This window comes from Oncorhynchus clarkii, chromosome 2 (assembly GCF_045791955.1).
Source record: "Oncorhynchus clarkii lewisi isolate Uvic-CL-2024 chromosome 2, UVic_Ocla_1.0, whole genome shotgun sequence".
Lineage (NCBI taxonomy): Eukaryota > Metazoa > Chordata > Actinopteri > Salmoniformes > Salmonidae > Oncorhynchus > Oncorhynchus clarkii.
Genome location: NC_092148.1, coordinates 44574238 through 44646326, shown reverse-complemented (window position 1 = coordinate 44646326; position 72089 = coordinate 44574238). Strand labels below are relative to the sequence as shown.

The 72089-nt window shown below is 42.3% G+C and overlaps 1 protein-coding gene, 1 non-coding gene and 2 pseudogenes across 2 annotated transcripts; all 4 read right to left on the bottom strand.

Moving 5' to 3' along the window:
- Positions 1-33558: 33558 nt before the first annotated feature.
- On the bottom strand, positions 33559-33677 carry LOC139383424 (5S ribosomal RNA; annotated as a pseudogene).
- A 10824-nt stretch (positions 33678-44501) lies between these two features.
- On the bottom strand, positions 44502-44618 carry LOC139383549 (U5 spliceosomal RNA). Its single transcript, XR_011628743.1, has one exon. It is a non-coding gene; the product is annotated as a U5 spliceosomal RNA (small nuclear RNA).
- A 7576-nt stretch (positions 44619-52194) lies between these two features.
- Positions 52195-52370, bottom strand: LOC139383811 (U2 spliceosomal RNA; annotated as a pseudogene).
- A 4858-nt stretch (positions 52371-57228) lies between these two features.
- On the bottom strand, positions 57229-63554 carry LOC139368353 (large ribosomal subunit protein eL28-like). Its single transcript, XM_071107129.1, has 4 exons — positions 61115-63554; positions 60360-60483; positions 60002-60120; positions 57229-57366 (listed from the first exon to the last, which is right to left on the bottom strand). The coding sequence occupies exons 1-4, from the start codon at positions 61259-61261 to the stop codon at positions 57277-57279; spliced, it is 480 nt and encodes a 159-aa protein (XP_070963230.1). The 5' UTR covers positions 61262-63554; the 3' UTR covers positions 57229-57276.
- Positions 63555-72089: the final 8535 nt, after the last annotated feature.

The window sequence follows — 72089 nt, the reverse complement described above, 5'->3', positions numbered from 1 at the left end:
ATGCGTATAACAGCAATTATTTAGCAGGCGAAACCCCGAGGACAAACCATTCAGATTTTTTGTTGTTGTTGAGGTCACTGGGAATCCAGCTTTCTAAGGGACGTTCTTGCAGTTCCTACCGCTTCCACTGGATGTCACCAGTCTTTAGAAATTGGTTGAGGTTTTTCCTTTGTGGAATGAAGAAGTAGCGCTGTTCAGAACGAGGGTCACTTCAAGTGTACTGTTAGAGGCACGTGACCAGAAAGCTAGCTACAGTTTGTTTTCCTCCTGATCATTGCGTAGATCATCGCGTCTTCAATTTTATTGATTATTTACGTAAAAAAATACCTAAAGTTGTATTACAAAAGTAGTTTGAAATGTTTTGGCAAAATTTACAGGTAACTTTTGAGATATTTTGTAGTCACGTTGCACAAGTTGGAGCCAGTGTTTTTCTGGATCAAACGCGCCAAATAAATGGACATTTTGGATATATATTGACCGAATTAATCGAACAAAAAGGACCATTTGTGATGTTTATGGGACATATTGGAGTGCCAACAAAATAAGCTTGTCAAAGGTAAGGCATGAATTATATTTTTATTTCTACGTTTTGTGTCACGCCTGCAGGGTTGAAATATGCTTTCCTCTCTTTGTTTACGGAAGTGCTATCCTCAGATAATAGCATCGTTTGCTTTCGCCAAAAAGCCTTTTTGAAATCTGACATGTTAGCTGGATTCACAAAAAACTGTAGCTTTCATTTGGTATCTTACATGTGTGATTTCATGAAAGTTTGATTTTTATAGTAATTTATTTTAATTTGGTGCTCTGCATTTTCACTGGCTTTTGGCCAGCTAGCCTCCCACATATCCCAGAGAGGTTAATCCCACCACAGTGTCCAATTTCAAAAAGGCTTTACTACGAAAGCACACCATCTGATTATGTTAGGTCAGTACCTAGTCACAGAAAAAAACTTTTTTCCAGCCAAAGAGAGGAGTCACAAAAAGCAGAAATATAGATAAAATGAATCACTAACCTTTGATGATCTTCATCAGATGACACTCATAGGACTTCATGTTACACAATACATGTATATTTTGTTCAATAAAGTTCATATTTATATCCAAAAATCTCAGTTTACATTGGCGTGTTACGTTCAGTAATGTTTTGCTTCCAAAACATCCGGTGATTTTGCAGAGAGCCACATCAATTTACAGAAATACTCATAAAAACATTGACAAAAGATACAAGAGTTACGCATGGAACTTTAGATAAACTTCTTAATGCAACCGCTGTGTCAGATTTCGAAAAAAGCACACCATGCTATAATCTGAGTACAGTGCTCAGAGACCAAAACAAGCCATACAGATATCCACCATGTTGTGGAGTCAACAGAAGTCAGAAATAGCATTATAAATATTCACTTACCTTTGATGATCTTCCTCAGATTGCACTCCCAGGAATCCCAGTTCCACAATAGATGTTTGTTTTGTTTGATAAAGTCCATAATTTATGTCCAAATACCTCCTTTTTGTTCGAGCCTTTAGTTAACAAATCCAAATTCACGACGCGCAGGCCAGACGAAAAGTCAAAAATTCCATTACAGTTCATAGAAACATGTCAAACGATGTATAGAATCAATCTTACGGGTGTTTTTAACATAAATCTTCAATGTTTCCACCGGAGAATTCCTTTGTCTTTAGAAAAGCAATAGAAAGCAGCTACCTCTCACGGGAGCGCGCCTGAATGAGCTAATGGCACTCTACCAGACCTCTTACTCAATCAGGTCTCATTCTCTCCTCCTTCACAGTATAAGCCTCAAACAAGGTTCTAAAGACTGTTGACATTTAGTGGAAGCCTCAGGGAGGGCAATCGGACCAAATTGACAATTTATCTTGGATAGGCAAAGAGTTGAAAAACTACAAACCTCAGATTTCCCACTTGCTGGTTGGATTTTTTTCTCAGGTTTTTGCCTGCCATATGAGTTCTGTTATACACACAGACATCATTCAAACAGTTTTAGAAACTTCAGAGTGTTCTCTATCCAAATATTTTTTTTTAATTTTACCTTTATTTAGCCAGGCAAGTCAGTTAAGAACAAATTCTTATTTTCAATGACGGCCTGGGAACAGTGGGTTAACTGCCTGTTCAGGGGCAGAACGACAGATTTGTACCTTGTCAGCTCGGGGGTTTGAACTCGCAACCTTCCGGTTACTAGTCCAACGCTCTAACCACTAGGCTACCCTGCCGCCCCTAATAGTATGCATATCTTAGCTTCCGGGCCTGAGTAGCAGGCAGTTTACTGTGGGCACCTTATTCATCCAAGCTACTCAATACTGCCCCCAAGCCACTCAAAGTTTTAAAATGCCACCAACCTCCTGTGATGGGTAGTAACGAAGAGGATGCATCATAATGTTAATTGTCATTGTCAAAGCTAGTTCTTCATAAGGCCTAAAGCTGGGTACCTTTTCTTAAGTAAAAGGAAGGGAACACTGCCGCTCCCTCACTCTCCAACAAAGATGCATGAATTGGGGAAAGAAGTGAAGAAGAAATTCATCGACTCTTGGAGGACAGTGGAAGTTGATAAAATAGCTTCTGTATTGTTAAAAGTAAAGACAAGATGAAGGCCAAGGGCCAAAACTCGTTAAACTATCAACTTCCACTGTCCTCCAAGAGTGGCTGAATTTACTCTTTACCTTCTCACTTTACCAACTGAGAAGATTGAGCTCCAAAAGGTAGGTTTTGTATTCATCTTAACAAGTAGTGGTCCCACATTGGCCCCAAATGTATTGTTATTTCCAGATCTTCTGTCGTAGTTTGAAGGTTGCAAGCAATATCCACAGCCACCCTTTTGACTTCTCTCATCTTGAGATATGCTGGGTGTGCGTTACTTCATCAGGGCCTCAATTAGTGGGATGTGCGGTGGACGATATGAACGGTGTCAGTGTTTCCTGTGAATTAATGTCATTTTTTATTTCTTGGCAAATCGCCAGTTGGCAACCCATCCCTTATGGGATTAATTGACACAAAAACAGATATAATAAATCGCAGTGACAATTCAGTGATAATTCTTCATTCATTTTTTAAAGTAAATCCATATATAATAGTAAATAAGGTTATCCAAGCAATAATAATAACCCTAGAGCAGTAAAAACAATACAAATACATACATACAGACATTTTTATGGAAGGTGTTGAAAATGCTCAATTGTAATTACTTCGCCAACGGCCTATTTATTGCCTTACCTCATTTGCACACACAGTAAATAGATTATTTCTATCGTGTTATTGACTGTACATTTGTTTATTTCATGTGTAACTCTGTGTTGTTGTTTGTGTCGCGCTGCTTTGCTTTTTCTTGGCCAGCTCACAGTTGTAAATGAGAACTTGTCCTCAACTGGCCTACCTGGTTTAATAAAGACTATTTTTTTTTTAAACCAGTCTGGCACAAAGAGAAGATTCAAGTGCGAGACAGGCCTACACACAATCTATATACTGTACATGCAGTGCATACGGAAAGTATTCAGACCCCTTTACTTTTTTTTGTGTTACAGCCTTATTCTAAAATGGAGCTCAGAGCTCTAGAGTTCCTCTGTGGAGAATGGGAAAACCTTCCAGAAGGACAACCATCTATGCAGTGCTCCAACAATCAGGCCTTTATGGTAGAGTGGCCAGATGGAAAACACTCAGTAAAAAGCACGACAGCCAGCTTGGAGTTTGCCAAAAGGCACCTAAAGGACTCTCAGACCATGAGAAACAAGATTTTCTGGTCTGATGAACCCAAGATTGAACTCTTTGCCCTAAATGCCAAACATCACATCTGGAGGAACCCTAGCATGCTCACTATGGTGAAGCATGCTTGTGGCAGCATCATGCTGTTGGGATCTATTTTTAATTTTAAATGTTATTTAACTAGGCAAGTCACGTAATAACTTTCTTTGGGATAGAGGGCAGTATTTTGACATCCGGATGAAAAGCGTGCCCAACGTAAACTGCCTGTTACTCAGGCCCAGAAGCTAGAGTATGCATATACTAACTGTTAAAATAATGTCTGTGAATATAACAGAACTGATATAGCAGGCAAAACCCCAAGGACACACCATCCAAAATAATTGGCTTACCACTATTTTCAATGGCTAGTACTTTAATAATAAGGCCAAGACCTCCCAGATTACAGATCATAGGGCTTCCGCTAGATGTCAACAGTCTTTAGAAAGAGTTTCAGGCTGGTTTTTGGAAAAAAAATCCAGAAATTCTAGGTGGCTCCCATTTTGGCTGCAATGTTTCCAAGCGTGTGGATGAAAGCGTGTTCTTTCCTATTTATCTCTGGTAATGAACATACTATTCTCCATCATAAATTGTATTGTTTATTTGCGTATGAAGGTTTGATTATAAATGCTGTTTGACTTGTTTGGAAAAGTTTATTAGTAACGTTTGGGATTAATTTTGTATGCATTTTGATGGAGGGAAACTGGATGTATTATTGACTGAAGAGCGCCAGCTAAACTGAGTTTTTGTGGATATAAAGGACATTATCGAACAAAAGGACCATTTGTGATGTAACTGGGACCTTTTGGAGTGCCAACAGAAGAAGATCATCAAAGGTAAGGCATTTTTTACATCGCTATTTCTAATTTTGTGTCGCACCTGCCTGGTTGAAATATGTTTTTCATGGGTTTGTTTGCAGGGCGCTGTCCTCAGATAATTTCATGGTTTGCTTTTGCCGTAAAGCCTTTTTGAAATCTGACACGGCGGCTGCATCAACAAGCAGTTAAGCTTTATTTTGATGTGATGTCATGAAAGTTAAATATTTATAGTAATTTAATTAGAATTTGGCGCTCTGCAATTTCACAGGATGTTGTCAAGGTGTCCCGCTAGCGGCACGCATTTTCCAAACAGGTTTTAAGAGCAAATTATTTTTCAGAAGCAGGGACTGGGAGACTCGTCAGGATCGAGGCAAAGATGAACGGAGAGATATCCTTGATGAAAACCGGCTCCAGAGCGCTCAGGACTTCAGACAAGAGTAAAGGTTCACCTTCCAACAGGACAACGACCCTAAGCATACAGCCAAGACAACATAGGAGTGGTTTCGGGACAAGTCTCTGAATGTCCTTGAGTGGCCCAGCCAGAGCCTGGACTTGATAGATGTGCAACGACACTCCCCATCCAGAGCTTGAGAGGGTCTGCAGAGAAAAATAGGAGAAACTCCCCAAATACAGGTGTGCTAAGCTTGTAGCGTTATACTCAAGAAGACTCAATGCTGTAATCGCTGCCAAAGGTGCATTAAACACTTCTTAGGGCTGAAATCCCGTTAACGGGATCGATATGACAACAGCCAGTGAAAGTGCAGGGCGCCAAATTCAAAACAACAAAAATCTCATAATTAAAATTCCTCAAACATACAAGTATCTTATACCATTTTTAAAGGTAACCTTGTTATTAATCCCACCACAGTGTTCGATTTCAAATAGGTTTTACAGCGAAAGCACCACAAATGATTGTGTTAGGTCAGCAACAATTCACAGAAAAACACAGACATTTTTCCAGTCAAAGAGTGGAGTCACAAAAATCAGAAATAGAGATAAAATGAATCACTAACCTTTGATTATCTTCATCAGATGACACTCATAGGACTTTATGTTACACAATACATGTATGTTTTGTTCGATAAAGTTCATATTTATATTAAAAAAATCTCAATTTACATTATGTTCAGTATTTCCAAAAACATCCGGTGATTTTGCAGAGAGCCACATCAATTTACAGAAATACTCATTATAAATGTTGATGAAAATACAAGTGTTATGGATGGAATTAAAGATATACTTCTCCTTAATGCAACCGCTGTCAGATTTCAAAAAAGCTTTACGGAAAAAGCCAACCATGCAATGATCTGAGTACGGCGACAACAAATACATATATCTCCCATGTTGGAGTCAACAGAAGTCAGAAATAACATTATAAATATTCACTTATCTTTGATGATCTTCATCAGAATACACTCCCAGGAATCCCAGTTCCAAAATAAATGTTTGATTTGTTTGATAAAGTTAATCATTTCTGTCCAAATAGCTACTTTTGTTAGCACGTTTGGTAAACAAATCAAAACTCACGAAGCGCGTTCACTAGTTGCAGATGAAATGTCAAAAGTTCCGTTACAGTCCGTAGAAACTTCTCAACAATGTATAGAATCAATCTTTAGGATGTTTTTAAAACAATAAAACTTCATTAATGTTCCAACCAGAGAATTCCATTGTCTTCAGAAAAGCAAATGGAACGGGAGCTACCTCTCATGTGAATGTGTGTGATCAGCGCGTGACTGCTGGCAGACATCTGACTCATTCCCCTCTCATTCAGCCCCCTTCATAGTAGAAGCCTCAAACAAGTTTCTAAAGACGGTTGACATCTAGTGGAAACCTTAGGAAGTGCAAGATGACCAATATCACACTTCAATAGGGCTGAGTTGAAAATCGACCAACCATAGATTTCCCACTTCCTGGATGGATTTTTTCTCAGGATGTTGCCTGCCATATGAGTTCTGTTATACTGCACAACGCTGTCTCTGATGTTGCTTTAGGAGGGGTCGCAACATCAGAGACAGCGTTGTGCAGTGTGCTGCCAAATCCTGCACCTGCGCCGTTTACCTGGCTCCCAGGTCCCCATAATGTTTTCTACCTTTGCAGTCGTCGTACACATTGTTCCAACTTATGTAACACAAAAGTATTATATTACCCACTTTTGGGTAAAGAATACAAAGTATAAAACTTAATCAATTGTAGTACAACACATGTTGTTTATCTGCTCAAATGCCCATGTGGGCTTGTTTACATTGGTCAGACTAAACATGCGCTCAAATTAATAATAGCTGAACACCAAACTGCTAACCGCACCAAAAATATGGACTATGCGATCACTTAGCATTATGTGAATCCTGACTCAGTCTCTACCTTGAAATTCTGGGTAATTGAGAATGTTTCCTCCAGAGGTGGCAATATAGTGAGGAAATTGCTACAGAGAGAGGCACATTGTATCGACTGCTTAAGATTGGGTCTAGCCAAAAGGTCTGAATGAACAGCTCTCTTGCTCATATTTTTTGTAAATATGTTCTGTATTTTGCTATTCAATTGGAATGTATCTGTAGGAATCTTGAATGGTAATCATACTATTGCTTGAATAACCTGTGTAGTTTCTACTACTACTAGAATGATTGATATTATTGACATGTTTGATTGACATGATGAGTGGGACACTCCCCTGAGAGGGTATAGACAGTACCAGTCAAAAGTTTGGACACACCTACTCATTCAAGGTTTTTAATACATTTTGACTATTTTCTACATTGTAGAATGATAGTGAAGACATCGAAATGATGAAATCACACACATGGAATCATGTAGTAACCAAAAAAAGTGTTAAAACCAATGAAAATATATTTTGGATTTGAGATTCTGCAAAGTAGCCATCCTTTGCCTTGATGTAAGCTCTTGGCATTCTCTCAACCAGATTCAGCTGGAATGCTTTTCCAACAGTCTTGAAGGTGTTCCCACATGATGGGATGGCGTATCACTGCACAATGCTGTAGTAGCCATGCTGGTAAAGTGAGCCTTGAATTCTAAAAAAATCACAGACAGTGTCACCAGAGCGAGACGTATGTTTGTTGTTTTTGAACGCTGTCGAACGCCGAAACTGAAACCTGTCGACGGCTGAAACCTGAATTAAAGACCTTGGTTTAAAAGCTGACAGTGTTTTTATATACTTTTATTTTATTTTGAATCCTGCGGCCCTGCTGGGCTAAATTGCTTTGAGCGCTGCTATCTGTCCTGGGATCCTGCTAGATTCCGTATAGGGGGAGAGACGCTAAAGCCTAACTGACTTGGCGGTCTCAAATGGAGGCCGCTATTGAACGTTTCCAACGTTGCAGGAACTGCGTTTACTTTGCTTTGTTCCGGGACATTGTGGACCGCGTTGACTTTCAATGTTGTACCTGCATGCATGCAGAGGACTACAGGAACGGAGTAACTACTCTTAGCATGTAAGTTGCAAACCTACATAAGCTACTGGGGTACCCACGCCCACCTACTTAATTTGTTTCTTCCACCCCAGTAGCTGGACGCCGCTCTGGTCTGGTGGAAGTTTCACCGCCGTGTCGGCTCTCCACAGCCGACTGGCCGGTGCTAGGCAGGGTTCCATCTCCGAAAGGGGTCTCCCACACCCATGGAGAACGGAGCTGATCTTGACCCAACCAAACAGCCATGGAGGTATGTCACTCGCCGTGGAAGTCGAAGAAGGCATCCTCTGGCAATGGGGGTCACCATGGAGATGTTGAGCCCGGAACTGACAGACCAGAAACAGCAAGTCAATAACTTAATGGAGGCGGTGTTGCAGTCTATATTCAGAACCACATTCCTGTAAAGCGCAGAGACTATCTAATGTTAAATACTGTTGAAGTAATATGGCTACAGGTTAATCTGCCTCACCTAAAGCCCATTCTTGTGGGAAGCTGCTATAGACCACCAAGTGCTAACAGTCAGTATCTGGACAATATGTGTGAAATTCTTGATAATATATGTGATATCAACAGAGAAGTATATTTTCTGGGTGATTTAAATATTGGCTGGCTATCATCAAGCTGTCCACTCAGGACAACACTTCAAACTGTAACTAGTGCCTGCAACCTGGATCAGGTTATCAGTCAACCTACCAAGGTAGTTACAAACAGCACAGGAATTAAATCATCAACATGTACTGATCATATTTTTACTAACGCTGCAGATATTTCCATTAAAACAGTATCCAAATCCATAGGATGTAGTGATCACATATCTAGAAAACCAAAGTTCCAAAGCCTGGGCCTAATATAGTGTATAAGAGGTCATACAATAAGTTTTGTAGTGATTCACATGTTGATGATGTAAAGAATATTTGCTGGTCTGTGGTGTGTAATGAGGAGCAACCAGACGCTGCACTTGACACGTTTATGAAACTACTTATTCCAGTTACTATTAAGCACACACCCATTAAATGACTGTAAAAACTGTTAAATCCCCTTGGATTGATGAGGAATTGAAAAATGGTATGGTTGAGAGGGATGAGGTAAAAGGTATGGCAATTAAGTCTGGCAGCCCAACTGATTGGCAAATGTCCTGCAAACTAAGAAATCATGAAACTACACTATGAAACAAATATACATTATATAAAGAATGATAGTGAAAAGCTTTGGGGCACCTAAAATTACATTTTGGGAAAAAAAGCCAACTCGGCTCCTTCATTTATTGAATGAGATGGCTCATTCATCAAAGCCCAATGATGTTGAAACTACTTTAATTACTTTTTCATTGGCAAGATAAGCACACTTAGGGATGACATGCCAGCAACAAACGCTGTCACTATACATCCAAGTATATCGGACCAAATTATGAAAGATAAGTATTATACTTTTGAATTCCGTAAAGTCAGTGTGGAAGAGGAAAAAACTATTGTCGTCTATCAACAATGACAAGCCACCAGGGTCTGACAATCAGGGTCTGACAAGATGTTTTTTACTGAGGATAATAGCAGACAATATTACCACTCCTATTTGCCACATCTTCAATTTAATGGAAGCCTATCAAATATAATTTAGTTAGAGTCAGGAATTCCCCAGGGTAGCTGTTTAGGCCCATTGATTTTATACATTTTTACTAATGATATGCCACTGATTTTGAGTAAAGCCAGAGTTTCTATTTATGCGGACGACTCAACACTATACATGTCAGCTACTACAGCGACTGAAATGACTGCAATACTCAACAAAGAGCTGAAATTAGTTTCAGAGTGGGGGGCAAGGAATAAGTTAGCCCTAAATATTTCTAAAACTAAAAGCATTGTATTTGGAACAAAGCACTCGCTAAATCCTAAACCTTGTAATAAATATTGTGGAAATTGAGATGACTAAACTGCTTGGAGTAACACTAGATTGTAAACTGTCATGGTCAAAACATATTGATGCAGTAGTAGCTAAGACGGGGAGAAGTCTGTCTATAACAAAGCCATGCTCTGCCTTCTTAACAACACTATCAACAAGGCAGGTCCTACAGGGCCCTAGTTTTGTCGCACCTTGAAAAATTCCATTGTGTAGTCAGGTGCAACAAAAAAGGACTTCAAAATTTCAATTGGCTCAGAACAGGGTAGCACGCCTGGCCCTTGGATGTACACAGAGAGCTAATATTAATAATATGCATGTCAATGTCTCCCGGCTGAAAGTGGAGGAGAGACTGACTTCATCACTCCTTTTATTTCTGAGAGGTGTTGAATGCATGTTGAATGCACTGAGCTGTCTGTCTAAACTACTGGCACACAGCTCGGACACCCATGCATACCCCACAAGACATGCCACAAGAGGTCTCTTCACAGTCCCCAAGTCCAGAACATACTATGGGAGGCACACAGTACTACATAGAGCCATGACTACATGGAACTCTATTCCACATCAAGTAACTGACGCAAGCAGTAAAATGTTATTTAAAAAAACATATTAAAAAAACACCTCATGGAACAATGGGGACTGTGAAGCAACACAAACATTGGCACAGAAACATGCATACACATACACACACACACACACGATAACATATGCACTATACATACACATGGATTTAGTACTGTAGATATGTGGTAGTGGTGGAGTAGGGGCTTGAGGACACGCAGTGTGTTGTGAAATCTGTGAATGTATTGTAATGTTTTAAAATTGTATAAATTGCCTTTATTTTGCTGGACCCCAGGAAGGGGGGTCCATAGTACATACAAAATAATACCAAAGCACACCTTCTCCATGCTTCATGGTGGGAACCACACATGCAGAGATCATCCGTTCACCTACTCTGCATCTCACAAAGACACGGCGGTTGGAACCAAAAGTCTCAAATTTGGACTCATAAGACCAAAGGACAGATTTCCACTGGTCTAATGTCCGTTGCTCGGGTTTCTTTGCCCAAGCAAGTATCTTATTCTTATTGTTGTCCTTCACTAGTGGTTTCTTTGCAGTAATTCGACCATAAAGGCCTGATTCACACAGTCTCCTCTGAACAGTTGATTTTGAGATGTGTCTGTTACTGAACTCCGAAGCATTTATTTGGGCTGTAATTTCTGAGGCTGGTAACTCAAATGAACTGATCCTCTACAGCAGATGAAACTCTGGGATTTCCTTTCCTTTGACGGTCCTCGTGAGAGCCAGTTTCATCATAGTGCGTGTTGGTTTTTGCAACTGCACTTGAAGTTCTTCAAATTTTCCAAATTGAATGACATTCATGTCTTAAAGTAATGATGTACTGTCTTTTCTCTTTGCTTATTTGAGCTCTTCTTGCCATAACATGGACTTGGTATTTTACCAAATAGGGCTTTGTTCTGTATATCACCCCTACCTTGTCACAATACAACTGATTGGCTCAAATGCATTAAGAAGGAAAGGAATTCCACAAATGAACCTTTATCAAGGCACACCTGTTAATTGAAATGCATTCCAGGTGACTTCCTCATGATGCTGGTGACGAGATTGATGACAGCTTTGCACACTCTTGGCAAGGAGAAGGATGGCTACTTTGTAGAATTTGTTTGACACTTCTTTGGTTACTACATGATTCCATATGTGTTATTTCATAGTTTTGATGTCTTCACTATTATTCTACAACGTAGAAAATAGTACAAATAAAGAAAAACCTTTGAATAAGTAGGTGTGTCCAAAGTTTTAACTGTTACTGTAGATAACTCACACATTTTTATCCTCCTCAATGCTCTGATGAAGGCAATTCATGCTGAAACATAAGCCTATTGTTTGCTTGTCTTACCTTATCTCTTGCTTTTAGGTAGGTTCTATTTAATACACTACATGACCAAAAGTATGTGGACACCTGCTTGTCTAACATCTCATTCCAAAATTTTAGGCATTAATATGGAGTTGTTCCCTGCTTTGCTGTTGTAACAGCTTCCATTCTTCTGGGAAGGCTTTCCACTAAATGTTGGATTATTGCAGGGACTTGCTTTCATTCAGCCACAAGAGCATTAGTGAGGTAAGGCACTGATGTTGGGCGATTAGGCCCGGCTCACAGTCGGCATTCCAGTTCATCCCAAAGACGTTCAATGGGGTACAGGTCAGGCAAGTTCTTCCACACTGATTGTGACAAACCATTTCTGTATGGACCTCGCTTTGTGCATGGGGGAATTGTCATGTTGAAACAGGAAAGGGTCTTCCTCAAACTTTTGTCACAAAGTTGGAAGCATAGAATCATCTAGAATGTCATTGTATGCTGTAGCATTAAGATTTCCCTTCACTGAAACTTAGGGGCCCAGTCCGAACTATGACAAATAGCCCCAGACCATCATTCCTCCTCCACCAAACTTTACAGTTGGCACTATGCTTTGGGGCAGGTAGCGTTCTCCTGCCATCCGCCAAACCCAGATTCTGACGTTGCTTCCAGAAGCAGTTTGGAACTCGGTAGTGAGTGTTGCAACCGAGGAAAGACCATTTTTAGGCACTGCGCGCTTCAGCACTTGGTCATCTAGCTCACAGAACGGGTATGGCCTACCACTTTCTGGCTGAGCCGTTGTTGCTCCTAGACATTTTTGCTTCACAATAACAGCACTTACAGTTGACCGGGGCAGCTCTAGCAGGCCAGAAATTTCACGAACAGACTTTCACAAACCCATGTCTGATACAGTTTGGAATATTGTGGCATAACTAATATCTTTGAGTGTTTTGTTTTTTCCTGTAACTCCCCCAAAAGCTCTACTTGCTGAGTCGGCCAGGGCAGATGTGCCTTATAGAAAGGCCATATCTTCAACAACATAATGACCCAAATATTTGTAACTGCAAGGAAACTCTTAGTACCTGTTTTTCTAAAATATATTATCTGGTTTTTTTCTGATTTATCATGAGTGCACCAATTGATTGCGCATACCATTTTCTGCGGGTCTTGTTCAGTTTCTGCCATTAAAATAATATAATCAGCCTATAACAGGATACTTAGCATTTCATCATCATATCTTACTCCAATATTTAACTGTTTCATTTATTTTGTCAAATCATTAATAAACATAAACAGAGTAGGTGATAAGGTGTCTCATTGCTTTACACACAAGGGTGTGGAAAACCAATCTGCACAATATTCATTAACACGCACATAGGTAGTTGGTGCTTTGCAGAGAGACCCGATTGATTGCGTGTTACAATTTCCCATCAATCCCTCTTTATAGAACTATAGCCTAAAAGATTCCTGTTTACAAAATGAAAAGCTTTCAGGAAATCAATGAAACATGCAAAAGTAAGTTTATTTTCCTGCAGTCTATTTTTAAAGATTTGGGAATAGGATTCACTATAGACTAATACGATGTGGATGGCAGTACTGTATACTGTACTCAGAAAAATGTGGAGCAAACCAAGTAGAACTTCAGTTAATTTAGGGTATTGTGTTAGTGTTTGTATGTATTTGTGTGTGTTGTGGGGGCTTGGGCTCTGAGCAAATGTCATCAGTCATTCTCGTCAGGGGAAAAAGTCAACTAATTTGCTTCCCCGTCTCTGGTGTTTGATCTCGGCAGCCTGTTCGCCCATCAGCTCCTTTGTAAACTCTTTAGGAACGCATGGCATGCACCCACACATAGACATGCACACGTGTGTGTGTGTGTGTGTGTGTGTGTGTGTGTGTGTGTGTGTGTGTGTGTGTGTGTGTGCGCACATCCACAAGGACAAGCCAACACAGGGGTGCATGCAAACACAGACACCAAAAGCTATGTTGGCATACAAAGGTATACAAAGACAGGCAGTCCCACACACAACTCACAGCTATGTACAGTCCCACACGCACACACACACACACACACACACACACACACACACACACACACACACTAAATCTGTTTCCTGACTGATGATTTTGCACTTCTTTCACATGCTTGTATCATTGTCTCAAGGTATCTTTTTTATACTTCTTCCAGTGGCGGTAAACAGAATGGCTTCCTATGGGCTGCCAGAGGCAGTAAGCAGCCCTTTGGTGGACAACAGCAGAGAACAGGGTGTTTTATATGTGTAACAGCCATCCAAGCAGCAAGCATCGTCTCTCCTGCCACGCTGATAAGAACACAAGCCAAGGACACGACGAGTGACAGACAGACGTCAAAGGCTATGACTGCGAGGAGCACATTTACACAATGATCTCAAGCATCACTCTCTGCGATTCAAAGTCCAGTCCTATTTGCTGCTATTCATTTTGCCGAAGTGGCAGACCTCTTATAAATAAATTGCTCACGCTGGGCCCTGACTTTAGTTGAAAAGTTACATCTGAATCTCCCTCTGCTATCTTCAGCTTGACTAACAGCTCATGTAGTAGGCCTACATGTACAGCTGTCAACCATCACCCTCTGCTGGAGATGGGCTGAATTGCATTTGTTTTAAATGACGAATATATGTTTTTTTTTAAATGAGGTTTTGTCATCCTCCTAGTATCGTTCACTTCAAACATTTATGCCACCATTATATAGTGGTGTGCAGTAATTTGACAGTCCTGGTAGAGTGGTTCCAGTAAAACAACCTGTCCCTCAATGTAAAAAATAAATAAATACGCTGATCGTGGACTACAGGAGACAGCAGAGAGAGCGTGCCCCCATCCACATTGACCTGGCCGCAGTTGAGAGGGTCAAAAGTTCCTGGGCGTGCACATCACTCGGCACTGGAAACGGTCCCTCCATGCCTACAGTGAGGGAAAGAAGATGAAACAGCGCCCCTGCAACTTCAGTAGGCTGAAGAAATACTGCTTGGCCCTTAATGCGAGTGTAGCGAACTGCTTGTGCTTCTCGTTCCGACCATGCAGTAATATCTAACAAGTAATCTAACAATTTCACAGCAACTACCTTATACACAAACGTGTAAAGGAATGACTAAGAATATGTACATATAAGTATATAGATGAGCGATGGCCGAACGGCATAGGCAAGATGCAGTAGATGACAGTACAGTATATACATATGAGATGAGTAATGTAGGGTATGTAAACATTTAATAAAGTGGCATTGTTTAAAGTGACTAGTGATACATTTATTACATCCAATTTTTAATTATTAAAGTGGCTAGAGATTTGAGTCAGTATGTTGGCAGCAGCCACTCAATGTTAGTGATGTCTTGTTTTCAGTCTGATTCCTTGAGATAGAAGCTGTTTTTCAGTCTCTCAGTCCCAGGTTTGATGCACCTGTACTGACATTGCCTCCTGGATGATAGTTGTGGGCGGAGCAGATGCCATACCAGGCGGTGATATAGCCCGACAGGATGCTCTCGATTGTGCATCTGTAAAAGTTTGAGTGTTTTTGGTGACAAGCCAAATGTATTCAGCCTCCTGAGGTTGAAGAGGTGCTGTTGCACCTTCTTCACCACACTGTCTGCGTGGGTGGACCATTTCAGTTTGTCTGTGATGTGTACGCCAAGGAACTTAAAGCTAACCCACCTTCTCCACTACTGTCCCGTCGATGTGGATAGGTGGGTGCTTCCTCTGCTGTTTCCTGAAGTCCACGATCATCTCCTTTGTTTTCCTGACACCACACTCCGAGGGCCCTCACCTCCTTCCTGTAGGCCATCTCGTCGTTGTTGGTAATCAAGCCTACCACTGTAGTGTCGTCTGCAAACTTGATGATTGAGTTGGAGGCATGCATGGCCATGCAGTCATGGGGGAACAGGGAGTACAGGAGAGGGCTGAGAACGCACCCTTGTGGGGCCCCAGTGTTGAGGATTAGCGGAGTGGAGATGTTGTTTCCTACCACCTGGGGGCAGCCCGTCAGAAAGTCCAGGACCCAGTTGCACAGGGCGGGGTTGAGACCCAGGGTCGAGCTTAATGACGAGTTTGGAGGGTACTATGGTGTTAAATGCTGAGCTGTAATCGATGAACAGCATTCTTACATAGGTATTCCTCTTGTCCCTATGGGTTAGGGCAGTGTGCAGTTTGAAGCTGGGACAGAGAGACCGATAAACAGCTTCTATCTCCAGGCCATCAGAATGTTAAACAGTCACTACTAGCCAGCCCCCATCCAGTACCCTGCCCTGAAACTTAGTACCTAGCCGGCTACCACACAACACTCTATCCTGCACCTTAGGGACGTCTGCCCTAACACTGGTTAGTTTTATCATGTTTACGTGCTGTTTTACCCACTTCATATGTACAGTGTCTTCAGAAAGTATCTCCACATTTTGGATTTAAAATGTATTAAAATGCGATTTTTCTGTCACTTGCCTACACACAATGTCAAAGTGGAATTATGTTTTTAAACATTTGTAAAGATTAATAAAAAATAAAAATCTGAAATGTCCTGAGTCGATAAGTATTCAACCCCATAGTTATGGCAAGCCTAAATACATTCAGGAGTAAAAATGTGCTTAATAAGTCATATAATAAGTTGCATGGACTCACTCTGCGTGCAATAACAGTTGTTAACATGATTGTTGAATTTTTATTTATTTATTTTTTATTTCACCTTTATTTAACCAGGTAGGCAAGTTGAGAACAAGTTCTCATTTACAATTGCGACCTGGCCAAGATAAAGCAAAGCAGTTCGACACATACAACGACACAGAGTTACACATGGAGTAAAACAAACATACAGTCAATAATACAGTATAAACAAGTCTATATACGATGTGAGCAAATGAGGTGAGATAAGGGAGGTAAAGGCAAAAAGGCCATGGTGGCAAAGTAGATACAATATAGCAAGTAAAACACTGGAATGGTAGATTTGCAATGGGAGAATGTGCAAAGTAGAAATAAAAATAATGGGGGTGCAAAGGAGCAAAATAAATAAATAAATTAAATACAGTAGGGAAAGAGGTAGTTGTTTGGGCTAAATTATAGGTGGGCTATGTACAGGTGCAGTAATTTGTGAGCTGCTCTGACAGTTGGTGCTTAAAGCTAGTGAGGGAGATAAGTGTTTCCAGTTTCAGAGATTTTTGTAGTTCGTTCCAGTCATTGGCAGCAGAGAACTGGAAGGAGAGGCGGCCAAAGAAAGAATTGGTTTTGGGGGTGACTAGAGAGATATACCTGCTGGAGCGTGTGCTACAGGTGGGAGATGCAATGGTGACCAGCGAGCTGAGATAAGGGGGGACTTTACCTAGCAGGGTCTTGTAGATGACATGGAGCCAGTGGGTGGGAATGACTACCTCATCTCTGTATCTCACACATACAATTATCTGTAAGATCCCTCAGTTGAACAGTGAATTTCAAACACAGATTCAACCAAGAAGACTAGGGAGGTTTTCCAATGCTTTGCAAAGAAGGGCACCTATTGGTAGATGGGTTAAAAAAAAGCAGACATTGAATATCCCTTTGAGCATGGGGAAGTTATTAATTACACTTTGGATGTGTAATGAACACGAGGGAGACGGAGAGCTGAGTGCAGCAGGTAGGAGGAGGCAGGTAGCTGGGTCCAGGGGCAGGCAGAATGTCATACACGGTAGGTCCAAAAATGGCAACAGTACAGGAAGAGAATAGGCTAAAGGTGTTGTGAGTGAGGCACGCAAAAACTATCATACACGGAAGGAGAGAAGGACGGGAAAAAACAGAGCTCAGAAAAAGTGTGTTTCAAAATAAATAATACCTCACAGTGATGGGGTGCAAGGAACTGAACTAAATAGTGTGGAATGATGACACGCAGGTGTGTGAACAGGTGATTAGAATTCCGGTGATTGGGATCTGGAGAGTGAGCTGGAAAGTGGGCTGCGTTCCAGGGAACTAAGTGTTTGGGAATGTGAGCTGGAACCCCCCCGAGCAGGGGGCCTCCCCCGGGGGCATGGAGATGGGCAGTCAGAATGGTTATGGTGGAAAGCCGAGATCTTGCCTGGGTCGAGGATGTCCTGAGCGGGAACCCAGAACCGTTCTTCAGGTCCGTACCCCGCCCTATCCACCAAGTAGTGGATGCGACCACCCAGGCGCTTTGAGTCACGGAGGGCTTGGATTGAATAAACCAGTGCACCGCCAATGTCAAACGAAGAGGTGCGCTGAGGTGCCCCACTGGAGGATGGAGAGGACTGTACCTCACAGGCATGAGGAAGGACACATGGAAGGATGAGGAGAGTCGGTAATTGCGGGGCTACTGGAGACGGTAGGTGACAGGATTGATGTGGTGTGTTATTTTGAAGGGAACAATGAACCGGAGACTGACCTTTTTGCAGGGGTCACGGAGCCGGATGTCCCGGGTAGAGGGCTACACACGTTGCCCAGGGTGGAAGAGAGGAGTAGGTCGGCGACGCCAGTCAGCGATCCATTTCTGGGAGAGGGATGCTTGATGGAGGTTGCAATGTGCAGTCTCCCAAACCTGATCGCTCCGTCGAAACCACTCATCGACGGCAGGCACAGTTCTGGGCTCAGTCTCCCATGGGAACACGGGGGGATGCACCAGGGAATGCTGTGCATATTCGGCCCAGGCTAGATAGTGACTCCACTCCTGTGGTTGGTGGGTGCAGTGTACTATTTCCTGATTCAGACGTTCCGTCTGCCCATTGGTTTGGGGATGGTATCCGGAGGATAGGCTGATGGAGACCCCCAGTCGGTCACAGAATGCTCGCCACTCCCTGGAGACGAACTGAGGTCCCCTCACAGATCTGTGAGGAAATCTATGGCGATGTAAGACCATGGTCTGTGTGTTGTAGGTAAAGGCTTGAGCTTACCGGTAGGTAGTTGACGAGGGCTCTTTGCCCATGCACAGATAGGACAGGAGAGAAAGTAATCTCGGACATCTGCTGTTAGGGATGACCACCAGAACTTGTGTATCAGTAGCTCCGTGGTCCGGGTGATTCCAGGATGGCCAGAACTCAGCGAGGTATGGCACCATGGCATTAGTTGGGGTCTGACGGACGCCGGAACATTTTTTTTTTATTACCTTTATTTAACTAGGCAAGTCAGTTAAGAACAAATTCTTATTTTCAATGACAGCTGGGTTTAACTGCCTGTTCAGGGGCAGAACGACAGATTTGTACCTTGTCAGCTCGGGGGTTTGAACTTGCAACCTTCCGGTTACTAGTCCAACGCTGGGCTACCCTGCCGCCCCAACATAGGTCTTGCCTGCAGGGGTGTCGGGAGGTGCTAAGTCGTGGCTTAGAGCCTCTTGGACAACTGATTGGATTTCCACTGTATGGGTCCCACAACGCAAGATGCAGGCAGGATGGGCTCAGGAGCTGGGTTAGAGGAAGTGGAGTCAAATAGATGGGATAAGGAAACAGCCTTTACATTTTTCTTGCCGGGAAGATAGGTGATGGTGAAGTGGGTGAAGAAGAGTGCCCAGCAAGCCTTTCTGGGGTTGAGCCTCTTAGCACTTCTTAAGTACTCCAAATTGCGGTGGTCGGTAAAGGACAAGGAATGGGTGATGAGCTCCCTATTCTCTCTGGGATATTTCCCAGAAGCCAGGGAAATGCAGAGCGCCAAATTCAAATAAATTACTAATAAATCACACATGCAAGATAACAAATTAAAACAACACTTGTTATGAATCCAGCCAACATCAAATTTCAAAAAGGCATTTCGGCGAAAGTTTTGACTTAAATCAGCTTGAAAATCTAAGACTTGAAAATTGCTGTCTAGCAATAATCATCAACCAAATTGACAGAGCTTGAAGAATTTTTAAAGAATAATGTGCAAATATTGTACAATCCAGGGGTGCAAAGCTTTTAGAGCCTTACCCCAGAATGTCTCACAGCTGCAATCGCTGCCAAAGGTGATTCTAACATTTTTGCATATATATTTACTTATTTTTCTTTACCTTTTGGATTAAGTGTATATTGTTTTGCATTGCTAGGTATTACTGCACTGTTGAATTTAGAAACACAAGCATTTCGCTGCACCTGCGATAAGATCTGCAAATCTGTGTATGCAACCAATAAACTTTGATTTGATTTATAGAATATAATAACTTAACTTAAGAAAGAATAAAAAACGTAGCTTTGTCAGTTAAACTTCTTGCTCCTACTTGAGACGCAGATGTCTCAAGTAGACACCTGGAAATGCAAATGCGCTACGCTAAATGCTAAATGTACTCGTTAAAACTCAAACCTTTATCAAAATTCACATGCAGGGTATTGAATTAAAGCTACACTCGTTGTGAACCTAGCTAACAAGTCAGATTTTTAAAATGCTTTTCGGCGAAAGCATGATAAGCTATTATCTGATAGCATGCAACACCCCAAAATGCCTGAATGCGATGTAAACAAAGATATAGCTTAGCCGGTGCTACACAAAACGCAGAAATTAAATATAAAACATTCATTACCTTTGACGAGCTTCTTTCTTGGCACTCCTATATGCCCCATAAACATCACTATTGGGTCTTTTTTTCGTTTAAATCGGTCCATATATACCCAAAATAGCTTTCTATGGAAGCTGTGTCATTCAGAAAAAAACATTGTTTTTAAACGCTGCGTCATTTTTTAAAATTAAAAAAGTTGACGATAAACTTTCACAAAACACTTCGAAATACTTTTGTAATCCAACTTTAGGTATTAGTAAACGTTTATAATCTATCAAAATGATTACAGGGCGATGTATATTCAATAGCTCCTCGTTTTCAAATCAATGGCTGCCAATGTGCACATTCAAAACATCCTGGTGGAGACCGGAAGAAACGGAATCCAGTTAGTTGGATTTACCAAGAAAAAACTCAATTGAAAATGACGACAATGGCGACATCGTGTGGAATCTGTAGGAATTGCATGCAGGTCGATAATAAATTTTGTGCACTTTTAACAACCCATGAAAGTGACGCATGGAAATAATTTTTAGCTTTCAGAGAGCAGTTTTTCTTGCGCTTTTCAATGAAACACACGATCTGTTATAGTCACAGTCGTGATTTAACCAGTTTTAGAAACTTCAGAGTGTTTTCTATCTACACATACTAATCATATGCATATACTATATTCCTGGCATGAGTAGCAGGACGCTGAAAAGTTGCGCGATTTTTAACAGAATGTTCGAAAAAGGAGGGGGAATACTTAACAGGTTTTAAGAGGATGGGGTGAAGGCTGACAGAATGCCTTGTAAATCCAACCATTATGAGACAAAAAAAGTATTGTCATTAGTTTAACTTCTCTAGGGTAGGGGGCAGCATTTGGAATTTTGGATGAAAAGCATGCCCAAATTAAACTGCTTTCTACTCAGGTCCAGAAGATAGGATATGCATATAATTACTAGATTTGGATAGAAAACACTCTAAAGTTTCCAAAACTGTTAAACTAATGTCTGTGAGTATAACAGAACTGCAGGATAGAACCTGAGAAAAATATGTTCAGGATTTTTCTTTTGCAGTTTTTTATTCAATGCCATTACAGTATCCATTGACTTAGGACTCAAATTGCAGTTCTTATGCCTTCCACGCTTGTGTTCTGAAAAATAAGGGAGTAAAAGCAGTCTGAATAAGTGAACCCTGCCGTGTCACAGAGCTTTTTCATGCGTGCGACCGAAGAGATTGCCTTTCTTGTTTACCTTTTATATTGATGACGTTATTGTCCAATTTAAATATTATCGATTATTTAGGCTAAAAACAGCCTGAGGATTGAGTATAAACATCGTTTGACATGTTTCTATGAACTTTACGGATACAATTTGTTGGATCCTGTATTTTACATTATAGCCATTACCATATATATGATTCAATATTATCTGCTGTTGGCTTGTGTGGATGTACAGTGCCTTGCGAAAGTATTCGGCCCCCTTGAACTTTGCGACCTTTTGCCACATTTCAGTCTTCAAACATAAAGATATAAAACTGTATTTTTTTTGTGTAGAATCAACAACAAATGGGACACAATCATGAAGTGGAACGACATTTATTGGATATTTCAAACTTTTTAAACAAATCAAAAACTGAAAAATTGGGCGTGCAAAATTATTCAGCCCCCTTAAGTTAATACTTTGTAGCGCCACCTTTTGCTGCGATTACAGCTGTAAGTCGCTTGGGGTATGTCTCTATCAGTTTTTCACATCGAGAGACTGAAATTTTTTCCCATTCCTCCTTGCAAAACAGCTCGAGCTCAGTGAGGTTGGATGGAGAGCATTTGTGAACAGCAGTTTTCAGTTCTTTCCACAGATTCTCGATTGCATTCTGGACTTTGACTTGGCCATTCTAACACCTGGATATGTTTATTTTTGAACCATTCCATTGTAGATTTTGTGTTATGTTTTGGATCATTGTCTTTTTGGAAGACAAATCTCCGTCCCAGTCTCAGGTCTTTTGCAGACTCCATCAGGTTTTCTTCCAGAATGGTCCTGTATTTGGTTCCATCCATCTTCCCATCAATTTTAACCATCTTCCCTGTCCCTGCTGAAGAAAAGCAGGCCCAAACCATGATGCTGCCACCACCATGTTTGACAGTGGGGATGGTGTGTTCAAGGTGATGAGCTGTGTTGCTTTTACGCCAAACATAACGTCTTGCATTGTTGCCAAAAAGTTCAATTTTGGTTTCATCTGACCAGAGCACCTTCTTCCACATGTTTGGTGTGTCTCCCAGGTGGCTTGTGGCAAACTTTAAACAACACTTTTTATGGATATCTTTAAGAAATGGCTTTCTTCTTGCCACTCTTCCATAAAGGCCAGATTTGTGCAATATACGACTGATTGTTGTCCTATGGACAGAGTCTCCCACCTCAGCTGTAGATCTCTGCAGTTCATCCAGAGTGATCATGGGCCTCTTGGCTGCATCTCTGATCAGTCTTCTCCTTGTATGAGCTGAAAGTTTAGAAGGACGGCCAGGTCTTGGTAGATTTGCAGTGGTCTGATACTCCTTCCATTTCAATATTATCGCTTGCACAGTGCTCCTTGGGATGTTTAAAGCTTGGGAAATCTTTTTGTATCCAAATCCGGCTTTAAACTTCTTCACAACAGTATCTCGGACCTGCCTGGTGTGTTCCTTGTTCTTCATGATGCTCTCTGCGCTTTTAACGGACCTCTGAGACTATCACAGTGCAGGTGCATTTATACGGAGACTTGATTACACACAGGTGGATTGTATTTATCATCATTAGTCATTTAGGTTCAACATTGGATCATTCAGAGATCCTCACTGAACTTCTGGAAAGAGTTTGCTGCACTGAAAGTAAAGGGGCTGAATAATTTTGCACGCCCAATGTTTCAGTTTTTGATTTGTTAAAAAAGTTTTAAATATTCAATAAATGTCGTTCCACTTCATGATTGTGTCCCACTTGTTGTTGATTCTTCACAAAAAAATACAGTTTTATATCTTTATGTTTGAAGACTGAAATGTGGCAAAAGGTCGCAAAGTTCAAGGGGGCCGAATACTTTCGCAAGGCACTGTATGTATGTGTTATGCAACATAGCTGACTTGAAACATTGTTAAAAGTATCAGGGCCATGGGACTTTCTCATGATGGAAAAATACAGAGAAGCATGAAGACAGGAACTGTTCAAATTAGTTGGGAGGGGGGCACATTCAGATCGGGGTGTTGCGAGACCAAGCGGTCTTTTGTTAGATAACAGGAGCCAGGTGCGAGATAACGGTATGGAGCATGAGAGCCTGGATGTTCTTCATATCTATCAACAGAAGCGCCAAGAGGCGGGGACCCGCCTGAGCGCCTGCAATAGGCTGAGCAAGTTTAAACCACGCCCAGTCTCTACTGTGATAGGCCAACAGACGGGTTAGAACTGTCTATCACAGTATAAAGAATACTGTTTTACATACGTCTTGTCAGTTCTCTGTTCTGCCCTGCGTGGTATTAGAGTGAGCCCGTATATACGAAAGTTGCATTTGCCATTTATTACTTAGCTAATAAAAAATACATAGTATAAAATCGGTGACTCATTGTTATATTTATCCTGATACCAGATTCGAATTTACGCAACTCTAACAAATTTCGATTTTTTTTGTCTGCCTGTTTTGACTACATTTGAGCCTGTGGATTACTGTAGAAAACGCGCGAACAAAACAGAGGTTTTCGGACATAAAGAGAGACTTTATCGAACAAAAGGAACATTTATTGAATAAATGAATGTCTTCTGAGTGCAAACATATGAAGATCATCAAAGGTAAGTGATTAATTTTATCTCTATTTCTGACTTGTGCAACTATTCTACTTGGCTGGTTACTGTTTGAAATGATTTGTCTGCTGGGCTATGTTCTCAAATAATTGTAAGGTCCGCTTTCGCCGTAAAGCATTTTTTAAATCTGACACCGTGGTTGGATTTACAAGAAGTTAATCTTATGTAAAATAGTTGTATCTTTTCTGAATTTTTATAATGAGTATTTCTGTATTTGAATTTGGAGCTCTGCAATCTCACTGGATGTTGGCCAGGTTGGAAGCTAGCATCCCACATACCCTAGAGAGGTTAATGACATTTAAAAAGCAGCGCATGATTTCAGTCAGCAAGGGCTTCAGTGCCGCTGGTTTGCATTTCTCCTTGGCTCTTGAAATTAATATACACAGTGTCCAAAACATTAGTAACACCTTCCTAATATTGAGTTGCATCCCCTTTTTCCCTCAGAACAGCGTCAAATCGTCAGGCATGGACTACAAGGTGTCAGAAGTGTTCCACATGAATGCTGGGCCATGTTGACTCGAATGCTTCCCGCAGTTGTGTCAAGTTGGCTGGAGATGTTGGGCATGGAAGGGTTTGACCAAGTTAGCTGCTACCACGTTTTTAGTCGCCTAACCTCCATTCCCATTTGCAGGCCTGGTCTGAGTAGCTGGCACACACAGGCAGTGCGATAAATGGTGTCCCAGCAGGAGAGGGCTGCTGCCTCTATCCCTCAGCTGAGTGGCGCTAATAGGAAGAGGAAGCCCGGATAAAGGACCCTTGTCATGGTGTAACCACAGCCATAATGAGGACTGGCATCTGATGGATTACCTCGACTAATTTCTCAAAGGCTGGCCCATTTTCCCTCATCGCTCTCCTCCATCCATCCCCACTCCTTGGTGGGTCTAACAAAGGCCACACTTTCTAAATGCCATTTGTCCTAATCATGCAGCCCCCGTTCAGTGAGAATTTATTCCACTGCTCATTATTCCTCAATAACAATAAATCAATTGTTTTTTTCTGGGACGTGTCATGCGAAAATCAGGGAGTTTGACTACTGTATAGCGTGAGGATTTTGCAATGATGTGATGTCACCCCCTCCAAGTCAAACATTTGATGAAATAGAGTAAAGTTATATCGCCATATAAAATGCACATCCTCAGCAAACAAACATTTCGGAGACAGCAACTGGCTGCAGAATGAAGCGCAGAACAGATATGATATATGGCCCAGATTCCTTGGCGGCTTTAGGTCATTCAACACAAAGCGTTTTGGCAGTGGTACAGCAAGCTCCCCCACCCCCCTCGCAGATTGTTAAATACTGGATAGGTCTAAGCAAAATGGTGGAAACTCCAACTAGCTTTCAGAACGACTATGGAGCTTTATTTCTTATGATACCTATCCAATCCTTCAAGATTGGCTACAGAGAATCAACAGGGACTAGGATTTAGGGCATAAGGATTGGTTTGGGGCTGGGTGCGCCATGTGTGGGCTTTTGAAGCTGGCCATGTGTTTATTGATGCTTGTTGGGCGAGGGCCAGAGCCAAGGCTCTGTAACAGGAAATAAACTCGGCCATTCCCTAAGACAAGGGGAAATGGAGCTTGTCTACTCAGAGGGAGGCTGCAACAGTATTTACTATTTACCTCAGTTTAGGAAGCCCCTCGGCCACCATAAATTCTTGTGCATGCATCAGTAAACTGTCATGCCTGCCTGGACGCCGCTGAGTTTGTTTAGTTTCCCTGGGCATAAACAAATAGAAGGGCTGCCTTTTAATTGCGGCTGTAATTTGTCGCCTGACTAGCTAATTAAATCCTGTCTCCAGCCATCCTTGCCCAGGCGACCACTCAATGCCGAAATGCAGGCGAGACACACCGAGGCGGTCTGAGTTGGCCGAGGGAGAGAGACAGGCAGGGAGGAGAGAGCGAGACAGACAGAGGGAGAAGGAGAGACAGAGAGATGTTTTGGATTCTTCCAGAGGTAATATAACATGATGTACCATAAAGAGTTTATTGGAGGTATGAATTTAAAGGTAACAGAAGACTGAAAGCATAATAAATACATGGGTCATAAGAGACAGAGAAATGGAGGGGTATATAGGGAGAAAGAAATACAGTAAGTGGGAGTGAGTGATAGAAAAAGAGAGATGGAAAGAGGGGGATAAAGAAAGAGGAGTAAGACATTTGGGTAACACTTTACTTGACACCCAGTGTCATAACACATGACACGTTATGACACAATAATAACCAATTCACAATGTCATAACACAATGACATAACTTTTCATGACCCATATGTACACCCGTTGTGATATATATTGTTATTTTATGGATGGTTATGACACCTACATAAGAGTATGAAATTAGTATTACCCCTGCCAAGAAGTTTCCTTTCGTTAAAATTTGTCTCTTAAATCCTTTGTTTTTGTTATAATGAATTCTCAAATTAATTATTTTTCATCATATTTTAAATAACTTGTAGAAAATACACTTTATGACAGTCATGAACCATTATGACCCTCCTGTGTCACTTTACTTAGACTAAGAAAATACACCTCATGACAATTGTTACAGGCTTTGGTTTTTCAACTTATGTTTTGAGGTTGGACTTTGGCATGTATAGCTTGGGAGCACAACTGGTGTCACCTCGTTAGTCAATATGTGTTACACCTGTGCTGGCTACAATCTCGTTAGTGGGAAGGTGTTTCACCTGTACTGGCCCAGGTTCTATTTAACAGTGGCTGGCCCAGTGCTCCAGTTGTCCTGATAGAGGCGGAGGGTTAACACCTTTAGTTGGCACTCCCTATTTTGATTTCTAAACAAAAAATCCTTTGTCTGTTTTGCTTCCTGTCTAAGATTGGTGTGGGTTTGAATTTTATTTGCTTCTTGGGCAAATTTAGTGGGCACTAATGTGGGTGTCTTAGGTTCCACTTGTTATTGCTAGCTAACTTTCAGAGGACACCCCCGTGAGTGTATTTCAAAACCCCAGCGTTGGTCAGTGACTCTTTGTAAGTTCCCCCTTCTGTTTGAGCGACATTTTTGGTGGGGAACATAACACATGGTCAAGATGCATTATGACCATCCTGTGTCACTTTACTTGGACTAAGAAAATAATTTTATGACACTGTCAAAAAGCGTTATAACCATCATAATCATATAAGCCAGATAGGCCTATCACCTACATGCTCTTATCAGTCATCAGTCCTCCTTGATTCTGCGCCTGCATTCATCCCAGTCATTAGCAACAGAGTAATGGGATCTGACATCAATGTGCGCGCAATTAAAATTATAATTTAACATGGTCATAAAAAAATAAACATGCTATTTAATGGATTGTTTTGCCTTGTGTGGTAGGTTGTGGGTTTTAACAAGTGCAGGTGTCATAACCAACCATAAAGTAACTACCATGGTAGGTTGTGTGGGTTTTTACAGGGGTCATAACAAGCCACAAAAATAACGCAACTGGTCATGACAATGTTATGACAAGTTGGCAGATGTTATGACATGGTTATGACCATGTCTGAGTGTCAAATAAAGTGTTACCAAAATGTGTGTAGCCTTTGTCGACCCTCCCGCGAGCCACTACAGAGCCCCTTCTAGTAGTGCCATGTGTTACAGAAGTCAGGGAGGTTCACGTGTTAGGTTCTAAATAACAGTGTAAAAACTGACGGACAACTAAACGTCCGTGTTTACGGGCATATTCAATCACTCCCTATCCCAGTCTGCTGTTCCCACATGCTTCAAGAGGGCCAACATTGTTCCTGTTCCCAAGAAAGATAAGGTAACTGAGCTAAACGACTATCACCCGTTAGCACTCACTTTCGTCATCATGAAGTGCTTTGAGAGACTAGTCAAGGATCATATCACCTCCACCCTACCTGACACCCTAGACCCACTCCAATTTGCTTACAGCCCCAATAGGTCCACAGACGACACAATCGCAATCACACTGCCCTAACACATCTGGACAAGAGGAATACCTATGTAAGAATGCTGTTCATCGATTACAGCTCAGCATTTCACATCATAGTACCCTTCAAACTCGTCATTAAGCTCGAGACCCCAGGTCTCAACACCGCCCTGTGCAACTGGGTCCTGGACTTTCTGACGGGCTGCCCCCAGGTGGTGAGGGTAGGCAACAACATCACCACCCCACTGATCCTCAACACTAGGGCCCCACAAGGGTGAGTTCTCAGCCCTCTCCTGTACTCCCTTTTCACCCATGACTGCGTGGCCATGCACGCCTCCAACAGAATCATCAAGTTTGCAGACAACACTACAGTGGTAGACTTGATTACCAACAACGACGAGACGGCCTACAGAGAGGAGGTGAGGGCCTTCTGAGTGTGGTGTCAGGAAAATAACCTCACACTCAACGTCAACAAAACAAAGGAGATGATCATGGACTTCAGGAAACAGCAGAGGGAGCAGCCCCCTATCCACATCGACGGGACAGTAGTGGAGAAGGTGGAAAGTTTTAAGTTCCTCAGGGTACACATCACGGACAACCTGAAATGGTCCACCCACGCAGACAACGTGGTGAAGAAGGCGCAACAGCACCTCTTCAACCTCAGGAGGCTGAAGAAATTTGGCTTGTCACCAAAAACACTCCAACTTTTACAGATGCACAATCGAGAGCATCCTGTCGGGCTGTATCATCGCCTGGTACGGCAACTGCTTCGCCCATAACCGCAAGGCTCTCGAAAGGGTAGTGAGGTCTGCACAACACATCACCGAAGGCAAACTACCTGGCCTCCAAGACACCTACACCACCCGATGTCACAGGAAGGCCAAAAAGATCACCACCACTGACTGTTCACCCCGCTATCATCCAGAAGGCGAGGTCAGTGCAGGTGCATCAAACCTGGGACCGAGAGACTGAAAAACAGCTTCTATCTCAAGGCCATCAGACTGTTTTACCAGCCATCACTAACATTGAGTGGCTGCTGCCAACATACTGACTCAAATCTCTAGCCACTTTAATAATTCAAAATTGGATGTAATAAATGTATCACTAGTCACTTTAAACAATGCCACTGTATTAAATGTTTACATACCCTACATTACTCATCTCATATGTATATACTTATATACATATGTATATACTCATCTACTGCATCTTGCCTATGCCGTTCGGCCATCGCTCTTCCATATATTTATATGTACATATTCTTATTCATTCCTTTACACGTGTGTGTATAAGGTAGTTGTTGTGAAATTGTTAGTTTACTTGTTAGATATTACTGCATGGTCGGAACTAGAAACACAAACATTTCACTAACTCGCACTAACATCTGCTAACCATGTGTATGTGACCAATGCAATTTGATTTGACTCAGCAAAAAAGTAATGTCCCTTTTTCAGGACCCTGTCTTTCAAAGTTAATTCGTAAAAATCCAAATAACTTCACAGATCTTCATTGTAAAGGGTTTAAACACTGTTTCCAATGCTTGTTCAATGAACCATACACAATTAGACGGTTGGCAATTAAGGTCAGTTATGAAAACGTAGGACACCAAAGAGGCCTTTCTACTGACTCTGAAAAACACCAAAAGAAAGATGCCCAGGGTCCCTGCTCATCTGCGTGAATGTGCATTATTATGCATGCTGCAAGGAGGCATGAGGACTGCAGATGGGGCCAGGGCAATAAATTGCAATGTCCGTACTGTGAGACGCCCAAGACAGCGCTACAGGGAGACAGGACGGACAGCTGAATGTCCTCGCAGTGGCAGACCACGTGTAACACCTGCACAGGGTCGGTATATCCGAACATCACACCTGTGGGACAGGTACAGGCTGGCAACAACAACTGCCCGAGTTACACCAGGAACGCACAATCCCTCCATCAGTGCTCAGACTGTCCGCAATATGCTGAGAGAGGCTGGACTGGGGGCTTGTAGGCCTGTTGTAAGGCAGGTCCTCACCAGACATCACTGGCAACAATGTCGCCTAAGGGCATAAACATACCGTCGCTGGACCAGACAGGACTGGCAAAAAGTGCTCTTCTCTGACGAGTTGTGAATTTTGTCTCACCAGGGGTGATGGTCAGATTCGCGTTTTGAGGTGTTCCAATCGATTTGGAGTTGTTGAGTCCATGGTCTGGGCGGTGTGTCACTGCATTATCGGATTGAGCTTGTTGTCATTGCAGGCAATCTCAACGCTTTGCGTTACAGGGAAGACATCCTCCTCCCTCATGTGGTACCTTCCTGCAGGCTCATCCTGACATGCCCCTCCAGTATGACAATGCCACCAGCCATACTGCTAATTCTTTGCGTGATTTCCTGCAAGACAGGAATGTCAGTGTTCTGCCATGGCCAGTGAAGCCCGGATCTCAATCCCATTGTGCACGTCTGGGACCTGTTGGATCACAGGGTGAGGGCTAGAGCCATTCCCCCCCACAAATGTCCGGGAACTTGCAGGTGCCTTGGTTGAAGAGTGGAGTAACGTCTCACAGCAAGAACTGGAAAATCTGTCCATGTGGAGGAGATGAACTGCAGAACTTAATGCAGCTGATGGCCACAACAGATATGGACTGTTACTTTTGATTTTGACCCCCCGTTGTTCAGGGACACATTATTCAATTTCTGTTAGTCACATGTCTGTGGAACTTGTTCAGTTTATGTCTATTGTTGAATCTTATGTTCATACAAATATTTACACATGTTAAGTTTGAAAATAAACACAGTTTAAATAAACACCAAGTTTATTCACCCAAAGGGTCAGACAGCTCAACAGACATGTTTCCACCAGCACAAGTATATATACCCCAATTTGGGTGAAGTATCCTCCTTCCCTCTAAACATTGTGTCTTTATTGCTATGCAGGAAGTTAAGTGATGTGGGCAATAAACTGTTCCTTCTCCCATAATGTGACCTGCCCTGACCTCGGCCCCCATTCCTCACTAATCCAAATCTCTACCCCCTTATCAGTGACTGCAACCATGTGATTGCCTTTCTGTTACTCAGTACATTCCAAGCTTAATTGCCTCCACCATATACATTCCTCCTACAGAAAACCGTTAACTTATGGTGTAGAAACCAGACTACGGCCCTCATTTCCATAGGATACCTGATAATTAACAATATTTCAAGTTCAGGAGGCAACAGTAAACATGCCCCCCCCCCGTGGATTAATGAGGAACAAAAAAAATAAAAAATTCCCTTGCTGGAAATCAAAACTAGATTGAATCCACTGCTTGATAGGGAGCTGCATTGATATAAAACATGATTCATTTGTATGGGCAGATGAGGGACAGTCACAGTATACTGGTAGTAGTCTTGCTAGACTATACTGAAAACAATGGTCAATGTCAAATAATTTACTGTTGTCACTGTTGTCTATCATTTACAGTTATGCAAATGGTCTCTAGGCATGTAAGATGTTTCCTAGGGCATTTATTATTATTTCACTGAGTACTCACCTTAAATTATTATCAGGTACTAGCAAAAAAAACGACTAAGTTGAGAATATCTTATGTATGCACATTATGTTATATAGCCTAACGCCAGCCATTACATTTGTCACTTTTTAAAGGTGCTACACACAGGATTTATTTTTGATTTTTGCATTGTACATTTCAGAAAATATCCATAATATATCTGCAGTAATAGTGGAATGATAGTGTTTCACAGCATTACTTACCCGCCAGTGTTGTGATGACTGAGATATTTGCCTATTGATTTCCCCCGCCAGAGCGTCATCGGTTGTCAAAATGGGAAAGCTGTTCTGACTTTGTGGCCGTGTTATCTAGTGGATATCGCTCTGTCATTTCCTGGTTGCAAAAATACTACACTGCTCTCTCAATTTAAATGTATGTGTGAAAACAAGAACTGAATAGTGTATGGAATCAATATACCATCTAAATATCTTGTCAATAACAGAAAATAGCATTTTAACAGCTGTTTGAAGCTGGTGGACAAAATCCGAAAGTAAAAGGCTCAAGTGCAAGTATTATTATTATCATATCGGAAGAAAACAATATCTTTCCAAGGTCGTCTCTCACTTTCTCCCTCCCACTTCTTCCCTCCGGCTAATCTGAGCATACAGTAGATAAATTATTTATATCTCCGATAAAAGTACAATTTAACTAATTAACAACACGTACATGATCAAATCATGACAACTCACAAATAATGCCATTTTAAAGGCTAGAAAGACAAGGATGGTTATGGATTGTTGCGAGTTTGAACATCATAGGTGAGATTGAAAAGTAGCTAGCTCAGTGTATTGATAGCAAAACTAACAAGTCACTTCCGGGTAACACATTTTAGCATTTCAAAATAAAAGGCCCCCAATGTCATAGTAGAAAAGTGTAAAAAAAACAAACATTTAAAAACCTTTTTTTAGTTTAGTTTTTTCCGATGTAGTTACAATGTTGCATCCTAACGTACTGTTGTATGCAAAACTGCAAATAATATTGAATTCATATAATACAAATGGTGTTTTACCACTAAGCTTGTATTTAAATGGCAAATAACAGAAGTCTACAGCTGTAGCCATGTGTTGCTGACGCTTCACGGGTGAGCTTCACCATTCCTTCTCACTGAGCTTTGGAAAGATATGTCTGTGGGTAAAGATGGGCACCTTTTTGATTTTGAGATTTAAGGACATGCTTACATAAACAAGGTCTAAATCATGTTTGATGCAATCTGGATGTAATTTTTTTCCAGTACTGTTTATTTGAGATGTTATGACCACTATGGACAATTTTCAGCAAGTTGCAACATTGAAATACAGAAATAACCACTTTTCCATAAACAAGGTCTAAATCATGTTTGATGCACTCTGGATGTAAAAACCAATTTGTTCTGTTTATTCGAGATGATATGAACACTGTGGACAATTTTCAGCAAGTTGCTACATTTGAAATACAGAAATAACCACTTTTCCATAAACAAGGTCTAAATCTTGTTTGATGCACTCTGGATGTAAAAAACAATTTGTTCTGTTTATTCGAGATGGTATGAACACTGTGGACAATTTTCAGCAAGTTGCTACATTTGAAATACAGAAATTACCACTTTTCCATAAACAAGGTCTAAATCATGTTTGATGCACTCTGAATTTAATTTTTTTCCAGTACTGTTTATTTGAGATGTTATAACCACTATGGGCAATTTTCAGCAAGTTGCAAAATTGAAATACAGAAATAACCACTTTCCATAAACAAGGTCTAAATCATGTTTGATGCACTCTAGATGTAAAAAATTAATTGTTCTGTTTATTTGAGATGATATGACCACTATGGACAATTTTCAGCAAGTTGCAACATTGAAATACAGAAATAACCACTTTCCATAAACAAGGTCTAAATCATGTTTAACAGATGTTGCATTTTCACCAGTTAGATAAGTATATTTTTGTCACGCAAAAAGTGGAAGAAATTGCATATACTGTAGCCATCACTTTGCATCACAGATCGTTGGATGAAATACAAACTAACCTTGCTTACTTATTTCAAAGCGAGGGCACATATTTCAGACTCGTGGGAAAAAACGGACAAAGAGTTTAAATTCCACAAGGCAGTGATGCTGATGAAATGATGCAAGAACACCCCCTCGTGGACAAAAAGCTTACAGCACCTGGTATTCCCAGGCAGTCTCCCATCCAAGTACTAACCAGGCCCAACCCTGCTAAGCTTCCGAGATCTGACAAGATCAGGAGTACTCAGGCCGGCATGGTCGTAAGGGAGAAATGATTTACTGGTGCACTATATAAAATCAAAGTGAGTCTGATTAACAGATGTTGCATTTTCACCATTTAGATAAGTATATTTTTGTCACTCAAAAAGTGGAAGAAATTGCATATACTGTAGCCATCACTTTGTAGCACAGATCGTTGGATGAAATACAAACTAACCTTGCTTACTTATTTCAAAGCGAGGGCCTTGTGGGAAAAAACGAACAAAGAGTTTAACCTCGTGACTAGGGGGCAGTATTTTCATTTTTGGAAAAATAACGTTCCCAAAGTAAACGGGATATTTTGTCAGGACAAGATGCTAGAATATGCATAAAATTGACAGCTTAGGATATAAAACACTCTAAAGTTTCCAAAACTATAAAAATATTGTCTGTGAGTATAACAGAACTGATATTGCAGGCGAAAGCCTGAGAAAAATCCAATCCGGAAGTGCCTCATGTTTTGAAAGATCTGTGTTCCAATGGGTCCCTATTGAGCAGTGAATGGGCTATCAACCAGATTACTTTTTCTACGTATTCCCCAAGGTGTCTACAGCATTGTGACGTAGTTTTACGCCTTTATGTTGAAGAATACCCTTAAGCGGTCACCTGATGGCTCTCAGAGTGATTCTCGCGTAAAATACAGAGGTAGCCATTTTTCCAATCGGTCCTACTGAAAAACCAATTGTCCCGGTGGATATATTATCGAATAGATGTTTGAAAAACACCTTGAGGATTGATTATAAACAACATTTTCCATGTTTCTGTCGATTATTATGGAGCTAATTTGGAATATTTTTCTACGTTGTCGTGACCGCTATTTCCGGTCGATTTCTCAGCCAAACGTGAAAAACAAACGGAGCTATTTCGCCTACAAAAATAATATTTTGGGAAAAAAGGAACATTGGCTATCTAACTGGGAGTCTCGTGAGTGAAAATATCCGAAGCTCATCAAAGGTAAACTATTTAATTTGAATGCTTTTCTGATTTTCGTGACCAAGTTACCTGCTGCTAGCTGGACATAATGCTATGCTAGGCTATAAACTTACACAAATGCTTGTCTTGCTTTGGCTGTAAAGTATATTTTGAAAATCTGAGATGACAGGGTGATTAACAAAAGGCTAAGCTGTGTCTCAATATATTTCACTTGTGATTTTCATGAATAGGAATATTTTCTAGTAATATTTATGTCAGTTGCGTTACGCTAATTAGTGTCAGTCGATGATTACGCTCCCGGACCCAGGATGGGGTGTCACTAGAGGTTAAATTCCACAAGGCAGTGATGCTGATGAAATGATGCAAGAGCACCCCCTCGTGGACAAAAAGCTTACAGCACCTGGTATTCCCAGGCGGTCTCCCATTCAAGTACTAACCAGGGCCGACCCTGCGTAGTTCCCAAGATCTGACGAGATCAGGCGTACTTTAAAAAAATATATATATATTATAAAAAAGTTTCAATTACAATATTTTATAAAATGTACAATACACAAAAACCGAGACTAACATAGGCAGGTGAACAATTCACCCCCTATCAAATCAAAGAACTGAAATAAATAAAATACAACAAAAACTAATAAAAACATAAATTATAATCTCACAAAACAGGCATGTTGAAATCAACTCCCGAACAACTATAAAACCAAAAGGAAATTAACATACCAATACTTTCAAAAATTATAACTAATTCTTCCACCATCCACCCTTCAAATCAACCCACTCCCCTCCACAAAAGCTTCATCAAAACATTCCCTTGCATAACAATGAAACATATCTATATGCTTCTTAAACAATACTACATAAATATCCCACACCCTTACCCTCTTCCCCTCAAAAAAACATAATTCCTCCTACAAAAAATAGCATACCTAACAAAACTCAAAGCAACATTCAACAAAACAACATTAACACCCTCATTTACCAGCCACGCCAAATAACACCAATTCATTCCACACATATTTTTTCAAAAATATCACCCCTCCAGTTTCTATGTATCATTCCCTTTACCATACAAAATAAATATTTTAACTCCTCACATTCCACAAACAAATGCAGTAAATTTTCCAGTGACTCACATTCTCTTTTTATTTCCCTATTGATTTGATGTAAAACCACCTTTGTATACATACATGCCTTATTTTAAAATCGTTACTTTCACATTCCATACTATTATATTTTACATTTAAAGTTTTCCATATCTTTTTTACGTCCAAAGTTGGAAAAATTCCTTTCCAAACTTTCTCCGCAGCTGGCCTTTTCACATTTTTCTCTACGATTATTTTATAGAATCTTTTCACCGGGATACTAGATAAATGAGCCTTCTCCTTACTGTTACCAATAAACAAATTAGGAAAGACAAATAAATATTCCCTAACAACTTTACTATTTATTAAATCCACCCATGTGCTTGGTATACTTTATTTTATCTTCTCGTACATATTCTTCACTGTTCCCCTACCCACCTCTACATCCCATTCATGGATGGTGTCAAAAATAGCTTCTTCAGGAAGAAAACCTCGAATTACCTCATATGTGTAATCTTTTATCTGTCTAAGACCTGCACTCATGAATACTTCACTATATAACACCCTTTCTTTGTACTTAATTTTTTCATTCAGAAAAACAGGATGATTCATAATTAGGTCAATATGCCCACACTCATAATACACATTAGGCAACAACTCTGCCCATGCATTTAGCACTTCTTTATACAAAATCTGGTACCTTTTCACACATTTTTCTTTCAAGACCCATCAACAAACCATTATCTTCACATCCACCACTCTCATCCAAATAGACTTTGACATTTTTTTTCCAGCATAATCTAAGCTGTCATACAAATATTTCTTTACTGTTTTTATCCTCTTAGCTTTTCTTTTAACATCAAAATCTACAAGGTTTAAACCTCCATCATCATAGTCTGCTATCAATGTTTTCTGCGCAATTCTAACACCTTTACCATCCCATATAAAATTAGACACCACATTATTCAATTCATTTAGAGTCCACTCTGGCATGTCTAGAACTCCCAAAACATTTACTACAATTACTTGACCGTTTAACTTTAATTTTCAATTTTTCCAGAAATTCAAAGTTAGCTTGATTTTATTGAGGATCCCCGTCCAAGTTATATCCCTTGCCTCTTTCTCCTCTACACCAATATTTACTCCCAGCACCTTCATAAAATCCTTAGCTACCTTAAATGGAATCTCAGACTTATTTGCATTGATATCCCCCAAAAATATAATTTCTGTCTTCTCTATATTAACTTCAGCCCCCGATGGCTTACAATAGATATCTATGATTTTCATAATGCTTTCAATGCTACCTACATCCTTCACAGTACAAGTAGTGTCATCAGTGTACTGATGTATAACACTGACACCACCACCTGGGATTCCAACACCCTTCACCTCTTTGTCTCCAAGTATTAAAACAGCTAAAGGTTCCGTAGAAACACTGTACAGTAGAGCTGACAAAGGACAACCCTGCCTTACTGACCTCTCTATAGGGGAAGTATCTGTTAACACTCCGTTACATTTAACACAACTTTTTGCTCTGCTATACAACAAGTTAATCCAAGATACAAATTTTGGTCCAAAACCAAACCTCTCCAAAGTCTGTAGCAGAAAACTATGTCCCACTTTATCAAAAGCTTTCTTAAAATCTGAACTTAAAACTATACCACCTTCATTTTTCATTTGATTAACAACATCTCTAATTGTACAAATTACATCGGCAACATCTCTTCCAGGTATTCCGTAGGCTTGTGTTGATGTAATAATACTTCCAATCACCTTTTTCATCCTATTAGCTAAAACTTTAGTCAGTATTTTATAATCTGAATTTAGAAGACTAATAGGCCTATAATTTTCTAACTTTAACCTACTGCCTCTATTTTTAAATAAGATGGTTAACATTCCAATTGACATAGACTCAGGGATTTCCTTATTCTCTTCCATATACTGAAAAACCTTCAATAAAATGGGTGACAAAATATCCACAAAAGCTTTATAGAATTCATTTGTTAAACCATCCAAACCTGGACTTTTATTTCCTTGAGTGTTCTCAATTGCTTCCTTGATTTCCATAATTTAAATCTCTTCATCACACATCATTCTATCTGCCTGAGATACTTTGGCACTGATTTTCAACACACACTTTATCCACATCACTCTTTTTATAAAGATTTCTGTAAAAGGATTCAACTAAATCTACGATGTCAACAAAATCATTTACCTTTACACCTTTTTCATTTTCCAATTCTACAATATAACTCTGAAATTGCTTTCGTTTTTCAAGCCCCAGAAAAAAGGAAGTACATTTATTTCCCTCCAAGGCGTACTGTGCCTTACTCCTAACAATAGCACCTAAACATTACTTTTTTTCTTCAGAAAACCCTAGCTCTGCATGGATTTTCAAATAGTTCACAACATCATAGTCTGGATCAGCATCAACCTTTTCAAAAACATTTAAACGTGTCAACCCTCGCAAGGCTGCAGGCCCAGACGGCATCCCCAGCCGCGCCCTCAGAGCATGCGCAGACCAGCTGGCTGGTGTGTTTACGGACATATTCAATCAATCCCTATCCCAGTCTGTTGTTCCCACATGCTTCAAGAGGGCCACCATTGTTCCTGTTCCCAAGAAAGCTAAGGTAACTGAGCTAAACGACTACCGCCCCGTAGCACTCACTTCCGTCATCATGAAGTGCTTTGAGAGACTAGTCAAGGACCATATCACCTCCACCCTACCTGACACCCTAGACCCACTCCAATTTGCTTACCGCCCAAATAGGTCCACAGACGATGCAATCTCAACCACACTGCACACTGCCCTAACCCATCTGGACAAGAGGAATACCTATGTGAGAATGCTGTTCATCGACTACAGCTCGGCATTTAACACCATAGTGCCCTCCAAGCTCGTCATCAAGCTCGAGACCCTGGGTCTCGACCCCGCCCTGTGCAACTGGGTACTGGACTTTCTGACGGGCCGCCCCCAGGTGGTGAGGGTAGGCAACAACATCTACACCCCGCTGATCCTCAACACTGGGGCCCCACAAGGGTGCGTTCTGAGCCCTCTCCTGTACTCCCTGTTCACCCACGACTGCGTGGCCACGCAGGCCTCCAACTCAATCATCAAGTTTGCGGACGACACAACAGTGCTAGGCTTGATTACCAACAACGACGAGACGGCCTACAGGGAGGAGGTGAGGGCCCTCGGAGTGTGGTGTCAGGAAAATAACCTCACACTCAACGTCAACAAAACAAAGGAGATGATTGTGGACTTCAGGAAACAGCAGAGGGAACACCCCCCTATCCACATCGATGGAACAGTAGTGGAGAGGGTAGTAAGTTTTAAGTTCCTCGGCGTACACATCACAGACAAACTGAATTGGTCCACCCACACAGACAGCATCGTGAAGAAGGCGCAGCAGCGCCTCTTCAACCTCAGGAGGCTGAAGAAATTTGGCTTGTCACCAAAACCACTCACAAACTTCTACAGATGCACAATCGAGAGCATCCTGTCGGGCTGTATCACCGCCTGGTACGGCAACTGCTCCGCCCACAACCGTAAGGCTCTCCAGAGGGTAGTGAGGTCTGCACAACACATCACCGGGGGCAAACTACCGGCCCTCCAGGACACCTACACCACCCGATGTCACAGGAAGGCCATAAAGATCATCAAGGACAACAACCACCCGAGCCACTGCCTGTTCACCCCGCTATCATCCAGAAGGCGAGGTCAGTACAGGTGCATCAAAGCTGGGACCGAGAGACTGAAAAACAGCTTCTATCTCAAGGCCATCAGACTGTTAAACAGCCACCACTAACATTGAGTGGCTGCTGCCAACACACTGACTCAACTCCAGCCACTTTAATAATGGGAATTGATGGGAAATGTAACATATATCACTAGCCACTTTAAACAACGCTACCTAATATAATGTTTACATACCCTACATTATTCATCTCATATGTATATGTATATACTGTACTCTATATCATCTACTGCATCTTTATGTAATACATGTATCACTAGCCACTTTAACTATGCCACTGTTTACATACTCATCTCATATGTATATACTGCACTCAATACCATCTACTGTATCTTGCCTATGCCGCTCTGTACCATCACTCATTCATATATCTTTATGTACATATTCTTTATCCCCTTACACTTGTGTCTATAAGGTAGTAGTTTTGGAATTGTTAGCTAGATTACTTGTTGGTTATTACTGCATTGTCGGAACTAGAAGCACAAGCATTTCGCTACACTCGCATTAACATCTGCTAACCATGTGTATGTGACAAATAAAATTTGATTTGATTTGATGTATCATCCTATTTCTACGCATTTTTCATTCTGCTTATCTACACGGTTACGATTTTTAGAGTACCTAATACTCCATTTTGTACTTTAACTTTAACTTCCTCCCACCATAAACACACATTCTCTTTTAACCTCTTACAGCTCCCCCCCTACTTTGTGCAATTTCTGCCTGAAGACATACCCAAATCTAACAGCCTGTAGCTCAGGCACAGAACCAAGGATATGCATATTCTTGGTACCATTTGAAAGAAAACACTGAAGTTTGTGTACATGTGAATTGAAACAAATGTAAATGTGAATTGAAACAAACATTCAGATAGGATGATGGGGACAATTTCAGTGAAAAATATAAGAGGGAAACAGTACGTGTGCAAAGTTTCAGAATGATAACTTCCAAAATGAGTGTGCTACATGACATTTATCATGAAGTCACCCAGGTGTCCCACACAAGTAGCCCAATTGGTGAAGGTATAGATTTTGAAACAAATAACTATATACAAAATACCAAAATGGTATTCTAACACCCCCCCCCCCAAAAAAAAAGAGGAAAAAAAAGAAAAAAAAGAAAAAAAGAATTATTGATTAAAAAATATATGAAAAATATATATATATATACAGTGCCTTGCGAAAGTATTCGCCCCCCTTGAACTTTGCGACCAAAACCAAACATGACTGGAAAAGTCACGTTCTGTGTGGGTTATTTACCTGGAATGTGTCGTCGAAAATGGAATGAGACGGAATTCACGACACAAGCGGTTCACAAAATGTTTCGTGTTAGGCTATAAAAACTGATGTTATCAAACAAAAGATCATTCATTGTGTAACAATGAGCATCGGAATTGCAAACAGACGAAGATCGTCAAAGGTAAATGATTTATTTTAATGCAGTTTGTGATTATGTTACACCTGTGATGGTTAATTTATTTGTATTTTTTATGGGGCTCTATGCTCAGATAATCGCATCGTATTCTTTCGCAGTAAATCCTTTTTTAAATCTGACAACGCAGTTGGATTAGCAAGATTCTAGGCTTTCAATACATGTGAGACACTTGTATTTTCATGAATGTTTAATATGACTATTTATGTAGCGATCACCTTATGTTGTGGAATTTCAGCCCGCTAGCGGGTTCCGTGCGCAGAGGTTAATTACCGAAAGAAAATCTCTCCCCAAAATCTCCCAGAAGGTGACATAAAACTCCCGTGGAAGCCCATCGTAACCTGGCACCTTATTGGTTGGTAAACCCCGCAAAGCAGCCTTAACTTCCGCAAGCTCGAAAGGGCGATCGAGATCAGAGGCTGCCTCCGGGGGAACCTTTTTCCTTAAAAACCCCAAAAAGACACGTTCTTTCGAACCATCTATGTCCTTCTCCCTAAAGGATTCTTAGTAGAAAGAGGACGCTGCTTCCACCATCCCCTTTGGGTCAGAAACCACCCCCCCCCCCCCTTCTGTTCGCAACTGAGCAATAACTGATTTGGCACGGGCAGCTTTAATCTGTTAAAAAAAATATGAGCTGCGAGGCTCACCAAACTCAAACTTGTCTCTTTGACACCTGTAGAGAAAGTCCCTGGCCTTCCCCTGAAAATACAGCCCCAACTTCCTTTTTAAACCCTCTATCTTCTCCACACCCCTCCCCTCATCCTTATTCTCAGCTGACACCAAGGCAGTCAGCTCCCCCTGAAGCCGCTGAAAAACCTTCGTATCTGCTTGCGCCACAGTGCGAAATGGCCAGGGTGCGCACATTGCGCTTTACGCACTCCCACCATTCAACTAGGGAACCAAAAAAAAGCCTCCCTAAAAGAAAGATCCGCCAAAGTTTTGGAGTTTAATTTCCAAAAACCTCTGCCAAATATTGGCACGTCTACCGAGAACACTACCTGAACTTGGCAATGGTCAGAAAATGAAACCGGAGAGACAGTGCGAGATTAGCACAGGTAAAAAAAAAAAAAAAAAAATCTATACGACTACGGGAACCCATTGAGTTTGCCCATGTCATACCCTCCCCATTGGGGTCGCAGACTGAATGAGTCCTATAAAGAAAATTCTTTAACCACAGAAACCAAATAGGGTGGGCTAAAGTCCCCAGTGCCATCAAAAGAGACATTGAAATCCCCGCCCAAAACCACAGTTCGATTAGTAACACACACATCTGGCAGATACAAAAAATTATATTTTCTACCTCGAGGTTCAGCAGGAGCATAAATGTTAATAAAACGAAACTTCGCCCCCCTCCAGTCTGCATCAACCACTAAAACCCTCCCCTGTATGACAGAAAAAGAACCCACCACACAAGTCCCTATCCCCAAACATAATCCCCACCCCAGAGGAGTGCACCCCCCCCATCCCCCATCTGGACTCTCCTTTCGCCCACCCCCTTGTAAACACAGAAACATCCCCCATGTCCCTTAAATGAACCTCTTGTAAAAAACAAACCTGGAAGGAGACACAGGAAAGGTACTGAAACACCCCTCCTCTCTTCCCCCAATCCCTTAATCCCCTTACATTCACTGTTACAACTGTATAAATAACATACCAATGAAGAAGAAACTAAACAAGACCACCCAGCGTCTCTATACAGTCTGTCTGATAGGAGCCGCCCCCATCCCGAAGCCACTCACCCCTTCCAAGTATAGGTCACTGTTCGGCGTGCCTGGTGCCACGAAAGAGCGTTCAGGGCTGGAAAAGTCCACACAGGTTAAATTAATACCTGTCCACAGACCTGTGATGCTTCCCCAGGACTGGAAGAGTGGTCTTCCCTGGACAGTACCTGTGCACAGTCCATTAAAGCCTCCTCAGGATTGGTGTCCACCTCCAAGGTGCCTGTCCCAGGAAGCTCAGGAACCAAACAGGCCCCGTGGACCTGCTCCCCAGACCCCCCCACCGAGGTTTCAGAGCCTGCTAACGCAGGAACCTTCAACACAACTGGATCCTGGCTCTCAGCCCCAACATCTGACCCGTCATCCACGGTATCAGGGTTCAGCACTGTAAACCGGTTGAAGATGGCCACCGCTGGCCTCTTATGCTCTTCCACCGTCACCCGGTCCGTGACCTTTCTTTTCCCCTTGTACACCTTCCTGGACTCTCCATTATCTGAAGATGCCGATCCAGTCGACCCGCCCGCCGAAGACGACCTCATCTTCCGGGTAGAGGTTTGGGTAGCCGGGTCGTCTGACATCTCACTCATCAGACCATCCTCCCAGGCTCCCGTCAGCAGCTCCATCTCCTCCTCAGTCCCCTTTGGACGGACCTCCTTTACTGCACTTTCCCCCGGGGCTTTTGCCACCTTCGCTGCCGCTGCTCGAATTTCCTCAAGAACCTCCTCTATTGGCCGTAGGGGAGATCCCGCCACGCCTTCCTCAGGGCCATCGCTGGCTGCCTCAGCATAGGTCCATTGTCTATTTGGACAGTCTTTAAACAAATGGCCCTGCTTCCCACAGCAATTGCAGACTCGAGCCTCCCTGCAGTTGGCTGCACCGTGACCTGGTTTCCCACAGTTTCTGCACTTCAGCAGGTTGCACCCCGTGGCCAAATGACCGAAGCTACGGCAGTGTCTACAAAAACTTGGTTGGCCTGAATAAAACAGGTACCGCCGGTCCGCTCCAATGGAGAAATAGGCTGGTGGGTGAACCAACTTATCAGCTCCTTCCGGGTCCGTGTTCAGTGCGATACGGAACTGTCTCCTCCCTGACCAGATGCCATACCCATCCTGTAGGTACCTCACCCCGGGACTCACTTTTCCAAACCAGCCTAGGAAAGCCCCGATGCTGTCATCCCCCACATAGGGGGTTGTAAATGTGTACGGTGATGACCTTTAAATCCAACTGGCACAAGGGGTAAACCTGAAAGTTTGAGAATGGCTCACTGGCTGCCTTCTCTTTGCAGGTGTCCATACATCTCCTGTACAAGGCCTCACTGTTTAGGGACAGGTCATAGCCCTCCGCCGCCATGTTCCACTGCAAGCAGTAAACGTTACCTGGGTCCACCCTTAACCCTTCAATGATCACCGTCCTGATGAACCATTCTCTGTTCCCAATTTGCTGGCCCTTGTTCTTCCAAACGAATTGCAACGTAAGAGTGTTATGGCACCTCGGTACCAAACCTGATCTTAGCCAAAAGGCCGAGAAGCGATAACCCACAAATGGAACCCTGCATCCGCTGGGCACCCGGGGGTAAGGGCAGACCTCAGCGGTTTGGCAAAGGCTGTCTCCTCCCCACCCAAAGTTTCCCCGGCGACACGCAGGTGTTTTTTTGAAAAAGTCGCCAATGCGTCTTTAAGTCACTAGCTCTTCACGCCTAGTGCCACTATTTGTTCAAAGCCCGGCAAATACGCCAGTTGTCCGTCCGTCCGTCTGTTGTCGGGCTTGAGCGCAATTACCCGAGCGACTACTTTGAGTGGAAAAATACACTGGTCAGCCAGCCAGCCGGATTGAAGTCAAACGCCTGAGCAAAAAGTCTCGGCGGCGGCGTCGTTATCTCTATCAATTTCTCTTGAAACAAGATATCGGGCTCTGCAAGAAGCAAAGCCCCTCCAAAAATACGTTGAACTCGTAAGTGTTCCTCTCCACGGAAGTCTTTAATAAAAGGCAAAAGGCTTGTGCGTAATGAAGAGAAACCAGAGTCGTATGGAAGTCAGAGGTCGGGGCCGAGACACACTCTGTGCACTCTAGGCCGGGTTCTCACGGGTGGTCCCGGAACCCACTCTTCCAAGTTTTCGAGGGCTGTGGGTAACAAGTCAGTCAGAGAGAGAGAGAGAGAGAGAGACACACACACACACACACACACACACTATCCTGGCCACTATCATGTTTCTCTTCATTACGTACAAGGAGGCTGAAGGGGTGAGGGGGAGGCCAAGCGAGTGATGGGGGAGGGAAGAGTGTCTTTGACCTCACTGTTTTCCTCAGCCACTCATCATTTGGTGGAGGGTGACTTGCAGGATGAGGCTGGGGGCTGTTTGTCTGGGGGGATCTCAACTCCTGTTTGGGGAGTTGGGGTCTCCTACTCTTAGCCCAGAGGCCTACAGGGAGGGAGGAATGGAGGGTGTTGGTGTGGAACTCAGGATGCAGGGCACTCAGAGGCCTAACACACTGCCTGCATCCTGGGTTAGAGAGATGTAGGAGGACGGGGGGGCGTCAGGAGAGGAGAGGACGTCCCTGCCGGATGAGATGGAGCAGGGGAGCATCGGGTGAGTCTCCTGTTTTTTGTTGGTTTGGGTTTATTTGTAGAGGGTTTGTTTATATTTATTAATGAATATTTCTGTAAATTTGTTTAGCTTAAATGTAAGGGGTTTGAGGGACTTTGTTAAGAGGAGGGCGGTTTTTAGTTTTTTAGAGGGGTTGGGTTTTGTATGTTTGTTTTTTTACAGGAGGTTCACCTGAGGGATGGAGGGGATGTAAATAGATTTAGGAGGGAGTGGGACAAGGGAGAGTCATTTTGGAATATAGGAGGGGTGCACTCGACAGGAGTAGGGATTTTGTTTGGGAATAGAGAGGTGAAGGTAGAGGGCACTTTTGTTGTAATGCAGGGGAGGGTTTTGGGGGTGGATGTCACATTTAGGGATAGTAGGTATAGGTTAGTGGTGGTGTATGGGCCGCAGGTGGCGGCAGACAGGAGGGAGATGGTGGACTGTCTAACGCCCCTCTGTGTTACAAATAGGCACTTGGTTATAGGAGGTGATTTTAACATAGATTTAGGGGTAGGAGGGGATAGTAGTGCAGGCGCTATCACCAGGCTAATGGCTTGCCATGGTCTGGTTGATGGTGGCCTGCACACTAATCCGACAATGGCCGGTCCTACATGGCGCAACTCCAGGGGGGTTGCGCGGAGGCTCGATTATATTTTTGTATCCAGGTCTTTGGGTCAGTTGTCTGGGCGACTGTTGCCTGTGTTCTTTTCGGACCACGACGGGGTGTTCCTGCAGGTGGGGTCAACAGTCTGCCTCTTCGGTAGGGGGTACTGGAAGTTAGATCGGGATGTACTGGAGGAGCAGGCTTTCGTTGACGCCTTTTTTGGTTTCTTTCGGGGGCTTGAAGGCCTCCAGTCCATGTGTGAGGGGGTGTTAAGAGTGGTGGGATTTAGTTACGTACGTCACGTCATTTCCGGTCACAACTTGCAGACGTGTTGCTGTGCGTTTTGTTGCCAACCTATTTTGCTACCTGACAACTTTACGGTTTTTACTTTTTCATTACCGTTTATATTTTTGTTTTTTTCCCTCAACTTTTTCACTCCGGACGCTTTATCTGGATATGGTTCGTCAGGACCTCCAACAGCCAAAGCTAAGTAGTAACATTAACATGATGCCTTCTAATTGCAGTCGCTGTACTCATAATATACAGGAGAACGATCGCCTTACGGCGAGGATAGCTGTGCTACAAGCCCAGCTTCAGACGCAATCGTTAGGCAAGGGTCATTTCAGTGTAGGAAAGGATGAAACAGCGTCTGTGTCACCAGTAAGTACAGATAGTAGTATACATCCCCTGGCACAGTCCCCGCAGCCGGACAACTTTCTCACGGTTTCTGGAAGGAAATGCTGTAGGAATGCTCAACCGGTGTCGCTCATTCAGCCGACAGAAACTTTCAACCGCTTTTCCCCATTAAGCAGCGAGTCGGAGTCAGAGGCCGAGCCTTCTCTTGTCTCTACTCCCCCCGTTACGGGGTCTGAGACACCGAAGCTTCCCACCATTAGCTCTGACAAATTGAAAACTCTAGTCATTGGCGACTCCATTACCCGCAGTATTAGACTTAAAATGAATCATCCAGCGATCATACACTGTTTACCAGGTGTTAGAGTTGCGTAAATTCAAATCTGGTATCAGGATAAATATGACAATGAGTCACCGATTGTATACTATGTATTTTTTATTAGCTAAGCAATAAGTGGTAAATGCAATTTTCGTATATACGGGCTCTCTGTCCCACCTCGCAGGGCAAGCAGAGAACTGACAGGATGTATGTAAACAGTATTCTTTATACTGTGATAGACATAGTTCCAACCCGTCTGTTGGCCTATCACAGTAGAGACTGGGCGTGGTTTAGACTCACCCAGCCTATTATTGATTGTTGTCGTACGAGCTGGTACCAGCCCCCGGGCGCTCCAGTTGATAGATGTAACTTGCTGTGTCGAGTATCTATGCGCTCATTCCCTAGATACCGTTATCACATATCTGGTTTCTGTTATTGTTAAGTTTGAGTTCTAACAAAAACAGTCTGTGATTTGCTACACTACCTTCTGTATGTGTCCGTTTTTATGTTATTCTGTATTTTTCCATCATGAGAAAGGCCCATGGCCTTGAAACTGTTAACAATGTTTCAAGTCAGCTATGTTACATACATACATCCACACAAGCCAACAGCAGATAATATTCAATCATATATATGGTAATGGGCTATAGTGCACAACACAGAAACCTCATAATCCCCCTTTTTACTCCCCTATGGGGTGTAACCATACCATCCGATATACTAGGTTGCTGATGAACCCAGGAACTTTAAACCTTTATTTTGTGAATATATGAAGTGATGCACGTCCCTTTGTTGATTAACATATATGTCAATCATTATCTTTTATTTCAGCGGTCCCAACATAGTAATATGTTAATAGCATTTCAAAACATTATTTTTATTTTATTTATTTTTTTACAAAAAAAAAACAGAAAAGAAAAATCAACCAAGAAAAAAATTAACAATCAACAAGTGATATATGCTTTTGTCTCCCCCTTTGACACCCATAAGGGGTGTCACTTATCAAAAACAGGATAAAAGTTTATTGTTTATTGACTTGTAAGATATAGGATAACTTTGGTCATGGAAAACAGAGTAAGGCAGAGCAAAGCATTATTATAAACCATCTGGTCCTCTCAGCTACTCCTATCCTGTACCAGGTGGGCTCCTTGCCACCCAGGGACTCTAAACCTTCACATAAGAGAGGACAAGTTATATCGTACACGTTATGTATTTAAGAAGTTATCATTCCACAACCTCACCCACAGCAAACCAGGGGTCATCCTTAGTCAGCCCCATCTGTCTCCGGAAGTTAGATTCCGTATCTGCATCTCCTTCAGGAGCATCAAGCAAGGGCATCATACCTGAAGCCTTCACCACATCTGTAACAGACTTCTTAAAACACGGTATGATGCAAGCAGCACAACACATCAATAACAAAAATACAAGAATTAGGGTCAGAAATCCAGTAACCACCATACTAGTGTACTTACCAAACCAGGCTCCCAACCAAGAGAACAGTCCAGACTCCTCCACCCCCGCCATGGTCCTCATCTCAGCAGATAGTGCATCAAGCCCACTAAGGGCCTTAGATATACTACCATCTGGACTGGTGTTATTAGGAATATACGTGCAACATTGTTCACCGAACATCTTGCAGACACCCCCCTGACTGGCAAGAAGCATATCCAAAGCAAGTCTATTCTGTCTGGCAACCCTAGATGTGGCCTCAAACTGTTCAGACATACCAGTGAGTGCATCACGGGAGTAATTCACAAAACGCTGTTGATTATAGTAGATGTAATTAATCCATGCAGTCTGCCTTGCATCCACTATGGCTGGACCTATAATAGGTAGTAAGTGTCAGAGTCCATCATTCCTACCCAAGGCCTGAAACTCATGAGGAACCCCCACTGGCACCCCCAACAGGTTAGTGTGTATGTCAACTACATCCTCTGTCCATGGAGCACTACGTCTATGTCTCCCATGGGATGGAATGTTTTCAGGTCCCCTGGATACAGAACCCAACAGCTGCTCAGCAGTAACATCAACAATGGTCAGTGGAATTATCAAACTGGTCAGAGCACACGTACCTTGCCAGTCTCCTCTAAGAATGGGTCTCAGCACTCTTTTGGGTCCACAGATCCACCACACATCAGCCAGACCACTAGTTTGGTTTAGGCCTGTAACTGGCCAAGTGGAATTAATGGTTATGTTACTACTGCAATCAGCTTCAGGCAATCTCCCATAATCAATGCCATTACCTGTACCCGTGATGCAACTGTAATTGCCCCCATATGCCCTAACACTCCAAGGGGTCCGATGAGGAGGTACTATAGGAAACACAAGGCTCAAAGAGGAACAGAAAGTTGAATTGGGCTGAACCTGGTAAAAACCTCTCACAGAATACACAACCACCCCTCTCCTTCTCCAATAGCAAATGGGTGTGTAGCCAGAACAGGTCTAGCATGACTACAAATAATGCAGTCCTTTCTTCTCAGGGTTTTAGCTGTATACCTCATATAGGACAGCCACAAATTGTCCCTACCATCAAAACCAGTCTCAGTGCCTAATTGATCAATAGCTGAATAGTCTCTAACGTTAATTACCTGAATGAGATTTGACACAGTGGTGGTAGGTGGTAGGTTCGGTCCAGGGGTGGTAGAGGAGTGTCTGGCTCTGGTTCGTCTGGGACCTCTGGTTTTGGCAGCACCTTAATAGAAAACACACCCATCGTGTCTGTCCTGGTCCTTTGTAGTCCGAGGGTGTAAGTGCCTGCATCAGAGAGCTTAATAGTTTTGATGGTTAGTAGGATTTCATCACCTTTACAAAGTTCAACAGTGCTCCCAGGTTTTCCCCATATCATGGAAAACCTATCCACCTTTGTGGGATCCCCTATGCTATAAGGATACCCTCTTCTCCAATCCCAGAACTGTCCCAAGATGGTTATCATGTAATCCCCATACGGACACCCTCCCCCATTACACAGGTACACTGACACTCCTGTAAAGTCCCACCCTCTCCCCGAGAACACATCACTAGCAAGAGCCAGACACACCTTCACTTCTATGAACAAAAACAGGGGTGAGAAGACAGGAAGGATTTTCTTCATTCGAGAGATGGCCCCCGGAATTCTGTTAATTCCAGTTCTCCTCTCGAACACTGTTTATTGTTCGACAGTGTCAGAGTGTCTTACCCTCCCGCCGTGTGATATGAATCCGGGTAGCTCTTTCAGCTAGCTGTCACCAGGAGTCCTTGGTATGGTCCCCCCAACAAGCCTCTGGGACTGGATTGAGTGACTTCACCTGTAGTTCACCTGTAATGCATAAAATCCTGGACATACAGGCGTGGTTAACAAACAGTTTCTCATATGTTTTATCTGATTATATCTTTAACTTCAATGCCCATTTGTTAGCTAATTTTTTTTAAATTATTAGTTTCTTATCCAGTAGGCCCCATCCTATCCTAGACCACAATTTACCCATCCCCCTTTTGATACCTGGCTCTGCCCAGGTAACAACCTTACCTACTCTAAATAATTACTTAGGTAAGATTAGTATATTATCCTTCTGTTCTGACATTATCATGTAGGAGTGCCCCTTTCATTTTCCACATGTCCAATTCTCCCTTTTGTCTCCACTCAGTAACTGTTATCTTTGCTCGTCCTGGCTCCCTTCTAAAACTTCTCCTCTCTGCTCTCCAACCTTCAAGGTCTCTGCAGTGCGGGGGAGGGCTGTTCTGTTCTGCCTTTTCCCCCTTTTTGTCTAGCTCTTTTTCTCATGTTTCCAAATTTGAACTAAATGTCTCACTGTTTGGCTTTATCTAAACTCATGGATTTTTTTTAGAAAAACATGTCTATGGTGGCACTTTCTAAAGTCCTTATATAGGTTAATTAAACTCCACTATAATTAATTTACCTTAAAAAATAAATTAAATTAAAAAAATATATTTTTTAAACAGTATTACCCATGACCACAAATTAATTATTCAAATGGCACCCCCTATACACAGGTGTTAAAACCAAACACAAATATCTAAATTTCTTCCCAGCCCTGTTGGCTCAAAATATGTCCCAAATACTTAACATGAGTCTACCATAAATAAAACTTATCCTAGCTAAATTTTCACACCACGTTCATCAGAGAAAATATAATGACACTATAATGTAAATTTCACTGCCTTTTTTGTATCAAATTACCTTAATATCAGTATTACAAATGACCCTAGATTCTCCATCCAAATGGCTTTCCAATGAGGCTGATCAGACCACAAAGGAAAGTTACAATGGAGGTCATAAGTCATACCACCCCTCCAAAGAAGTGTTTCTTACTATATTAAACAACATTCCTTTATCAAAATATTTTACCTATTTAATTAAGACTCAGAAAATAAAAACTTCTAATATTTCATATGTGAGTGTACCCCTTTAAGATATCTTGTCTCTGGGAACATGGAAATCCCCTTAAACCCAAAACATTTACTACAAAAACAAAACCTAATAATTATGATAATCCCCTCAAACTCAAATAATTTGTCTCGATGTTTCATGTTTTATTCGTGTTTCTCCAAATTGTCTCCCCAAAATACTTCTTAAATACCCTGCCATTAGACACACACACAACTGTGATAAACGTATACTGTCCCTTTAACATAAAAACTCCTTTCATTGCCTTTCATTGTTCCCCATAATGAAAACAGATTCTAATGTTAGTATACCTTAACCAGGAGGTTAACTTCAAATGGTGTTATCTGAACAATCAAACCAAAATCAATAACCGGGAATTATTTTAAAACGATATTCAGCTACTTTTTAAAAAAATAAAAAAATAGAAAATTGAACTTTTTTTTTTCTTTTTTTTCTGCGAAGTGACTCAAAGCTATAATGCACGCATTTTCCTTCTAAATGACACAACCAATTTTCTCTGTCATAATTTGAGGAACGTTATTGTGTAGTCAACGTAATTACGCAGTTTTACCTTCAACTTCCTCTACCCCAAAACGTGCCATGTACTTCGCTAAATTCATAAGAACATTTCGATGGGCACAAATCTATCCTAATTGTCTCTTCATTATTATTTAGAATTCATCAGATTTAGATAACTGTCTCATCCCATGACCCAGCACCTTTAAAAAAATAAAAATACGTCTCCATTCCCAATAGGCTATTCCAGTGATCATTTGGGAAACACAATGTATTACATAGAAATTGCCTCGCCATTATTTTGAATGAATTAGGTCTCTCAATTCAACCTAAACAAACCATTAAAACGTTCAGTCATAGAGACAGAGCGAGACACACACACACACACTCTATCCAGGCCAATTTTTTTTTTTTAAGTCAAATGGAGGGAAACGGGGACCCCTTGAAGGGCGCTTCGCCCTTCTTTCAGTTTGGATGTTTCTTTCCTTCTCTTCTTCTGCTAGCTAGCTGTTTACATAGCTTGGTGAATTTTTATTTTTCCTTGACAACGGGAGAAAAGTGTTGCACCGTTCCCGGAGATACTGCAATACCGGGTCGATGCGTGGAGCGGACGGAGCAAGCCCCATTTCCGACTCCCTGTTCGAAAAATCCATTTAATATGTAGTCCCCCGATTGGGGACGTATCAGATATTAAACTGATAAGAACAGATTTTTTTTTTAAATAAAATATATTTATTACTTTCAAACTCAAACAATAATCTTCCATAATTCAATCAACTCAAATGCCAAATAACACAAAACATTTAATTTCAAAACTAGTAAACAATAATCAAAACCAAAAGTCATGGGAGCATCTTCCCTCCCCTTCCCACCTACCAACTACACATAAACCCACCAAAAGAAACAACAACAAAATCTCACCTTCCCTATCTCCATCCCGACTAATGGGGACACCATCTCCCCTCCTGACTCCCCCCCGTCAGCCCCCATCCCCCCACCCGACACACACGCACCCTGCGTGTTCTCCACGCTCAGGTCTACCACCCTGCCCTCCTCCGGACTCTGGACTGAGGAAGCTTGATCCTCCCTCCATCCCCCAACCCTGGGCCATGCCTGGGATATCAAGCTCAGTCAGGGGTGTAAACAAAGAAGAAAGAGAGGGAGCCCACGAGGGCCCTGAAACTTCTCCCCCCCCCGCCCCCTTTCCTCCTCCTGATGTCCGAGCGCTCCCCCTTCTTAGGTCTCTTGATTGGAGGAGGACGCAACCATGGCACATCCCCATCCTTGTCCGTTAGTCCCCCCACCATTTCTCTTAACTCCCTCCACCCGTTCTTTCACCACTTTGCTGTCCCTCCAGTCCTTCACACCCTCTCCTTCTGGTCCCACCTCCGATGCCTTCTCCATCCTCTCCGATACCTTCTCTGTCCCCTTCCTCTCCGACACCTTCTCTGTCTCCATCCTCATCGATACAGTCTGTCTCCATCATCTCCACCGCTCTCTTCTCTGGCCCCTCCACTCTTCTTCCTCATCCTGCTCCTCCTCCTCTCCTTATCCTCCTGTCCTTCAGCCTCCTGCTCCTCCTCCTTCTCCTCTGGTCGCCTCTCCTTCTATCCCGGCCTCCTCTCCATCTGTCCCGACCTTCTCTTCCTCTTTCAGCCTCCTGTGCAGTCTCTTCCCCCATCCCCCGCTTTCACTCTCCCCCCAGCTGCAGACACGTATGACCTCTGCCGAGCCGGGCAGTCCCGCCACAGCTGTGCTACCGAGCCACACCCATGACATGCCTTCGGCTCGACACAGTCCCTCGCCTCGTGCTCACCCGATCCACAGTACCTGCACCTCCTTGTGCTGCACGAGGCGAGTGTGTGGCCGTAGGCCATACATCGCCTGCAGAACTGAGGCTGACGGGCATAATACAATGTCTCCCTGCCAGCCCCCAGGGAGAACATCGCTGGAGGATGGAGGTAACCTTCCAACCCCTTTGGGTCCTCCCAGAGGAGGGCCTGAAAATACCTCCTCCCAGTCCAAAACCCCAGGGAGTCCCTGAGGAGCCTTGCCGATGAAACATTATCCATAAACCTCCCCAGAAATGCCCTTACCTCCTCGTCCTTGACATGGGGGTTATATATGTTCACTGCCACCACCCTAAAATTATTCTTGGCCAGACTTGTGACCTCGTAATTACACATAGGACTCTCACCTCCTACAGCCCTCACCTTCTCCATGATGTCTTCATGCATCTCCTCTGTGTAAAACGTAACATCAAAGGCTTTTTCCAATGGGTTATCCTGAAAGCACAAAACGTCTTTAACTGCCAATTTTAGTGTCCCCATCAAGACAGTTCTGCGAAACATCTCTCTCCCGAATGGCTCCGTGTCCTTTTTTCTCCATGCGAACCTCATGGTATTCGCGAGCCCAATCCCAGGAACCACTCTTCTTGGCACATCCTTCGTCATTTTCTCAGGCATCAAGCTCTATTCAAAAAAGAAGCCTCTGATAGAAAAGGAATACTAAAAAAAAACATTTCTACAAAACAAAACAATAAACCTTCCTCCCTCCTGCCTTCCTTCGACCTTTTGACTCAACAGGCTTTGGGGCACCTCGGTACCAAGCTTGATCTGAGCCAAAAGGCCGAGAAGCGATAACCCACAAATTGGAACCCTGCACCCGCCGGGCACCCGGGGGTCTCGGCAGACCTCAGCGGGTTGGCAAAAGCCGGCTCCTCCCCACCCAACGTTTCCCCGGCGACACGCAGGTGTTTTTTTGAAAAAGTCGAAAATGCGTCTTTAAAGAATATAGCGGAACAAGTCTCGTTATGCTCTAAAAAGCCACTATGTGCACGCTCCAGGAAAGCTCGAGCCTTCTGCTCCTGCAGCTCCCTGAGTTGCTCCTTCAGGGAAGTGGATCTCTCCCAGTCGACCGACCCGCCGACGTTGCCTGCCTCGTACTCGAGCTAGAGCAACCTTTGGATATGATCCACCTCCCTCCTTTCCTCCTCTTACAATTCCTCCTATAATAAAGACCCACCACTCTAACACCCCCTCGCACATGGACCGGAGGCCTTCAAGCCCCCGAAACACACCAATAAAGGCATTAACGAAAGTTTGCTCATCCAGCACATCCCAATCTAATTTCCAGTACCCCCTACCGAAGAGGCAGACTGGAGAACTCACCTGCAGGAGCACCCCGTCGTGATCTGAAAAGAAGACAGGCAACCCCCCCTATACCCCAAACTAATTCCCCCTTATCCCACTCAAACCTCAACATTCCCTCTATCCCTTAGGTGAACCTCCTGTAAAAAACAAAAGTCAAACCCCACACCCTCTAAATAACTAAAAACCGCACTTCTTTTTACCCTATCCCTCAACCCCCTTACATTTACACTAACAAAAGTGATTGTATCCATAAGGAAACAAAAATATTATTCTCCTAACTCCCCAAAAACAAAACAGGAGGCTCACCCGATGCTCCCCTGCTCCATCTCCTCCGACAGGGATGCAAAGATGGTCCTCTTCAGAAAAGGCCACCTGCTCGCCACCCACTAGGCTCTCCATGTTTGCCCCTTCCCCCAGGTCCTCTGCCCATGGCAGCGGGATTGGGTTTGGGACGCAGGCTTGCGGTTTCACAAAGAACCCCTGCAGCCCCTCTTCCCCCAGGGCCATAGACAGAGTGGAGATCATACTGTCAATATCCTCTAGAGGCACAGATGAGTCGTGCAAACACAGGGGGGGCACCTCACTGTCTTTTTCCCCCTCATCGCTCGCTTGCCCGCCCCTAAGCCCCCCACCTCCCTTGTTCCTGTTCCCAAGAGAGCTAAGGTAACTGAGCTAAATGACTACCGCCCTGAAGCACTCACTTTCTTCATCATGAAGTGCTTTGAGAGACAAGTCAAGGACCATATCACCTCCACCAACTCCAATTTGCTTACCGCCCCAATAGGTCCAGACGACGCAATTGCCATCACACTGCCCAAGCCCAATGGGGTTTTGTTTTTTAGAGGGTTAATAGTTGGCAGGGCAATTTTCCTTTTTCCCAATTTGTATTACCGTATCAAGAATTGAATGTAGGTAACCAGTACAGTAGGGACACACCAGTACGATCCACCAACCAAATCCTAAATCCATGACACTGGTAAAACATAGGGTGATTTGGTGAGGTATCAGTAGCTTCATTAGGCTACATTTAGGCCAGAATCACTCACCACACCCAATGATGACATGCTACATTTTTACTTTGACTGTATGATCTTTAATCCTTTGTCTTTTCTCCTTCCAACAAATTTTATTAGCCCCATTTTGTCAGCTTTCCCTCATTGTTTGAATCAAATCAACACCTTTCTCGATATACAAACGGAAGGAAGTGGTCATAATGAATCTTTCTCTGTGATTCAAGTGTTGACAACTTTGTGGAAGTTCTTGGTCATTTCAATAAGTGCCTATGTGATAATATTTAAAAAACATTTAGCAAGCTAAATAGCGAAACTGATCGCAACGCCATCTGGTGAACATTTAGGCAATGGCGTTCTCAGCTGAGTTGGCAAATCTCACTTAGGAATACTGAGAGGGGTAGAAATAAAAAATTACTTAACATGCATTGTCCAATCAAAACCTAATAGAGGCGACAATTATCAGTGTGCCAGTGGACGTGTGGCAAGTATGCTTTCGTGAGAAAGTGCTGGCCGCATAACTACATTTATGAGCAATTCCCTCTAACCACAACTTCTCAGCTGAATGCATTTTTTTTAAGGGGATGGGCAAAGGCTGAAAATGGGGTTGAGAATTACCCTTTAAATTAGGCTAAGCGGTTCATTCCTACGGAGGAGCAGCTTCTATGGAGGAACTTTTAATGTCCTTGAACATCCCAGAGCTAGCTAACAAGCTTGTGTGCGGAGAGTGGCACCAGAATTAAAAACACATCTTTTCTTTTTGTAGTTAATAAATCCTATGTGAAACTATAGTATCCATAACTAGCATTGAAAATGTAATCCATTCTCTAATGAAAACTGTCAGGCTACAGTAGTCTAAGCTTCAGAGGGGGAAGGGCACATTACCTACCAGCACACACAGGCAAATACTTTTAGCTGGTAGAGTAGTTTGTGAGAGTGAGGGCTTTGGCATATCCATCGCTGGACAAAAAAAAGAATTGCCCGGAACAAAGTTATCAACCGATTCCCATGCTTTAAAATAACTGCTGTTCACTTTCGTTCCAGTTTCTCTAGAAATGTATTCCAACCCCTGATATTTACACACTAAGCGACCGTTCTCTATGCATGGCATTTGGGGAAACGCATGTGACATATTCGGCCATTGTAGGAAAGATGCATCATTAAAACACTCGTAAGTTCCATCGCTATCGGGAAACCAGGAAATGGGCTGTGGGTTTAAATAACCAGATTGAATGAATCAGAAACAGGTTATGTTGCATAGCACCATTTAAATTAGGCCTGCCAAAAACAAAATTACACCATCAAAAGGAAAATAAGTGTTCCTAGGAACCCTCAAACACAAGATACAGTGGTGTTATAGCCACTTACGCCAACTTGAGACATTGCTCTTTATTCTTACGACCCAAAGATTGAAGACTGACAGGGTAGTGTTTCTCAAACCCATTTTTTATTTTTATTTGTCATAACTCGGCAACTTTATGCAGTCTTGGCAGCCTTGGAACGCCTCTTCACCACCACCACACGCTTCTGGCTCATCAGGATGGCGCTGGCACGACGCAGAGCAGCCTGGGAAAACATAAGACATCTTTCAACTTTAAGATATTATACTTGGATCCATCTTTTACTTGCTACAAGTCTGACCATAAACCCATTACACAACTTTAAGCCCTATAGGTTTATTCATGTCCACTGCAAGGGTAAGATTCCTGTACACTAACACCCTGACTACACGGCTCACATGGCAAAATAAATGTAGAAATCTATTTTATTAAATTATTGCACCCATACTGCTGGCGCGCGCCAACGAGGGTCTGCGTTGCCAAGGGCTAAAATAGAAGCCAGATCTATTTGTGACGCAGATTGCGCTTCAAGTCCTGCCTCTCCCATCTCATTGATTTATAGAAGCAGGTAGACCTACCTACGTGCCATCTCATTGGTTATACCCAGGTGGGTGACTGAAAGACGAACGAGGTCGGTGGCGGTAATGCACCTAATTTCTGAAAGTTGCCAATTGCAATATAAAGTCCAGAGAAGAAAAAGCCTTGAAGGAGGAGAGGTGACTAGAAATGATTCGGGTTGACCGTTTTATGTGTGGATTAATTGTCGGCGTAGAGGACCTTGTGCATTTCAGGTAAATTAATAACTCAATGTTTATATCCCAGGACAAATTTCCTAGCAACAGCAAGCTAAATGGGACAAATTAGCTAGCAAGTGCAAGCTAGCTAGCTAAATTGCCATACATGTTTGATGCTTTTCGACCTGTCCCCAAATGAATGTAATTGGTTCAGAGTTTATTTTGATATTTTAACCTGCGTGTCGTGATCGCGTTTGGTGTGGGGGGCCAAAATACATTTATGCACGATGGCACATGTGCGCAGCCAGTTTGGGTTCCGTGTAAGCTGGAGCTGGACAAAAAAAAACACTTTCAATGGAGAACTTCCATTAGACATACTTTAGTCCAGGACAAGACTCGGGCCTCAATTCAATCAGATTGAGCTTAACCCGCGTGGGCAGACATCTGCATTAGAGGTCGACCGATTAATCGGAATGGCCGATTTCAAAATTTCATAACAATCGGAAATGTGTATTTTTGGGTGCCGATTTTCCAAATTTGTATATCTATACACCTTTATTTAACTAGGCAAGTCAGTTAACACATTCTTATTTTCAATTACGGCATAGGAACAGTGGGTTAACTGCCTTGTTCAGAGGCAGAACGACAGATTTTCACCTTGTCAGCTCTCGGGATCCAATCTTGCAACCTTACAGTTAACTAGTCCAACGCAATTACGACCTGCCTCTCTCTCGTTGCACTCCACAAGGAGACTGCCTGTTACGCGAATGCAGTAAGCCAAGGTAAGTTGCTAGCTAGCATTAAACTTATCTTATAAAAAAACAATCAATCATAATCACTAGTTAACTACACATGGTTGATGATATTACTAGATATTATCTAGCGTGTCCTGCGTTGCATATAATCTGACTGGGCATACAAGCATCTGACTGAGCGGTGGTAGGCAGAAGCAGGCGCGTAAACAGTCATTCAAACAGCACTTTCGTGCGTTTGCCAGCAGCTCTTCATTGTGTGTCAAGCACTGCGCTGTTTATGACTTCAAGCCTATCAACTCCCGAGATGAGGCTGGTGTAACCGAAGTGAAATGGCCATCTAGTTAGCGTGCGCTATACTAAAGTGCCTATAAGAACATCCAATAGTCAAAGGTTAATGAAATACAAATGGTATAGAGGGAAATAGTCCTATAATTCCTATAATAACTACAACCTAAAACTTCTTACCTGGGAATATTGAAGACTCATGTTAAAAGGAACCACCAGCTTTCATATGTTCTCATACTCTGAGCAAGGAACTGACATATTAGCTTTCTTACAAAGCACATATGGCACTTTTACTTTCTTCTCCAACACTTTGTTTTGCATTATTTAAACCAAATTAAACATGTTTCATTATTTACTTGAGGCTAAATTGATTTTATTGATGTATTATATTAAGCTAAAATAAGTGTTCATTCAGTATTGTAGTAATTGCCATTATTACAAATAAAACAAAAAATTGGCAGATTAATCGGTATCAGCTTTTTTGGTCGTTCAATAATCGGTATCGGCGTTGAAAAATCATAATCGGTCGACCTCTAATCCGCATAGGGGATATTTTGGCGGTGTCTGGTGTGAGCAGCTGCTCGTGTCAAACCACTACCGTCATATCCCTAACGTGTTAGAAGTTCAAAACAAAGAAAGAAAGTGTATTCTAATGCATGTTTATTTGAATGGGGTATAATCAGTGTATATCAAGGTGTATACGATTGAACATCACACATTTGAGTGTTTGAACTTGTAAGACATCTGCATGGGTTGTCAGATAAAGTTGGGTGTGGTTTCACGGAAAATACAGTGGCAGTGTCCGCAATAAGGGAACGCAGGGAGCCACTTGTGGATTTGACCACTAACACAGTTCCACTTCCTACACTGCAAAAACAACCTCTATGTGGATGTCGGCTAGCACACATTTGATGGGGAAATCGGCCCATCATCGTCTAAAATGCAAACTTGTGTGGGACTACAGAAGTCTTCAATCCTAGTCCTGAATCCAACAGGGTTTACATACTTTTGTCAAAAGCAAGGTTGGTCCCTTGCACAAATATTGAAGACCAGTAGAAAAACAAGTGGTTTAGTAGAGTGTGCTCACCATGCGCAGGTCCTTTCTGTAGTTGCTCTTGCGGATGATGTGCCTCAGGCTGCTGAGTGTGGCACGCGAGTTCTTGTTGATGGTGATCTTCTCATATGAAGTGGCAGGCTTGCGCTGGCCTGAGTAATAAAACAAGCCGAAACTCCCTCAATTCACATTCTTAGAGTACGCTTTGACCTAAATTAATGACATGTCAGTCAGGTTCACAGGTACAACAGCTACCAATATCTTTACAGCAAGACAATAAAGGTGATTCACAAGAGGTGGATTATGACAAGTATTGAAGAATCACCATAAACAGGTATGTGGTGGAACTGTACTTCATTTCCTGGTTGGTATTATGGAGAACCATGTTTACCTGCACGCTTCTTCAGCACGACAACGACACCCTTTCCATCAGCTGCAGGCTGAACACCAACAGTCTTCCTGTGCACCAGCCCGTTGAAACGGAAGGAGTTCTTGGACTTCAGGTTGTTGGGCTCCTGTTAAACAAATGCAAATTACATTTGACTAACAAATCCCATTAAACTTGTTTCTTAAATCCTCAATCTGCAGCATTGACAAATCCTGCAGCACGACCCTACATGGTCAATCCATGTGTATACTGAACAAAAATATCAACGCAACATGACCTGAAATAAAAAAATCCCAGAAATGGGATCACACATTTGTTTACATCCCTGTTAGTGAGCATTTCTCATTTGCCAAGATAATCCATCCACCTGACAGATGTGGCATATCAAGAAGTTGATTAAACAGCATGATTATTACACGAGTGCACTTTGTGCTGGGAACAATAAGGCCACTAAAATGTGCTATTTTGTCAACACCACAGATGTCTCTAGTTGAGGGAGCATGCAATTGGCATGCTGACTACAGAAATGTCCACCAGAGCTGTTGCCAGAATTGTATGTTAATTTCTCCTTTTGTTCAGTGTACATTCATCTCTTTGTTATGTGAATAAAGAATTGACAGACCACAGATGAATTCTCAACATTTCAACAAACTCAAAGAACATCTGACTGCAAGCATGACCTAGTTCATGATCCACCAGGTATGTGGGGTACATTTACTAGGACCACTGATTCTTGGCCGTCTGTTAGTTGTACTCACGGTGCTGTAAGTCTGTCCATTCCTCTTGATGAGGAAGCTGGAGCAGTTCCTAATGACCATCCACTGCAGATGAGAAGACATGTTGACGAACCTGGGACAGACAATAAGCGTTAAAGGGATAGCAGATACCCATAGACCTCCAGTCATTGCGCCAAGGCTAGTTAAAATTGGCTCGCGAAACTAGCGCACTTCCTCCATACTGGACAGACAAATGGTACCCACGAGTTTATCGGACTCTGGTGAAGTCGATAAATGGATTTTGGCAATGAGGCCGTTTAATACAAGTTAGTCAAGTAACACGGGAATCAAAGGCACATTTTGCAGAAAACGAAGGTTAATAGAACAAGTTCATTGTTTGGCTAACGTTAGCTAAAAGCCAGGCTATAAAACAGAGCAACTTGGCAGGATCGTTTGGTCACCTTCCTATAGTTGGCAAAAATGTACCCAACTAGTAATTGGCTACCTCAAACTAATTAAATTAGCTAAATAGCTAGGATAGGAAGTTAGGTACCTAAATTGCATGAATATGGTCCAGTTGAGTGGGACTGTGAATATCGCGTGTTAAGCCCTTCAACTGTTTCCGATTAATGGGATTTACAATATATATAGTTGACAAGCATTAGCTACACCAGATTACAAATGAGGGCGCACGTCGAAGCCCCGTGCTCTGTATAGGACAAACAACCACGCCAGCTAACTTTACCTCGGTAGTATGGCAGACTGATTTAGGGCCTAGCAGCAGGCTGACCGATTTGAAATAGTTCGATTAGAACTGTCTATAAAAAGTATCGCTACAATCAATATCACACCTATGTAATAAAAACGTACGCTGTTATTAAACAATTAGCAATCTAAACATAGCACAGGTCAAATTGTTCGACATTTTTAATACGACTACGAGAACACCAAACAACCACGTTACCTTCCAGCGGAAAAAGAGGACAGAAAAGGACGGAAACCGCATTACATTGAGTATTTGATAGATCCATGCACGTTGAAATATTTTTTTTTTCCCCCGAGAGAAAATCAGAAGATGAATAAGGAGTCAGACAAACGGCAATATTTTCAAAAAATGTGCTTATAAAATCATTTTTGTTTGAATAATTTTACAATGTACTTTTTATTTAAATGTATGTCGGAGGGACACTAACAGAACGTTGTAGTTTGTTTCCCACGTCATCACTGTGCGCCTCTGTTGATCGGTCATGTCTACATGGGTCGAGCTTTCATTAAAAGTAGTAGCCTTTTCTAAGCCTAATTATCCCAATCTGCTACGAAAAGTACATTCTGATAAAAGCAGGATTCCTTCTAGCCATGACCTTGCTTTCTAACCAGAGTCGTTGCTATCAGGTCTCTCTTTATGTAGTGCTGTCTCACTTGTGATGTGTGTTTTGTCCTATATTTAGATACATTTTTTTATCCCAGCCCCCGTCCCCGCAGGAGGCCTTTTGTCTTTTGGTAGGCCGTAATTGTACATAAGAATTTGTTCTTAACCGACTCGCCTAGTTAAATAAACAAAAAATCAGGGATCCGTTGGACGCCCCTACCCTAAAACGATTTTATATTCACACATTCAACATGTGCCAAAGGCCAATTAAAATGGTAAAAATCAATAACTAATTAATTGATTGTCACAGAAACATAATATATTCTATAAATGTCTAGCATACTTTTACCTTTGTTTTTGAATAAAAAATCCAGTTGATGGAAATGCGTACAATCTTTAAAATGCAATTTAAATCTGTATAAATCAATAACTAATGTAACATTTGTTACATAAAAATCATTTATCATTTATTATATACATTTCTAGCATACTTTTACAACCTTTGTTTTGAGTAAACGTTACAGTTGACTTTATAGAAATACATAATCAAATGCCATTGTAAACTGTATAAATCAATAACTAATTCACTGTCACAGAAACATGAAACTAGGTATGATTTATTCTATAAATGTCTAAACTTTTGTTTTGAGTAACAATTCCAGTTTTGATTTGATAGAGGGCACGTAGTCCGTCTACAGAGCGTGTGGCCAAAGTTCTAACGAGTCTGTGATACCCTATTGGAAGGGGCCTGGCATAAAATGCTGCATCTTCAGTCATATTAAATTAGATTACAGGAAAAAAACTATGGGATGAAGGGATCAGGCTTCACTAACAAAGAAGACAGGTGGGTGGATCAAGAGGACCAACACAACCAAGAGGATCAACATGGACATTCCACAGTGAAGATAAGGAAAACTAACCATAACATATACTACCGTTCAAAAGTTTGGGGTTACTTAGAAATGTCCTTGTTTTTTGTCTATTAAAATAACATAACATTGATCAGAAATACAGTGTAGACATTGTTAATGTTGTAAATGACTATTGTAGCTGGAAACGGCAGATTTTTTATGGAACATCAACATTGGTGTACAGAGGTACCATATTCAGCAACCATCACTTCTGTGTTCCAATGGCACATTGTGTTAGCTAAAGTTAATCATTTTAAAAGGCAAATTTATCATTAGAAAACCCTTTTGTAATTATGTTAGCACAGCTGAAAACTGTTCTGATTAAAGCAGCAATAAAATTGGCCTTAAGATTAGTTGAGTATCTGGAGCATCATCATTTGTGGGTTCGATTACAGGCTCAAAATGGCCAGAAACAAATAACCTTCCTCTGAAACTCATCAGTCTATTCTTGTTCTGAGAAATGAAGGCTATTCCATGCGTGAAATTGCCAAGAAACTGAAGATCTTGTACAACGCTTTGTACAGTCGTGGCCAAAAGTTGAGAATGACACAAATATTAATTTCCACAAAGTTTGCTGCTTTAGTGTCTTTAGATATTTTTGTCAAATGTTACTATGGAATACTGAAGTATAATTACAAGCATTTCATAAGTGTCAAAGGCTTTTATTGACAATTACATTAAGTTGATGTAAAGAAGCAATATTTGCAGTGTTGACCCATCTTTTTCAAGACCTCTGAAATCTGCCCTGGCATGCTGTCAATTAACTTCTGGGCCACATCCTGACTGATGGCAGCCCATTCCTGCATAATCAATGCTTGGAGCTTGTCAGAATTTGTGTGGTTTTGTTTGTCTACCCGCCTCTTGAGGATTGACCACAACTTCTCAATGGGATTAAGGTCTGGCGAGTTTCCTGTCCATGGACCCAAAATATCTATGTTTTGTTTCCAGAGACACTTAGTTATCACTTTTGCCTTATGGCAAGGTGTTCCATCATGCTGGAAAAGGCATTGTTCGTCACCGAACTCTTCCTGGATGGTTGGGAGAAGTTGCTCTCGGAGGATGTGTTGGTATCATTCTTTATTCATGGCTGTGTTCTTAGGCAAAATTGTGAGTGGGCCCACTCCCTTGGCTGAGAAGCAACCCCACACATTAATGGTCTAAGGATGCTTTACTGTTGGCATGACACAGGACTGATGGTAGCGCTCACCTTGTCTTCTCCGGACAAGCTTTTTTCCGGATGCCCCGAACAATCGGAAAGAGGATTCATCAGAGAAAATGACTTTACCCCAGTCCTCAGCAGTCCAATCCCTGTACCTTTTGCAGACTATCAGTCTGTCCCTGATGTTTTTCCTGGAGAGAAGTGGCTTCTTTGCTGCCCACCAGGCCATCCTCCAAAAGTCTACGCCTCCTGCCCTCTGCCTGCTGCCATTCCTGACCAAGCTCTGTACTGGTGGTGCCCTGATCCTGCAGCTGAATCAACTTTAGGAGACGGTCCTGGCGCTTGCTGGACTTTCTTGGACTCCCTGAAGCCTTCTTCACAAGAATTGAACCGCTCTCCTTGAAGTTATTTATGATCCGATAAATGGTTTATTTAGGTGCAATCTTACTGGCAGCAATATTCCTTGCCTGTGAAGCCCTTTTTGTGCAAAGCAATGATGACGGCACGTGTTTCCTTGCAGGTAACCATGGTTGACAGAGGAAGAACAATGATTCCAAGCACCACCCTCCTTTTGAAGCTTCCAGCCTGTTATTTGAACTCAATCAGCATGACAGAGTGATCTCCAGCCTTGTCCTTGTCAACACTCACACCTGTGTTAACGAGAGAATCACTGACATGATGTCAGCTGGTCCTTTTGTGGGAGGGCTGAAATGCAGTGGAAATGTTTTTGGGGGGATTCATTTCTTTTGAATGGCAAAGAGGGACTTTGCAAATAATTGCAATTCATCTGATCACTCTTCATAAGATTCTGGAGTATATGCAAATTGCCATCATACAAACTGAGGCAGCAGACTTCGTGAAAATTAATATTCGTGTCATTCTGAAAACTTTTGGCCACGACTGTACTTCTCCCTTCACAGAAGAGCGCAAACTGGCTCTAACCAGAATAGAAAGAGGAGTGGGAGGCCCCGGCGCACAACTGAGCAAAAGGACAAGTACAGTAGAGTGTCTAGTTTGAGAAACAGACGCCTCACAATTCCTCAACTTGCAGCTTCATTAAATAGTACCCGCAAAACAATAGTATCCATGTCAACAGTGAAGAGGCAACTCCGGGATGCTGGCCTTCTAGGCAGAGTTGCAAAGAAAAGCCATCTCTCAGACTGGCCAATAAAAATAAAAGCTTGATGAAAACCAGTAAATATTCAGGTCCCCAAGAAAGTAGACCTCTGTTTACAACATCACATACACTATCAAGCATTTCACACATATTATTTAGATACTGACTGTTAGTACTTGGTGGCCTATAGCAACACCCCAAAAGAAAAAGCTTTAGATGTGCCAAGGGAACCTGCAACTACAACACTTTAATAACACTTGACATAAGAGCTTCTATGGTTCTGAATATATACAGCAACTCCACCCCATAAGCATTTCTGTCTCTTCTATAAATGTTATATCCTTGTATTGCTACTGCTGTATCATCAAATGAGTTATCTAAGTGAGTCTCAGAAATGGCTAATATCTGATGTTATCAAGTTATTGATTTCATGAACCTTATTTCTAAGGCTACATATAATAATATGGGCTATTTCCATCCCTTTCCTGGGTAGCTTATCAGAGATAGACATACTATTGAAAAGAGCAGACAAAGCTAAATAAAATACAATTCAGCAGTCCATTAATCACTTGGTGTGTGTGTGCTGCAGGGTTGAGGCTACGAACCCAGGCTTGGCTCTCTCATCCCTTCCAGGCTTCTAGGAGGGAGGGTGAACAATGAGCCTGTCATAGCGGATGTAAGCAATGTCCCCACGCGCTCTGGCAGCTTTCATGGCTGGGATCAGTTCTTTCCTCTTCTGGAGACCAGCTTGGAAACCACAGAGGAGAGACTAAAGTATGGAACGCTGTTTGGGTCTTTGCGTACGGAACGCCGTTTGGGTCTTTGCGTACGGAACGCCGTTTGGGTCTTTGCGTACGGAACGCCGTTTGGGTCTTTGCGTACGGAACGCCGTTTGGGTCTTTGCGTACGGAACGCCGTTTGGGTCTTTGCGTACGGATCGCCGTTTGGGTCTTTGTGTGTCAAAAAAGATACACAACAAATAACACTATTTGATGCGTCAAATAACACAATTCTATTATAGAATGTTGTGTGTGCTGAATTTGCAAGTGCAAGCCAAGTGCTATGATCAGCAGTACTGTCAAAGTTGTATAAAAAAAAAAAGAGTCTGCAAACAAGTACACACACCGGCATCGATGTCTTTACAATTTAGCGATGGTAATAAGGCATTATTTGTTTGACCGAATGGGAAAAAAATCTGTGTGGGAAACATCCGAATGGAAAAAGATCTTCCAAGGAAACAGCTACTATTGCTGGAGTCCAGCAAAATGTAGGCAGTTTATACAATTTTTAAAAGATTACAATACATTCACAGATTTTACAACACAGTGTGCCCTCAGGCCCCCACTCCACCACATACAGTGCCTTGCGAAAGTATTCGGCCCCCTTGAACTTTGCGACCTTTTGCCACATTTCAGGCTTCAAACATAAAGATATAAAACTGTATTTTTTTGTGAAGAATCAACAACAAGTGGGACACAATCATGAAGTGGAACGACATTTATTGGATATTTCAAACTTTTTTAACAAATCAAAAACTGAAAAATTGGGCGTGCAAATTATTCAGCCCTTTTACTTTCAGTGCAGCAAACTCTCTCCAGAAGTTCAGTGAGGATCTCTGAATGATCCAATGTTGACCTAAATGACTAATGATGATAAATACAATCCACCTGTGTGTAATCAAGTCTCCGTATAAATGCACCTGCACTGTGATAGTCTCAGAGGTCCGTTAAAAGCGCAGAGAGCATCATGAAGAACAAGGAACACACCAGGCAGGTCCGAGATACTGTTGTGAAGAAGTTTAAAGCCGGATTTGGATACAAAAAGATTTCCCAAGCTTTAAACATCCCAAGGAGCACTGTGCAAGCGATAATATTGAAATGGAAGGAGTATCAGACCACTGCAAATCTACCAAGACCTGGCCGTCCCTCTAAACTTTCAGCTCATACAAGGAGAAGACAGATCAGAGATGCAGCCAAGAGGCCCATGATCACTCTGGATGAACTGCAGAGATCTACAGCTGAGGTGGGAGACTCTGTCCATAGGACAACAATCAGTCGTATATTGCACAAATCTGGCCTTTATGGAAGAGTGGCAAGAAGAAAGCCATTTCTTAAAGATATCCATAAAAAGTGTCATTTAAAGTTTGCCACAAGCCACCTGGGAGACACACCAAACATGTGGAAGAAGGTGCTCTGGTCAGATGAAACCAAAATTGAACTTTTTGGCAACAATGCAAAACGTTATGTTTGGCGTAAAAGCAACACAGCTCATCACCCTGAACACACCATCCCCACTGTCAAACATGGTGGTGGCAGCATCATGGTTTGGGCCTGCTTTTCTTCAGCAGGGACAGGGAAGATGGTTAAAATTGATGGGAAGATGGATGGAGCCAAATACAGGACCATTCTGGAAGAAAACCTGATGGAGTCTGCAAAAGACCTGAGACTGGGACGGAGATTTGTCTTCCAACAAGACAATGATCCAAAACATAAAGCAAAATCTACAATGGAATGGTTCAAAAATAAACATATCCAGGTGTTAGAATGGCCAAGTCAAAGTCCAGACCTGAATCCAATCGAGAATCTGTGGAAAGAACTGAAAACTGCTGTTCACAAATGCTCTCCATCCAACCTCACTGAGCTCGAGCTGTTTTGCAAGGAGGAATGGGATCAGTCTCTCGATGTGCAAAACTGATAGAGACATACCCCAAGCGACTTACAGTTTTATATCTTTATGTTTGAAGCCTGAAATGTGGCAAAAGGTCGCAAAGTTCAAGGGGGCCGAATACTTTCGCAAGGCGCTGTATCTACAGTTCTAAATCCATGTTTATGTGTGTATGTGTCTGTGTTGCTTCACAGTCCATAAGGTGTTTTTTTAATCTGTTCTTTAAATATAATTTTACTGCTTGCATCAGTTACTTGATGTGGAATAGTGTTCCATGTAGTCACGGCTCTATGTAGTACTGTCCGCCTCCCATAGTCTGTTCTGGACTTGGGGACTGTGAAGAGACCTCTGGTGGCATGTCTTGTGGGGTATGCATGGTTGTCCGAGCTGTGTTCTAGTTGTTTAAACAGACAGCACGGTGCATTCAACATGTCAATACCTCTCATAGTGATGAAGTCAATCTCTCCTCCACTTTGAGCCAGGGAGAGATTAATATTAGCTCTCTGTGTACATTCAAGGGCCAGCCGTGCTGTTCTGAGCCAATTGCAATTTTCCTAAGTCCCTTGTTGCGGCACCTGACCCCACGCCTGACCAGGAGCGACAAAACTAGAGCCTGTAGTTCCTGCCTTGTTGATAATGCTGTTAAGAAGGTAGAGTAGCGCTTTATTATGGACAGACTTCTCCCCCATCTTAGCTACTAAATGACTGATGATTGGCTGAGGGAAATTGGTGATAAAAATATTGTTTTTTTAGACTTCAGTGCGTCTTTTGACATTATCGATCGTAAGTCTGCTGCTGAAAAAACGTATGCGTTAAAGCTTTACACCTGTTTGATTTTTTTTACCTTGATTTAACTAGGCAAGTCAGTTAAGAACAAAATCTTATTTACAATGACAGCCTACCCCAGACGACGCTGGGCCAATTGTGCGCCGCCCTATGGGACTCCCGATCACGGCCGGTTGTGATACACCCCGGGATCGAACCAGGGTCTGTAGTGACACCTGCCTTAGACCGCTGCTCGACACAGGTTGTATCAATATGTTTTGACCATTAGTTTACAATCCAGGGTTACTCCAAGCAGTTTAGTCACCTCAACTTGCTCAAATTCCACATTACTTATTACAAGACTTAGTTGAGGTTTAGTGAATGATTTGTTCCAAATACAATGCTCTTAGTTTTAGAAATATTTAGGACTAATTTATTCCTGGCCACCCACTCTGAAACCAACTGCAGCTCTTTGTTAAGCGTTGCAGTCATTTCAGTTGCTGTAGTAGCTGACGTGTATAGTGTTGAGTCATCCACATACATAGATACTCTGGCTTTACTCGAAGCCAGTGGCATGTCCTGATTCTACCTGGATTATGACGGAGAGGCTTCCATTAAAGAACGCACTCTGTGTTCTGTTAGACAGATAACTCTTTATCCACAATATAGCAGGGGGATGTAAAGCCATAACATATACGTTTTATGTATTGAAGACATCTGCAAAAAGGCTCAAAGCTAAATCAGGCTCAGGTTTCAGTGACTTGTTGGGAAGAAAGAACCAGCGGAGGCAGCAACAGGCAGGTAGCAGTTAGATAGGGGCCAGGTGGGATTGGACCAGGCACATCCTGGTAAGGCCAGGGTGTCCTCAGTTGTCGTCATAGAGCCTCAGGCCATCCAGAAGGGGAAACAGAAAAAAGTTGGGAGTTAGTGAGAGCATGACTAAGAGCATAGTACACCACATGCACTGGATGTGGAGAATAATCAATAGTGCTGCTGTGGGCACTGGATAAATCTGACTAAAACACAACTGTTTGACCTCGCTGTGATACTATAGGTCTACTTATGTTACATTTCTGAGTCAGTTCAGGTATAATTCATGGTCCTGCATTGTGTTAACCATGGCAGCCAGCATTGGAAATAGAGATATGCAAAAAAGATAATCAGCCTATTTCTTGAGCCTTTCCCTTTATTGTATTTTTTATGCCAGGCCCATCTGATCAAATAAACACAATTTATTTAAATCTCTACACTCTTAGGGGGGGGGGGGGGGGGGGGGGTGTTATCTAGAACCTAAAATGGTTATTCTGCTGTCCCCACAGGAGAACTCTTTGAAGAATCATTTCCACAGAGGATTCTATATGGAACCCAGAATAGTTATACCTGAAATCAAAAAGGTTTCTTCTATGGGGACAGCCGAATAACTATGAAAAATGTCGTTTTGTTCTGGTCACAAGATAATCCCGGAAAATTGTGGTTAACAGCGCCACACTCAGGCAAAAAAAATGAATGTTCTATTCTCAGCCAGGCCCATCTTTTCAAAGAAAACACAATTTAATTCTCTACTTGAGTAAAATATGCAGTTTTGTTGTGATCACAAATTCTAACAAAACAGGTTGAGCACCACAGTCAGGCAGAAAATCGGGGTTACATTTGTTTTTCTTGAGCAAGACTGGCTATAATCGGTCCGCTAATACAGGACTAGTAAATACAGCACTGCTTTTGTAAAGAAAAAATAATTCAGACTTTTCAGGGGGTGTTGCAGCACCCCTACTTCCCGCGGCTATGGTGGTAGAGACAAGCTACCTTCTGGCCATTGAAGTCGATTGTGACGCAAGACAGCGTCAGTAACATTTTGAATAGCTCCCCGTGTTTATGCTACTTACCGTTTCGTGTAGTGGCTGCAGCTCAATTCACTCTTTCCGACGATATAAAGCTTGCGCCTATTTCATAACATGGGGCTTGTGAAAGGTATTTTTCTACACAAGAGAAACCAGACAAGAACATACTCACTAAAAGTCGGTAAAAAAATATATATATATTTTGAGCTACAAACGAATAAAGCACCGCCATTGAAAGATGACTCACGAACACGAGTGTCGGGGGGTTTTGCTCTGACATCACTAAATCTTTACGGCAGTCTGTTTTGCCATGTAAAAATGTGCTATTCAACGTGTTTCTTTGGGCTGTAGCAGTAAAGGCCGAATTTTGTTTTTATTACCTTCAGAGGTTCTAAAATAAAACATATTGGCTATATGATACATTATGACCATCTTGAAATAACTCCACATGTTAGCTTAGTAGATATTGCGATATAAAGGGCTTAGAGAGACCTACATTAAGTTTGCGGACGACACAACAGTGGTAGGCTTGATTACCAACAACGATGAGACGGCCTACAGGGAGGAGGTGAGGGCCCTCGGAGTGTGGTGTCAGGAAAACAACCTCACACTCAACGTCAACAAAACTAAGGAGATGATTGTGGACTTCAGGAAACAGCAGAGGGAACACCCCCCTATCCACATCGATGGAACAGTAGTGGAGAGGGTAGCAAGTTTTAAGTTCCTCGGCATACACATCACAGACAAACTGAATTGGTCCACTCAAACAGACAGCATCGTGAAGAAGGCGCAGCAGCGCCTCTTCAACCTCAGGAGGCTGAAGAAATTCGGCTTGTCACCAAAAGCACTCACAAACTTCTACAGATGCACAATCGAGAGCATCCTGGCGGGCTGTATCACCGCCTGGTATGGCAACTGCACCGCCCTCAACCGTAAGGCTCTCCAGAGGGTAGTGAGGTCTGCACAACGCATCACCGGGGGCAAACTACCTGCCCTCCAGGACACCTACACCACCCGATGTCACAGGAAGGCCATAAAGATCATCAAGGACATCAACCACCCGAGCCACTGCCTGTTCACCCCGCTATCATCCAGAAGGCGAGGTCAGTACAGGTGCATCAAAGCTGGGACCGAGAGACTGAAAAACAGCTTCTATCTCAAGGCCATCAGACTGTTAAACAGCCACCACTAACA

What these genes read in the sequence shown, in the direction of transcription:
- LOC139368353 (XM_071107129.1), bottom strand. Translation starts at nt 61,261, where the DNA reads ATGACTGGAGGTCTATGGGTATCTGCTATCCCTTTAACGCTTATTGTC. An exon ending in ATGGACAGACTTACAGCACC is followed by an intron (nt 60,484 to 61,114) that starts GTGAGTACAACT and finishes TTTGTTTAACAG; the next exon opens with GAGCCCAACAACCTGAAGTC. An exon ending in CGTGCTGAAGAAGCGTGCAG is followed by an intron (nt 60,121 to 60,359) that starts GTAAACATGGTT and finishes TTTATTACTCAG; the next exon opens with GCCAGCGCAAGCCTGCCACT.